Raw genomic sequence first — 70,914 nt, 5'->3', positions numbered from 1 at the left:
CTGTGGGTCAAACTGTGATCTATCCTTTCACGTCTACCTGTGCTGTCAGAGGATCGACTCTCACCCTCCCTGCAGCTTCACACCACTGAAGTCCTTCAATGAAATGGAAGAGAAGTTCCACTGAAGATCGTCAGAGTCCGCTGGTGTCAGAACCATGAACTCTGTCAGGGCAGCGTCCCGTCTGTGTATGACAGTAAATCAACAAACAACGACCCTCGTTATCAATACCTGGGAGACATGAAGACAAACTGTACTTTACAGATCAGAGATGTTCAGGAGAGACAACAGAACCTTTCGCTTCAGGATGGAGGCTGATCATCTGTAGGACATTTTACTAACAGGACAGGTGACTGTCAGAGTTGTTGGTGAGAACAAATATCCTGATTCTGACACAAATATTAATCATTAATATTAACAAGTGTTCAGTAAAGATAATGAACACTTTGATTTTAGGTGGGTCTAAAATGAGAATAATCAGCTCCAGTGAGGATAAAAAGTTCAGAGCAAATGAAACCGTCACACTGCTCTGCACTTCACTCTGCACTTTCCACCAACTGGAGGTCACCTGGTTCAGAGATGGCCACGCCCTCTCAGAGACTGGCCCCTCCCTCCACCTCATCCCTCTGACTGCAGAGGATTCTGGGAACTACCTGTGCTCTGAGGACCAACCAGAGGACTGTCTCTGAGCCGTACAGCCTGCAGGTGGAGGCAGAGGAAGGTTGGTTTGATCAGTTTCCTCTCTCAGATTTCCCTCTCTGTCAAACAGCAGCATGATGTTAAACTGTGAGTGCTCAGACACGTTCAGGCTGGTTTGGAGGAAGGACACACTCTACAGTTCATGCCTTTCTCTTGTGCTTCCTTTAACTTTTGTGCTGAAGTGTTTTTACACATCAAAAACAGCCTAACAGCACGAAGTACTGACCACAAAGACATGGTGATGATTTCTGTTGTGAATTCTCTGTGATGTGATCAGCTGACCTGCTGCTGCTGCTGGTCTGAGGTCTCCTCTCCTGCTCTATTCTGGGCTCAACTACATCCTACAACATATAGGCCCATGATACATGAGCCATTATGGCTTCCTTCAGAATGAAGGTGGAATATGTCAAGTGTTACTAAAGAGCACGATCAGCTCCAATTCAAACTGATGACTCCTTCTAGCAGCCCTGTTACTCAGCAGCCATATCTGAGCATTTATGTTTCTGCTCTTGTTCAGCAGCAGCGTCTGAACTGACTGACACAGTCAGTCATCTGACCAGAATCACCTAAACGTTTGCAGACTGTACCCACAAATAGTTACACTTCCACCCCCATCTCTGCTGTGGTACGATTCTCCCACAGGGTTCAGTTCAGAGTACCATGTCTGTCTCCTTTAATGTCTCTGCTGCTACCAGGACCTGAGCCAGGAGAGACCAAGAATACGCCCTGCAGACCTCCACCATCATCAGTGTAAACTGAACCACAACACTGCAAACTACCCAGTTTAGCCTGCACTCACTGTCCTGTATAAAATATCATGGATTATTATCATCTATTTAACAGAGAAACACCTCATGTGCAGATCCAAAATCTGATTAAAAAAATCTTAAAATGAATTACATGTAAACTTTAAGTTTCCACATTACATAATGAGATATCCGTCTTCTCTTCCTTCCATCTTTCTTCATCTCTGATGGTAAATTTATCACATTAACAGTTTGTTTTCTTCCCTGTAAAATTCAGTCAGATCTGGATCCAAACTGCACAGAAACAGTTTGTGTGTAAATCTTCTTTCCAGGAAAACTGGACAAACTGACAGCTGTCCGTCTGGCTCTGTTCACTGCTCTCACGCTGCTCTTCATCACTGTGGCATCCATAATAATCAGAGGTAATTTCCTCCCAGTCATCGTTCTGTTTTCCTCTCCTCTCTCAGTCTGTCTCTGCAGAGCTGTTTCTCACACATGAACTTTGGAGAGTTTCAGGAGAATCCGTTGGGATGTTTTCCACAGCTGTCCTTTCTCACCTGCAGCTCTCAGCAGGAAATCGTCCTCTTTAGACGTGTTTGCACTCCTGGAAACACTCAGTGTGGTTCAGGTGATGGAGCTGCCTGGATGGAGCAGCTGCCTCACTCTGTGTGTTCATATGCCTCTTTGCATTTAATCATTAATTATCATGAAACTCCAGCTCTCTCCCACAGTGTGTCTTTTGTCCTGTTTCTCCCTGCACTCTTATTTCCGTCTCATTCCCAACTAGCAGATGGCTGCCCCTCCCTGAGCCGGGTTCTGCCGGATGTTTCTTCCTGTTAAAGGGAGTTTTTCCTTCCCACTGTCTCCAAGTGTTTGCTCATAAGCGGTCATGTGACTGTTGGGGGTTTTCTCTGTATTGAAAGTGGAAAATGAATTTGTTGCTTGGATAAGAAGCTCTAACTGTTCTTCTTGATGTCTGCACAGGATGTGTTTGCAGGTCAGCAGCAGGTCAGCAGCAGAGAGCTGAGAGACATTTGGAGGTTCAGGTGAGTCACGTTGTTACATCAATGATCTATTACAAATATGTATTTGACTGCAGAAAGTGTTTTCATATGTTATGAAACTCTGACTCAGGTACTCCTGTAACACTGAAAGAGATTACAACCTGCAGGGTGGAGCTTTGTCTCCCCCTTCTGGCAGTGAGAGTAATTACACAAACAGCGTCAGTGCTGATGACATGAAAGAAGCCACACTGATGGCGCTCGATCCTTCCTCTGAGCACTGAGACTTTATATCTGAATCATCACAAACTTTTCTCTTTTTGCATCTCTGGTCATGATACTGAGTCTTAGTGATGTCATCCAGGCCTGTTTCCCAGCACTGACCTGTCTGCTGCTGTCTTCTTCTCTTCCTCATTATCTCACCTGTGCTGCTTGAACTCTGCTCTCTGTTGTAGCCTCCAGACTCCACTGAGGAGCTGAGAACCAACGAAGAAGAACGAGGTCAGGATGTCTGACAGCAGTGCCCAGAGGGCCAAATGAAGGATTCACATCTAATTGGATTTGAACTGAATGTTTAACTGGAAGTTCAGGTTTACAGATTAGTTTCTATACATTTAAATTATTATTGTCTTACTTCAGGTGCATCTCTTGGAGCCTCTACACACTGTGTGATATCAGCGGTCTTAACAGGTTCACTGCTAGATGGGTCTATTAAAACCATGAATGTGAACCATCATGATTAACTGGTTAATATAACACCGTTTGTCACTGGATCATTGGTGAAATGCATGTATTAAGCTTAACCCTAGAACACTAACCTGAAGTTTATCACTTTCACTTTCACGTTGGTGGAAAAACACCCGGTGTTACTGTTCTAGGGATTTTTAGCATTAGATGGTGCTGAATTGTAAAAAGCATAATTAGGTTGGGGTGGCATGGTGGCACAGTGGTTAGCACCATTTCCTCACTGCATGAAGGTTCAAATCCACTGTCCTGTTGGAGTTTGATGTTCTCCCCGTGTCTATGTGGGCTCTCTCTGGGCTTCCTCCCTCAGTCCAAAGAATACGTGGGGTTGGGTTAAATGGTGTTTCTAAATTAGCTGGTGACCTGGCCAGGGTGCTGGGTCTACTTCTGCGGGGTTTAAATGATCGTGTGAAAATGCAGCAAATCTGAGTTCCTCAAAAGTTTCTCACTTCTGCTGTGAAAATGCAGTTTAATGTGGACCTGGTCTGACCTAGTTTCTCGGTGGGTCTCAGCAAATATAATGCTGTTTTCTCAGCAGCCTCTGAAAGGTGTCCCGCGGTGCGCTGGCTGTGGCAGCATCAGGAATAACGGTCCTGTTCTGAGACCTGGTTCAGGTTTTAGTCTGCATTAAGCTGGAGGGAGCAGAAGTGACGTCCCTCTGGAACCTTTGTGTTCTTCCACTTCTGCTCGCTTTGTTTGGTTCAGGGACTAACTGAGAGGTTTGGGGTTCAAACATGCCCCTTCACAGCAGTAACATTACTTACTGACTCACTGCCGTACCTGAGACAACAGGCCATAGACTCCTGACAGCCAAAGACCTCTTTACCTGAGACAGCCCAAAGTCACACACTGTGTACGGGTCTTCAGTTTTACACCCATTAATGTCACCGCTCTTCATAAGCTAAACTTTATTTCATGTTGCGATGCTCCAAGATGTTCACTCGCTGTGTATTTGCTGCTTCACTGTGCTGCCTTTTTGATTGTGTCTGGACCAGCTTGATTTGTAAGAGTTTTATTTTCATATGTGATGCACTGATAAAACTTCTAATATGCTAAACTGACTTTAGCAGGCAGTTAAATGATCTTCAACAATGTTCATCACTTAATGGACATCTATAGACAAACAGAAATTAAAATCTATAAGATTCACATTTGATTTTTCTATTATTTGTATTGTTAAACTTTTTGTAAAGCTATGTTTTTCCATCAGTGTTCAGTTTTGGATCAAATTCAGACATTTTTATTGGCCCGTGTCCTTTTTTTAAACCCTAAAACTCGGGTTTATAGTTCTGTGTGGAGGTTTTGCATGGATCCAGAACTAATGTGTAAAGAAGTCAGAGTTTGGGCCTTTATATCAGTTTCCTGAAGGACCTTTGAACTGTTTACAGTCATTTTCTTGCCACAAGAACTCTGATCATTGTGACTGATTCTGGCTCTAGGATAGACAAAAACCATACTGTTTACATTATTTATTTTTGCTTGTGTGTATTTTCTGATGCTTAATGATGCTTTTCTCACCAATGCAAAGTGACCTGATGTACGGCTGCGTGCCCACTGGGAGACAAACATTGATGAGAATGGTTGGCAGTTAACCTTGAATCAGGACCAACTACTAATACAGCTACAGTCAGGTTTTAGTTACTGTGCTACTCATTAAATTTGCTATGGGGAGAATACAGAAAATGGGCAGCGAGACTGACAAATTACAGTCTGAAGACCTCGTTTCAGGGAGCAATAAGCTACATTTTTCCTGACTTGTAGTGCACCCAGTCCATATCCAGGCCAAGATTTGTTTATACCAATTTCTGCCATCCGGTTTAGTGGAAAGCAACCAAAGCTCAGTCACAATTGGCCAATAACACCTGGAGGCTTCTGGTAGAAAAATGTTGTCTCTTCTCTGCTGATGTCACATATTCATATACAGAATGTGTTCATAGGAATTCAGTTTGATTCAGAAAGCTTTTTCAAAATCAATATGAACTTCATCACATTAAGAAATAATCTACAGCCTGTTTTGACTTTACTGGAGAAGACTCAGAGTAACTGCCTGAAGTCTGTAGTTTTACACACTAAAACATTTCAGTCCAAGTACAGAAACTTTTAGTCCCAGGATCCATTTTTCATGGTGCAAAAACATTTGTTCAAACTGCCGATTGTCTGTGTTTCTGCTACAGTTGAAGTATTACATAGAATATCAGTCAGCTCATGTGGTAAAAACATGCTGTTTTTTTATTTTGTTAATACATACAGACTTTAAAAAATTCCCTTTGAACTGACCTGAGATCCTGGTTCCTGCTGTGGAAACACCAAGTTCCTCTAAGGGTTCCTAGATCCTGGTGAAAAGACTGTAATGAACTTTGAATGTTTAAATCATGGTACACGATCCAAAACCAAGAAAAGATTATTTCTTTCCTTTTTTGCAAATCTAGATGAATCTCCAAAAAGATTTTCAGCACTAAAGAAAATTTTTATTATTTTTGACGACAGCTGATTCAAAGGTCAGGAAATAAAAGTCATCCACTTTTATCTTCATTCTTTATCTGGAGATCATATTATTATTATTTACATTAAAAGCTGCTTAAAAATGTGCATTTTTAAATTTCTTCCCGTAACAAATTTCCTGAGTTCCTGATTGAGTTGCTTTTGGTCTCCGTTCACTGTTCTAGATCAGGACGAGGAAAAGCTGTCAAATGAAAAACAAAACAAACCACAGTGTGAGGAACCCAGTGGACACGGTCACCCTGGTAGTTTAGATTATTTAGTTTTTCTCCAAAGTGCCTTAATGTTCTGTTGGTGTATAAACTGGTCACTTGGTTTCTGTGAGAACAAACTGAAGAACGTGGAACCATATTCAGCGTGAGGTTGAGGCTGGTCTTAAAGTTTGTGCTGCTGAGGTGAAGAAATGAAGTGATTGTATTATATATTACAGAAGAAAAGATGTCTACAGTATATAAGACACATCACAAAGAGCTCACGTGACCCGAGTTGTTTTCTACATTTTTAAAGTGTGTTTAAACTACAAGTTGTGATTTATTGCATGTTGTGAATTAAAGGCTCATTGCACCATTTCTGTCTTTGTGCTGTTTCATAGACCATAATGAACAATACATGAACATGCCATAAAAGAATATAATAAATACATGAGGAGCATGTAGTGCAAAAAATATTTTTAATTAGAAATTTAAAAAGATACATTTTTATAATGTTTTTGTTTGTTTTCTCTCATATAAGAAAGTTTTATGCTTGTTTTTGATGTTTAAAATGTGTCTATTAGAAAATTAAAATCCCTGAAAACATGATCGAGGTGTATCATTTATAAGTGACTGAAGCTTACTGCGGTTTGGTATTTTACTGTAGCTTCCCTGTAGGTGGAACAAAACTGGGTTGAACACCTAAAATACATTAAATTTGAATTAAATGTGGAAGATTTTGAAATGTAAAGCACATTTTGAAGATACAGGAGAACATTATCATCAGCATGTGGAGAAAGTCAGAATCTTTTGCAAACATTAGAAAGATAAAGAGTCCTGAAGTTGATCCCTGTGGAACGCCTCCTATGGTTCTGATACATGAGGAATATCAAGTGTTAAAAAGGTCTTCATAAAATAATAGTTTGAACAGAAAAGGACTTCAAAAATGAGGAGCTTAAGTATTAAAATTTACTCTTTTTTGCTTAAAATTGAGAATAACTGGGAAATATTAAAGTTGTTAAAAAGTTTAAATTTTGCTGTGCAGTGAAGACCAAGTGATGTCATGTAAACTGAATCCTGCTGCAGCTCCAATTTAGTTGTATTCCTCCTTAAATTAGTCTTAATGTTGGTTATTAAAATTGTTTTAAAGCATTCTGCACTCACTTCATGGATGCATGCTGTCATTTCCAGCACCAATCATTACTATTAATATTATAGACCGATGCACCAGAAGGAAAACCAAAATGTTTGCCCCGCCCATGGTGGCTGACTGAAATATGTGTCATAAACTACATCACTCTCTGTGTTAACAAAGGTCTCACATGGTTTGATTATGTTGATGTTTGTTCAAATGTTACAACTAAAAAAACAACAAAAACACCATTGAAACACTCACTTTTATATGAGACATCCTGCATATACTGTATGCATGTATCTATGTGAGTCCCTCCCACATGACATCATGACCTGACCCACTGAGGAAGGAAATGCTTTCTGGGCTGTGTTTAAGCCCAGAGTGTGAACATGAGGAAGCTCTGTTTCCATTGGTTGGAGCAGATAAACAGCAGGTGACACAATGAGACATGAGAGGAAGTTATTAAAGAGCTGCAGCTGTGAAAAAGTATAAAACATGAAGTAAACATGAGGTTTCTGTGACTTTAACACATCAGCATGAGGAAGGTTTCCTTTTCCTCATCAGTCACCTGATCAATTTGTCTATTTTTAGTTCCTTCAGGAGTCGATCTTCTTCACAAATTGTTTTTAACTTTTGTGTTTCCACTATTTTTGTTTTATTTTTCATTCATGTGTTTATTTAGATTAGAAAGTGAATAAAATCCTTAGAGACTCGGTTGTTGGTCAAGAAAAATCTCACCCAAACACACAGTGTGGTTTCTCCCCAGTGGCAGGTTTTCCTGAGCTCACCTTTGTGTTTCTGGACTCTCAGTCAGAATAAATAACAGACTGAACGGCGTCCCAGCTGCTGTGGCTGTGATGGGACACATCCCTTCAGTCTGACTGGATGGTTAAAAACTGCACACTGTTTGGCTGAAGCAGGGCAGCGTGTGATGGGAGTCATCGCTGCCTCGGCCCCTGGAGGCTCCCTTATCTCCTGAACTCTGCTGCTGCTGATCTGCTGCTCCAACTTAAACTGCAGAGAAGAAAAAGCTCTGAAACTCTGAAAGTTTGAGGTTTAACTTCACTGAGTTGATCTAACTCTGAGCTTTAGTTCTCCTCATTTATGCCGACTATTGTGCTGCATCCACTCGAGCAGCAAAAACATTGAAGTTCCAAAATCTGCAGTTCCTCAAATGTCCACTTGAGTGAGTCAGACCCCCGAGACCCCCATCTTAAAACGTCCGACTTCAACATGTTTACAACCTACAAAAAAACAGGTTTGTTCTCTATAGCTAATGTCCCCCCTCATAACAACTGTAGAGGCAGTGATTTTGTTTTTTATACTTCCCCTGTTAAAATAAGGTGTGCATTATCAGGGGCGGGGCCTCTCTGACTGACAGGTGGATGAGCATACAGGTAGCTGCCAGCTGTCTGCTCGGCTTCACCTCAGCTAACTGGAGTCCCTGAACTGGACCTCTGGACTGTGTTTGTGTTTATATGACCAATAATACGGCCTGCTGTGTGGTTAACTGCACTAACAGAACCATGAAGACAAACGAAGGTAAAATAATTTAGTTCAGAAACAGATGAATCCATGCTGGTCATGAATGTTTCTCTGCAGTCTGAGATCTCAGCGTCTTTAAGCAGCTTTAACAAACTGAGTCAAACTGCTGAACTCTGACACTCTGAGACCAACCACATGTTGATATGTTTATGATATAATGACCCATAACATTTGCAAATGATTACATATGTCATTCAGAGGCTTCATTTGAATAAACTGAAGCTCACTGAGACTCACTGGACTTTAGACTAATGTTGTTCACATCAGCTAACCAAAGTTCATGTTTGTATTAATCCAGGTGATAATCAAAATCAGTGACAGTCATAATTTTTCTCAACATGCTGAGATCAGGGTTTGACTCAGTTTGTTAAAGCTGCTAACAGACAGCAGAAAAAGCCATTCAAAACCCACTGTGGATTTATTTCTCAAATACGTGACATCATAGAGACCAACCTCCACTTGGATCCAATAAACAAGGTTTGTGATGATGTCACACTGAGGACGGGACAGCTCAGTGCTGCTGCTGAGAGGGAACCTCAGCAGGTCAGGATGAGAGGTCAGGAGCTGAGGTGGACTATGGCTCCCTCTGGGGGTGGCAGAGAAGACTGCAGACAAATAAAACACGGCCTGTGTGTGTGTGTGTGTGTGTGTGTGTGTGTGTGTGTGTGTGTGTGTGTGTATGCTGATCTCTGGCCCTGTTATTTTATCTGTAATAATGTAAGCCCTAGGTCTGTGTTGTTGTTCTCAGGGCTCATACAGATGTTACACAGATGTTCTGTTCTATTAAACAGTGTTTTAGACGTGAAACGCTGAAATTCTTGGCAAACACAGAAAGAAATGAAGAGGGTAAATACTTAAACTGTACCTGCATCTGTTCAAAAACATTACAGTCCAGTCTCAGCAGTTTTCTCTCAGCCTAACACAATAGCTTTTAATTCCTGCACCTAACCAGGCATTTAATTAACATCCATTTTCTTCCACTTGATCCAATCCAGAGATGCAGGGAGCTGCAGCCTAAAGGTGGGGTACACCCTGGACAGGTCACCAGTCTATTGTGGGGCTGACACAGAAAACCATGTCCTCCTACGGCCAATTCAGACTCACTGCTCAACCTCACCTGTGCACATGGGACTGTGGGAGGAAGCCAGAATACTCAGAGAGAACCTGCACACTCCAGAGGGATTCAAACCCAGGACCTCCATGCTGTGAGGCAACACTGCTAACAGCTGCTCCACTGTGCTGCCCACATTTTTAATGAGTAACTTATTTCAAAGTGAAACATTTTCATTTCGTACACATGAACATGAATCAGTACAGATGAGACTGGGCCAATGAAACGTTGTGTTCAGGGACTCTGAAATAATGTCGGGAGATTTGTGTTGAGGACAAAAATGAATAAAGTTTGAGACAGTTTGACAAACAGCAGCCAGACTGTGCTGAACATTAAATGTGGGATGGCAGCTGCTGGTGGCTGAAAAAAATGCTAATTTAAGACCAAACAAAACACAATTTTCATTATCTATAAATCTGAACTTCACCCACAAATGTCACAACTAATAACGACCATCTTTGCACTTTGACTCTTTATAACTCTGCAAAGATCCACAAACTTCTTTCTTTGCTTCTATAGTCGGTATATTTGCACAGTGAAAGTGAGTGGTGTAAAATGTTAACACAATTAGCCGTGATTATATGATGCAGAAGAGGTCAGTAAGGACAGGAGGTGGAAAACTGAGGGTGAACCACAGGGATGAAGCCCAGTCCTGGTCAATTTATATCTTCATCACAGCCTCATTTTCTCCTGTTCCTTTGAGCTCTTCCTCTTTTCCTCCTGCCTGGCAGCTCCAGTAAATCCACTCTCCCTCTTCTGCACACGTCCAAACCGTCTCAGCCTCTCTGACTTTGAGATGTCCCTCTGATGGACTCATTTCTAATCCTCTCCATCCTGGTGCATCATAGCAGGTGATGTTTTTAACCTTTATGAACACACCAAGTTGATCCTCAATGAAATAAAGTTCCTGTCTCATTGATCTCTGTGGTTTGGAGGAACGATAAACTCTGTGGATAACTTTGTTCTCTCAGGTACAGAGCATTTCTACACATGCAAGCTAGCTCCTCTCTGCCTCTCATTTAAAGTGCAGCTCCAGCATCCAGGAGGTGAATCTGATGTCTCACACCTTATTTTCCACATCCTGTCTCTCAGGAATCTTCTTTACAGGAATCCATGTGGTTCAGTTCAGAGTGCACACGGTGCTGCCTCTCACTGGGAAACTGAAGGAGGAGCCATTCCTGTGACAGAGATGGCCTCCATCACTCAAGATCATCTTTCAGCTGAGCTCAAAGTGAACGAATGAAAATCCAAACACAGATTTACTATCAGCTTCCATCTCTGCTGTTCCTGCTGATGAAGAACAGTCAGGATGGGATGGATGGAGAGTCTGAAGACAAAATCCTCCAGAGGAAACAAAAGTAGTTGCGTTTATTACCTTAATAAAACATCATTAAAAAATAGGAAAGTTATTTTAATATAAAAAGAGAGTCATGTTTTATTTTTTAAATTGTGTGTTAAAAAAATAAATGTTTCTTTGCTGCCTTAGGAGGACTAACACTGAGTTTCCTGTATTTTACACATTTCCGGAGATATTTTTAAGCCACAAACATGTTTTGCAACCTCACAGCTGGTTATTAAAAAACTTCTTGAAAGATAAAAGCAGGTTCAGCACTGACCACAGAGACATTAAACTCACCATCTCAGTCAGTCAGTGTCTTTCTGAGCACTGCTGCAGTTTGATTCACATTTAAACTGGAAATCCTTCAGTCAGCTCAGTAAAACGTAAGGATGGCAGTTTGGGACAAAAAGACTCTCTGGGCTTTCCTGTTTCTGCTGGCAGGTAAGACATGATCTCTGCCTGATGACGGATTTTTAAATGTATTTTTTGACGTCTTTGTTTTACTGTTTGTTTTCCATGTCAAACTTTTCTTCTAGAACAAATTATAAGTGGCTCTAATTTTTCTTTTTCTTCATATCTTCAATGTTTCGTCTGCTCAAAGATTCCTCTTTCTTAAATAATCATGTGACCAATGAAGCAGTTTGAGTCTTTATGCCTCTCACTGATCTGCTGTCACAGCTTCTGTGTTTGGTCTTTTTTTAGGTGCTGTGGGTCAAACTGTGATCTATCCTTTCACGTCTACCTGTGCTGTCAGAGGATCGACTCTCACCCTCCCCCTGCAGCTTCACCCACGGAAGTCCTTCAATAAAGGTGGAAGAGAAGTTCCACTGAAGATCGTCAGAGTCCGCTGGTGTCAGAACCATGAACTCTGTCAGGGCAGCATCCCGTCTGTGTATGACAGTAAATCAACAAACAACGACCCTCGTTATCAATACCTGGGAGACATGAAGACAAACTGTACTTTACAGATCAGAGATGTTCAGGAGAGAGACAGGGAACATTTCGCTTCAGGATGGAGGCTGATAATGCTGTAGGACATTTTACTAACAGGACAGGCGTGACTGTCAGAGTTGTTGGTGAGAACAAAATATCCTGATTCTGACACAAATATTAATCATTAATATTAACAAGTGTTCAGTAAAGATAATGAACACTTTGATTTTAGGTGGTCTAAAATGAGAATAATCAGCTCCAGTGAGGATAAAAAGTTCAGAGCAAATGAAACCGTCACACTGCTCTGCACTTCACTCTGCACTTTCCACCAACTGGAGGTCACCTGGTTCAGAGATGGCCACGCCCTCTCAGAGACTGGCCCCTCCCTCCACCTCATCCCTCTGACTGCAGAGGATTCTGGGAACTATACCTGTGCTCTGAGGACCAACCAGAGGACTGTCTCTGAGCCGTACAGCCTGCAGGTGGAGGCAGAGGAAGGTTGGTTTGATCAGTTTCCTCTCTCAGATTTCCCTCTCTGTCAAACAGCAGCATGATGTTAAACTGTGAGTGCTCAGACACGTTCAGGCTGGTTTGGAGGAAGGACACACTCTACAGTTCATGCCTTTCTCTTGTGCTTCCTTTAACTTTTGTGCTGAAGTGTTTTTACACATCAAAAACAGCCTAACAGCACGAAGTACTGACCACAAAGACATGGTGATGATTTCTGTTGTGAATTCTCTGTGATGTGATCAGCTGACCTGCTGCTGCTGTCTGAGGTCTCCTCTCCTGCTCTATTCTGGGCTCAACTACATCCTACAACATATAGGCCCATGATACATGAGCCATTATGGCTTCCTTCAGAATGAAGGTGGAATATGTCAAGTGTTACTAAAGAGCACGATCAGCTCCAATTCAAACTGATGACTCCTTCTAGCAGCCCTGTTACTCAGCAGCCATATCTGAGCATTTATGTTTCTGCTCTTGTTCAGCAGCAGCGTCTGAACTGACTGACACAGTCAGTCACATCTGACCAGAATCACCTAAACGTTTGCAGACTGTACCCACAAATAGTTACACTTCCACCCCCATCTCTGCTGTGGTACGATTCCCCACAGGGTTCAGTTCAGAGTACCATGTCTGTCTCCTTTAATGTCTCTGCTGCTACCAGGACCTGAGCCAGGAGAGACCAAGAATACGCCCTGCAGACCTCCACCATCATCAGTGTAAACTGAACCACAACACTGCAAACTACCCAGTTTAGCCTGCACTCACTGTCCTGTATAAAATATCATGGATTATTATCATCTATTTAACAGAGAAACACCTCATGTGCAGATCCAAAATCTGATTTAAAAAATCTTAAAATGAATTACATGTAAACTTTAAGTTTCCACATTACATAATGAGATATCCGTCTCTCTCTTCCTTCCATCTTTCTTCATCTCTGATGGTAAATTTATCACATTAACAGTTTGTTTTCTTCCCTGTAAAATTCAGTCAGATCTGGATCCAAACTGCACAAAACAGTTTGTGTGTAAATCTTCTTTCCAGGAAAACTGGACAAACTGACAGCTGTCCGTCTGGCTCTGTTCACTGCTCTCACGCTGCTCTTCATCACTGTGGCATCCATAATAATCAGAGGTAATTTCCTCCCAGTCATCGTTCTGTTTTCCTCTCTCTCTCTCAGTCTGTCTCTGCAGAGCTGTTTCTCACACATGAACTTTGGAGAGTTTCAGGAGAATCCGTTGGGATGTTTTCCACAGCTGTCCTTTCTCACCTGCAGCTCTCAGCAGGAAATCGTCCTCTTTAGACGTGTTGCACTCCTGGAAACACTCAGTGTGGTTCAGGTGATGGAGCTGCCTGGATGGAGAGCTGCCTCACTCTGTGTGTTCATATGCCTCTTTGCATTTAATCATTAATTATCATGAAACTCCAGCTCTCTCCCACAGTGTGTCTTTTGTCCTGTTTCTCCCTGCACTCTTATTTCCGTCTCATTCCCAACTAGCAGATGGCTGCCCCTCCCTGAGCCGGGTTCTGCCGGATGTTTCTTCCTGTTAAAGGGAGTTTTTCCTTCCCACTGTCTCCAAGTGTTTGCTCATAAGCGGTCATGTGACTGTTGGGGGTTTTCTCTGTATTGAAAGTGGAAAATGAATTTGTTGCTTGGACTTGGATAAGAAGCTCTAACTGTTCTTCTTGATGTCTGCACAGGATGTGTTTGCAGGTCAGCAGCAGGTCAGCAGCAGAGAGCTGAGAGACATTTGGAGGTTCAGGTGAGTCACGTTGTTACATCAATGATCTATTACAAATATGTATTTGACTGCAGAAAGTGTTTTCATATGTTATGAAACTCTGACTCAGGTACTCCTGTAACACTGAAAGAGATTACAACCTGCAGGGTGGAGCTTTGTCTCCCCCTTCTGGCAGTGAGAGTAATTACACAAACAGCGTCAGTGCTGATGACATGAAAGAAGCCACACTGATGGCGCTCGATCCTTCCTCTGAGCACTGAGACTTTATATCTGAATCATCACAAACTTTTCTCTTTTTGCATCTCTGGTCATGATACTGAGTCTTACTGATGTCATCCAGGCCTGTTTCCCAGCACTGACCTGTCTGCTGCTGTCTTCTTCTCTTCCTCATTATCTCACCTGTGCTGCTTGAACTCTGCTCTCTGTTGTAGCCTCCAGACTCCACTGAGGAGCTGAGAACCAACGAAGAAGAACGAGGTCAGGATGTCTGACAGCAGTGCCCAGAGGGCCAAATGAAGGATTCACATCTAATTGGATTTGAACTGAATGTTTAACTGGAAGTTCAGGTTTACAGATTAGTTTCTGATAATTTCAATACATATTATTGTCTTACTTCAGGTGCATCTCTTGGAGCCTCTACACACTGTGTGATATCAGCGGTCTTAACAGGTTCACTGCTAGATGGGTCTATTAAAACCATGAATGTGAACCATCATGATTAACTGGTTAATATAACACCGTTTGTCACTGGATCATTGGTGAAATGCATGTATTAAGCTTAACCCTAGAACACTAACCTGAAGTTTATCACTTTCACTTTCACGTTGGTGGAAAAACACCCGTGTTACTGTTCTAGGGATTTTTAGCATTAGATGGTGCTGAATTGTAAAAAGCATAATTAGGTGGGGTGGCATGGTGGCACAGTGGTTAGCACCGTTTCCTCCACTGCATGAAGGTTCAAATCCACTGTCCTGTTGGAGTTTGATGTTCTCCCCGTGTCTATGTGGGCTCTCTCTGGGCTTCCTCCCTCAGTCCAAAGAATACGTGGGGTTGGGTTAAATGGTGTTTCTAAATTAGCTGGTGACCTGGCCAGGGTGCTGGGTCTACTTCTGCGGGGTTTAAATGATCGTGTGAAAATGCAGCAAATCTGAGTTCCTCAAAAGTTTCTCACTTCTGCTGTGAAATGCAGTTTAATGTGGACCTGGTCTGACATAGTTTCTCAGGTGGGTCTCAGCAAATATAATGCTGTTTTCTCAGCAGCCTCTGAAAGGTGTCCCGCGGTGCGCTGGCTGTGGCAGCATCAGGAATAACGGTCCTGTTCTGAGACCTGGTTCAGGTTTTAGTCTGCATTAAGCTGGAGGGAGCAGAAGTGACGTCCCTCTGGAACCTTTGTGTTCTTCCACTTCTGCTCGCTTTGTTTGGTTCAGGGACTAACTGAGAGGTTTGGGGTTCAAACATGCCCCTTCACAGCAGTAACATTACTTACTGACTCACTGCCGTACCTGAGACAACAGGCCATAGACTCCTGACAGCCAAAGACCTCTTTACCTGAGACAGCCCAAAGTCACACACTGTGTACGGGTCTTCAGTTTTACACCCATTAATGTCACCGCTCTTCATAAGCTAAACTTTATTTCATGTTGCGATGCTCCAAGATGTTCACGTCGCTGTGTATTTGCTGCTTCACTGTGCTGCCTTTTTGGTTTGTGTCTGGACCAGCTTGATTTGTAAGAGTTTTATTTTCATATGTGATGCACTGATAAAACTTCTAATATGCTAAAACTGACTTTAGCAGGCAGTTAAATGATCTTCAACAATGTTCATCACTTAATGGACATCTATAGACAAACAGAAATTAAAATCTATAAGATTCACATTTGATTTTTCTATTATTTGTATTGTTAAACTTTTTGTAAAGCTATGTTTTCCATCAGTGTTCAGTTTTGGATCAAATTCAGACATTTTTATTGGCCCGTGTCCTTTTTTTAAACCCTGAAACTCGGGTTTATAGGTCTGTGTGGAGGTTTTGCATGGATCCAGAACTAATGTGTAAAGAAGTCAGAGTTTGGGCCTTTATATCAGTTTCCTGAAGGACCTTTGAACTGTTTACAGTCATTTTCTTGCCACAAGAACTCTGATCATTGTGACTGATTCTGGCTCTAGGATAGACAAAAACCATACTGTTTACATTATTTATTTTTGCTTGTGTGTATTTTGTGATGCTTAATGATGCTTTTCTCACCAATGCAAAGTGACCTGATGTACGGCTGCGTGCCCACTGGGAGACAAACATTGATGAGAATGGTTGGCAGTTAACCTTGAATCAGGACCAACTACTAATACAGCTACAGTCAGGTTTTAGTTACTGTGCTACTCATTAAATTTGCTATGGGGAGAATACAGAAAATGGGCAGCGAGACTGACAAATTACAGTCTGAAGACCTTGTTTCAGGGAGCAATAAGCTACATTTTTCCTGACTTGTAGTGCACCCAGTCCATATCCAGGCCAAGATTTGTTTATACCAATTTTCTGCCATCCGGTTTAGTGGAAAGCAACCAAAGCTCAGTCACAATTGGCCAATAACACCTGGAGGCTTCTGGTAGAAAAATGTTGTCTCTTCTCTGCTGATGTCACATATTCATATACAGAATGTGTTCATAGGAATTCAGTTGATTCAGAAAGCTTATTTCAAAATCAATATGAACTTCATCACATTAAGAAATAATCTACAGCCTGTTTTGACTTTACTGGAGAAGACTCAGAGTAACTGCCTGAAGTCTGTAGGTTTTACACACTAAAACATTTCAGTCCAAGTACAGAAACTTTTAGTCCCAGGATCCATTTTTCATGGTGCAAAAACATTTGTTCAAACTGCCGATTGTCTGTGTTTCTGCTACAGTTGAAGTATTACATAGAATATCAGTCAGCTCATGTGGTAAAAACATGCTGTTTTTTTATTTTGTTAATACATACAGACTTTAAAAAATTCCCTTTGAACTGACCTGAGATCCTGGTTCCTGCTGTGGAAACACCAAGTTCCTCTAAGGGTTCCTAGATCCTGGTGAAAAGACTGTAATGAACTTTGAATGTTTAAATCATGGTACACGATCCAAAACCAAGAAAAGATTATTTCTTTCCTTTTTTGCAAATCTAGATGAATCTCCAAAAAGATTTCAGCACTAAAGAAAATTTTATTATTTTTGACGACAGCTGATTCAAAGGTCAGGAAATAAAAGTCATCCACTTTTATCTTCATTCTTTATCTGGAGATCATATTATTATTATTTACATTAAAGCTGCTTAAAAATGTGCATTTTTAAATTTCTTCCCGTAACAAATTTCCTGAGTTCCTGATTGAGTTGCTTTGGTCTCCGTTCACTGTTCTAGATCAGGACGAGGAAAAGCTGTCAAATGAAAAACAAAACAAACCACAGTGTGAGGAACCCAGTGGAACACGGTCACCCTGGTAGTTTAGATTATTTAGTTTTTCTCCAAAGTGCCTTAATGTTCTGTTGGTGTATAAACTGGTCACTTGGTTTCTGTGAGAACAAACTGAAGAACGTGGAACCATATTCAGCGTGAGGTTGAGGCTGGTCTTAAAGTTTGTGCTGCTGAGGTGAAGAAATGAAGTGATTGTATTATATATTACAGAAGAAAAGATGTCTACAGTATATAAGACACATCACAAAGAGCTCACGTGACCCGAGTTGTTTTCTACATTTTTAAAGTGTGTTTAAACTACAAGTTGTGATTTATTGCATGTTGTGAATTAAAGGCTCATTGCACCATTTCTGTCTTTGTGCTGTTTCATAGACCATAATGAACAATACATGAACATGCCATAAAAGAATATAATAAATACATGAGGAGCATGTAGTGCAAAAAATATTTTAATTAGAAATTTAAGAAGATACATTTTTATAATGTTTTTGTGTGTTTTCTCTCATATAAGAAAGTTTTATGCTTGTTTTTGATGTTTAAAATGTGTCTATTAGAAAATTAAAATTCCTGAAAACATGATCGAGGTGTATCATTTATAAGTGACTGAAGCTTACTGCGGTTTGGTATTTTACTGTAGCTTCCCTGTAGGTGGAACAAAACTGGGTTGAACACCTAAAATACATTAAATTTGAATTAAATGTGGAAGATTTTGAAATGTAAAGCACATTTTGAAGATACAGGAGAACATTATCATCAGCATGTGGAGAAAGTCAGAATCTTTGCAAACATTAGAAAGATAAAGAGTCCTGAAGTTGATCCCTGTGGAACGCCTCCTATGGTTCTGATACATGAGGAATATCAAGTGTTAAAAAGGTCTTCATAAAATAATAGTTTGAACAGAAAAGGACTTCAAAAATGAGGAGCTTAAGTATTAAAATTTACTCTTTTTGCTTAAAATTGAGAATAACTGGGAAATATTTAAAGTTGTTAAAAAGTTTAAATTTTGCTGTGCAGTGAAGACCAAGTGATGTCATGTAAACTGAATCCTGCTGCAGCTCCAATTTAGTTGTATTCCTCCTTAAATTAGTCTTAATGTTGGTTATTAAAATTGTTTTAAAGCATTCTGCACTCACTTCACGGATGCATGCTGTCATTTCCAGCACCAATCATTACTATTAATATTATAGACCGATGCACCAGAAGGAAAACCAAAATGTTTGCCCCGCCCATGGTGGCTGACTGAAATATGTGTCATAAACTACATCACTCTCTGTGTTAACAAAGGTCTCACATGGTTTGATTATGTTGATGTTTGTTCAAATGTTACAACTAAAAAAACAACAAAAACAACCATTGAAACACTCACTTTTATATGAGACATCCTGCATATACTGTATGCATGTATCTATGTGAGTCCCTCCCACATGACATCATGACCTGACCCACTGAGGAAGGAAATGCTTTCTGGGCTGTGTTTAAGCCCAGAGTGTGAACATGAGGAAGCTCTGTTTCCATTGGTTGGAGCAGATAAACAGCAGGTGACACAATGAGACATGAGAGGAAGTTATTAAAGAGCTGCAGCTGTGAAAAAGTATAAAACATGAAGTAAACATGAGGTTTCTGTGACTTTAACACATCAGCATGAGGAAGGTTTCCTTTCCTCATCAGTCACCTGATCAATTTGTCTATTTTTAGTTCCTTCAGGAGTCGATCTTCTTCACAAATTGTTTTAACTTTTGTGTTTCCACTATTTTTGTTTTATTTTTCATTCATGTGTTTATTTAGATTAGAAAGTGAATAAAATCCTTAGAGACTCGGTTGTTGGTCAAGAAAAATCTCACCCAAACACACAGTGTGGTTTCTCCCCAGTGGCAGGTTTTCCTGAGCTCACCTTTGTGTTTCTGGACTCTCAGTCAGAATAATAACAGACTGAACGGCGTCCCAGCTGCTGTGGCTGTGATGGGACACATCCCTTCAGTCTGACTGGATGGTTAAAAACTGCACACTGTTTGGCTGAAGCAGGGCAGCGTGTGATGGGAGTCATCGCTGCCTCGGCCCCTGGAGGCTCCCTTATCTCCTGAACTCTGCTGCTGCTGATCTGCTGCTCCAACTTAAACTGCAGAGAAGAAAAAGCTCTGAAACTCTGAAAGTTTGAGGTTTAACTTCACTGAGTTGATCTAACTCTGAGCTTTAGTTCTCCTCATTTATGCCGACTATTGTGCTGCATCCACTCGAGCAGCAAAAACATTGAAGTTCCAAAATCTGCAGTTCCTCAAATGTCCACTTGAGTGTGTCAGACCCCCGAGACCCCCATCTTAAAACGTCCGACTTCAACATGTTTACAACCTACAAAAAAACAGGTTTGTTCTCTATAGCTAATGTCCCCCCTCATAACAACTGTAGAGGCAGTGATTTTGTTTTTTATACTTCCCCTGTTAAAATAAGGTGTGCATTATCAGGGGCGGGGCCTCTCTGACTGACAGGTGGATGAGCATACAGGTAGCTGCCAGCTGTCTGCTCGGCTTCACCTCAGCTAACTGGAGTCCCTGAACTGGACCTCTGGACTGTGTTTGTGTTTATATGACCAATAATACGGCCTGCTGTGTGGTTAACTGCACTAACAGAACCATGAAGACAAACGAAGGTAAAATAATTTAGTTCAGAAACAGATGAATCCATGCTGGTCATGAATGTTTCTCTGCAGTCTGAGATCTCAGCGTCTTTAAGCAGCTTTAACAAACTGAGTCAAACTGCTGAACTCTGACACTCTGAGACCAACCACATGTTGATATGTTTATGATATAATGACCATAACATTTGCAAATGATTACATATGTCATTCAGAGGCTTCATTTGAATAAACTGAAGCTCACTGAGACTCACTGGACTTTAGACTAATGTTGTTCACATCAGCTAACCAAAGTTCATGTTTGTATTAATCCAGGTGATAATCAAAATCAGTGACAGTCATAATTTTTCTCAACATGCTGAGATCAGGGTTTGACTCAGTTTGTTAAAGCTGCTAACAGACAGCAGAAAAAGCCATTCAAAACCCACTGTGGATTTATTTCTCAAATACGTGACATCATAGAGACCAACCTCCACTTGGATCCAATAAACAAAGGTTTGTGATGATGTCACACTGAGGACGGGACAGCTCGGTGCTGCTGCTGAGAGGGAACCTCAGCAGGTCAGGATGAGAGGTCAGGAGCTGAGGTGGACTATGGCTCCCTCTGGAGGTGGCAGAGAAGACTGCAGACAAATAAACACGGCCTGTGTGTGTGTGTGTGTGTGTGTGTGTGTGTGTGTGTGTGTGGTGTGTGTGTGTGTGTGTGTGTGTGTACCTGCTGATCTCTGGCCCTGTTATTTTATCTGTAATAATGTAAGCCCTAGGTCTGTGTTGTTGTTCTCAGGGCTCATACAGATGTTACACAGATGTTCTGTTCTATTAAACAGTGTTTTAGACGTGAAACGCTGAAATTCTTGGCAAACACAGAAAGAAATGAAGAGGGTAAATACTTAAACTGTACCTGCATCTGTTCAAAAACATTACAGTCCAGTCTCAGCAGTTTTCTCTCAGCCTAACACAATAGCTTTTAATTCCTGCACCTAACCAGGCATTTAATTAACATCCATTTTCTTCCACTTGATCCAATCCAGAGATGCAGGGAGCTGCAGCCTAAAGGTGGGGTACACCCTGGACAGGTCACCAGTCTATTGTGGGGCTGACACAGAAAACCATGTCCTCCTACGGCCAATTCAGACTCACTGCTCAACCTCACCTGTGCACATGGGACTGTGGGAGGAAGCCAGAATACTCAGAGAGAACCTGCACACTCCAGAGGGATTCAAACCCAGGACCTCCATGCTGTGAGGCAACACTGCTAACAGCTGCTCCACTGTGCTGCCCACATTTTTAATGAGTAACTTATTTCAAAGTGAAACATTTTCATTTCGTACACATGAACATGAATCAGTACAGATGAGACTGGGCCAATGAAACGTTGTGTTCAGGGACTCTGAAATAATGTCGGGAGATTTGTGTTGAGGACAAAAATGAATAAAGTTTGAGACAGTTTGACAAACAGCAGCCAGACTGTGCTGAACATTAAATGTGGGATGGCAGCTGCTGGTGGCTGAAAAAAAATGCTAATTTAAGACCAAACAAAACACAATTTTCATTATCTATAAATCTGAACTTCACCCACAAATGTCACAACTAATAACGACCATCTTTGCACTTTGACTCTTTATAACTCTGCAAAGATCCACAAACTTCTTTCTTTGCTTCTATAGTCGGTATATTTGCACAGTGAAAGTGAGTGGTGTAAAATGTTAACACAATTAGCCGTGATTATAAATGATGCAGAAGAGGTCAGTAAGGACAGGAGGTGGAAAACTGAGGGTGAACCACAGGGATGAAGCCCAGTCCTGGTCAATTTATATCTTCATCACAGCCTCATTTTCTCCTGTTCCTTTGAGCTCTTCCTCTTTTCCTCCTGCCTGGCAGCTCCAGTAAATCCACTCTCCCTCTTCTGCACACGTCCAAACCGTCTCAGCCTCTCTGACTTTGAGATGTCCCTCTGATGGACTCATTTCTAATCCTCTCCATCCTGGTGCATCATAGCAGGTGATGTTTTTAACCTTTATGAACACACCAAGTTGATCCTCAATGAAATAAAGTTCCTGTCTCATTGATCTCTGTGGTTTGGAGGAACGATAAACTCTGTGGATAACTTTGTTCTCTCAGGTACAGAGCATTTCTACACATGCAAGCTAGCTCCTCTCTGCCTCTCATTTAAAGTGCAGCTCCAGCATCCAGGAGGTGAATCTGATGTCTCACACCTTATTTTCCACATCCTGTCTCTCAGGAATCTTCTTTACAGGAATCCATGTGGTTCAGTTCAGAGTGCACACGGTGCTGCCTCTCACTGGGAAACTGAAGGAGGAGCCATTCCTGTGACAGAGATGGCCTCCATCACTCAAGATCATCTTTCAGCTGAGCTCAAAGTGAACGAATGAAAATCCAAACACAGATTTACTATCAGCTTCCATCTCTGCTGTTCCTGCTGATGAAGAACAGTCAGGATGGGATGGATGGAGAGTCTGAAGACAAAATCCTCCAGAGGAAACAAAAGTAGTTGCGTTTTTATTACCTTAATAAAACATCATTAAAAAATAGGAAAGTTCAATATTTTAATATAAAAACAGAGTCATGTTTTATTTTTTAAAGTTGTCTGTTAAAAAAATAAATGTTTCTTTGCTGCACTTTAGGAGGACTAACACTGAGGTTTCCTGTATTTTACACATTTCCGGAGATATTTTTAAGCCACAAACATGTTTTGCAACCTCACAGCTGGTTATTAAAAAACTTCTTGAAAGATAAAAGCAGGAAGTTCAGCACTGACCACAGAGACATTAAACTCACCATCTCAGTCAGTCAGTGTCTTTCTGAGCACTGCTGCAGTTTGATTCACATTTAAACTGGAAATCCTTCAGTCAGCTCAGTAAAACGTAAGGATGGCAGTTTGGGACAAAAAGACTCTCTGGGCTTTCCTGTTTCTGCTGGCAGGTAAGACATGATCTCTGCCTGATGACGGATTTTTAAATGTATTTTTTTGACGTCTTTGTTTTACTGTTTGTTTTCCATGTCAAACTTTTCTTCTAGAACAAATTATAAGTGGCTCTACTTTTTCTTTTTCTTCATATCTTCAATGTTTCGTCTGCTCAAAGATTCCTCTTTCTTAAATAATCATGTGACCAATGAAGCAGTTTGAGTCTTTATGCCTCTCACTGATCTGCTGTCACAGCTTCTGTGTTTGGTCTTTTTTTAGGTGCTGTGGGTCAAACTGTGATCTATCCTTTCACGTCTACCTGTGCTGTCAGAGGATCGACTCTCACCCTCCCCTGCAGCTTCACACCACTGAAGTCCTTCAGTGAAAGTGGAAGAGAAGTTCCACTAAAGATCGTCAGAGTCCGCTGGTGTCAGAACCATGAACTCTGTCAGGGCAGCGTCCCGTCTGTGTATGACAGTAACTCAACAAAGAACGACCCTCGTTATCAATACCTGGGAGACATGAAGACAAACTGTACTTTACAGATCAGAGATGTTCAGGAGAGAGACAACAGAACATTTCGCTTCAGGATGGAGGCTGATCATCCTGTAGGACATTTTACTAACAGGACAGGAGTGACTGTCAGAGTTGTTGGTGAGAACAAAATATCCTGATTCTGACACAAATATTAATCATTAATATTAACAAGTGTTCAGTAAAGATAATGAACACTTTGATTTTAGGTGGGACTAAAATGAGAATAATCAGCTCCAGTGAGGATAAAAAGTTCAGAGCAAATGAAACCGTCACACTGCTCTGCACTTCACTCTGCACTTTCCACCAACTGGAGGTCACCTGGTTCAGAGATGGCCACGCCCTCTCAGAGACTGGCCCCTCCCTCCACCTCATCCCTCTGACTGCAGAGGATTCTGGGAACTACACCTGTGCTCTGAGGACCAACCAGAGGACTGTCTCTGAGCCGTACAGCCTGCAGGTGGAGGCAGAGGAAGGTTGGTTTGATCAGTTTCCTCTCTCAGATTTCCCTCTCTGTCAAACAGCAGCATGATGTTAAACTGTGAGTGCTCAGACACGTTCAGGCTGGTTTGGAGGAAGGACACACTCTACAGTTCATGCCTTTCTCTTGTGCTTCCTTTAACTTTTGTGCTGAAGTGTTTTTACACATCAAAAACAGCCTAACAGCACGAAGTACTGACCACAAAGACATGGTGATGATTTCTGTTGTGAATTCTCTGTGATGTGATCAGCTGACCTGCTGCTGCTGCTGGTCTGAGGTCTCCTCTCCTGCTCTATTCTGGGCTCAACTACATCCTACAACATATAGGCCCATGATACATGAGCCATTATGGCTTCCTTCAGTATGAAGGTGGAATATGTCAAGTGTTACTAAAGAGCACGATCAGCTCCAATTCAAACTGATGACTCCTTCTAGCAGCCCTGTTACTCAGCAGCCATATCTGAGCATTTATGTTTCTGCTCTTGTTCAGCAGCAGCGTCTGAACTGACTGACACAGTCAGTCACATCTGACCAAAATCACCTAAACGTTTGCAGACTGTACCCACAAATAGTTACACTTCCACCCCCATCTCTGCTGTGGTACGATTCTCCCACAGGGTTCAGTTCAGAGTACCATGTCTGTCTCCTTTAATGTCTCTGCTGCTACCAGGACCTGAGCCAGGAGAGACCAAGAATACGCCCTGCAGACCTCCACCATCATCAGTGTAAACTGAACCACAACACTGCAAACTACCCAGTTTAGCCTGCACTCACTGTCCTGTATAAAATATCATGGATTATTATCATCTATTTAACAGAGAAACACCTCATGTGCAGATCCAAAATCTGATTTAAAAAAATCTTAAAATGAATTACATGTAAACTTTAAGTTTCCACATTACATAATGAGATATCCGTCTTCTCTTCCTTCCATCTTTCTTCATCTCTGATGGTAAATTTATCACATTAACAGTTTGTTTTCTTCCCTGTAAAATTCAGTCAGATCTGGATCCAAACTGCACAGAAACAGTTTGTGTGTAAATCTTCTTTCCAGGAAAACTGGACAAACTGACAGCTGTCCGTCTGGCTCTGTTCACTGCTCTCACGCTGCTCTTCATCACTGTGGCATCCATAATAATCAGAGGTAATTTCCTCCCAGTCATCGTTCTGTTTTCCTCTCCTCTATCAGTCTGTCTCTGCAGAGCTGTTTCTCACACATGAACTTTGGAGAGTTTCAGGAGAATCCGTTGGGATGTTTTCCACAGCTGTCCTTTCTCACCTGCAGCTCTCAGCAGGAAATCGTCCTCTTTAGACGTGTTTGCACTCCTGGAAACACTCAGTGTGGTTCAGGTGATGGAGCTGCCTGGATGGAGCAGCTGCCTCACTCTGTGTGTTCATATGCCTCTTTGCATTTAATCATTAATTATCATGAAATTCCAGCTCTCTCCCACAGTGTGTCTTTTGTCCTGTTTCTCCCTGCACTCTTATTTCCGTCTCATTCCCAACTAGCAGATGGCTGCCCCTCCCTGAGCCGGGTTCTGCCGGATGTTTCTTCCTGTTAATGGAAGTTTTTCCTTCCCACTGTCTCCAAGTGTTTGCTCATAAGCGGTCATGTGACTGTTGGGGGTTTTCTCTGTATTGAAAGTGGAAAATGAATTTGTTGCTTGGACTTGGATAAGAAGCTCTAACTGTTCTTCTTGATGTCTGCACAGGATGTGTTTGCAGGTCAGCAGCAGGTCAGCAGCAGAGAGCTGAGAGACATTTGGAGGTTCAGGTGAGTCACGTTGTTACATCAATGATCTATTACAAATATGTATTTGACTGCAGAAAGTGTTTTCATATGTTATGAAACTCTGACTCAGGTACTCCTGTAACACTGAAAGAGATTACAACCTGCAGGGTGGAGCTTTGTCTCCCCCTTCTGGCAGTGAGAGTAATTACACAAACAGCGTCAGTGCTGATGACATGAAAGAAGCCACACTGTTGGTGCTCGATCCTTCCTCTGAGCACTGAGACTTTATATCTGAATCATCACAAACTTTTCTCTTTTTGCATCTCTGGTCATGATACTGAGTCTTAGTGATGTCATCCAGGCCTGTTTCCCAGCACTGACCTGTCTGCTGCTGTCTTCTTCTCTTCCTCATTATCTCACCTGTGCTGCTTGAACTCTGCTCTCTGTTGTAGCCTCCAGACTCCACTGAGGAGCTGAGAACCAACGAAGAAGAACGAGGTCAGGATGTCTGACAGCAGTGCCCAGAGGGCCAAATGAAGGATTCACATCTAAGTGGATTTGAACTGAATGTTTAACTGGAAGTTCAGGTTTACAGATTAGTTTCTAATACATTTAAATACATATTATTGTCTTACTTCAGGTGCATCTCTTGGAGCCTCTACACACTGTGTGATATCAGCGGTCTTAACAGGTTCACTGCTAGATGGGTCTATTAAAACCATGAATGTGAACCATCATGATTAACTGGTTAATATAACACCGTTTGTCACTGGATCATTGGTGAAATGCATGTATTAAGCTTAACCCTAGAACACTAACCTGAAGTTTATCACTTTCACTTTCACGTTGGTGGAAAAACACCCGGTGTTACTGTTCTAGGGATTTTTAGCATTAGATGGTGCTGAATTGTAAAAAGCATAATTAGGTTGGGGTGGCATGGTGGCACAGTGGTTAGCACCGTTTCCTCACTGCATGAAGGTTCAAATCCACTGTCCTGTTGGAGTTTGATGTTCTCCCCGTGTCTATGTGGGCTCTCTCTGGGCTTCCTCCCTCAGTCCAAAGAATACGTGGGGTTGGGTTAAATGGTGTTTCTAAATTAGCTGGTGACCTGGCCAGGGTGCTGGGTCTACTTCTGAGGGATTAAATGATCGTGTGAAAATGCAGCAAATCTGAGTTCCTCAAAAGTTTCTCACTTCTGCTGTGAAAATGCAGTTTAATGTGGACCTGGTCTGACCTAGTTTCTCGGGTGGGTCTCAGCAAATATAATGCTGTTTTCTCAGAAGCCTCTGAAAGGTGTCCCGCGGTGCGCTGGCTGTGGCAGCATCAGGAACAACGGTCCTGTTCTGAGACCTGGTTCAGGTTTTAGTCTGCATTAAGCTGGAGGGAGCAGAAGTGACGTCCCTCTGGAACCTTTGTGTTCTTCCACTTCTGCTCGCTTTGTTTGGTTCAGGGACTAACTGAGAGGTTTGGGGTTCAAACATGCCCCTTCACAGCAGTAACATTACTTACTGACTCACTGCCGTACCTGAGACAACAGGCCATAGACTCCTGACAGCCAAGACCTCTTTACCTGAGACAGCCCAAAGTCACACACTGTGTACGGGTCTTCAGTTTTACACCCATTAATGTCACCGCTCTTCATAAGCTAAACTTTATTTCATGTTGCGATGCTCCAAGATGTTCACTCGCTGTGTATTTGCTGCTTCACTGTGCTGCCTTTTTGATTTGTGTCTGGACCAGCTTGATTTGTAAGAGTTTTATTTTCATATGTGATGCACTGATAAAACTTCTAATATGCTAAACTGACTTTAGCAGGCAGTTAAATGATCTTCAACAATGTTCATCACTTAATGGACATCTATAGACAAACAGAAATTAAAATCTATAAGATTCACATTTGATTTTTCTATTATTTGTATTGTTAAACTTTTTGTAAAGCTATGTTTTCCGATCAGTGTTCAGTTTTGGATCAAATTCAGACATTTTTATTGGCCCGTGTCCTTTTTTTAAACCCTAAAACTCGGGTTTATAGGTCTGTGTGGAGGTTTTGCATGGATCCAGAACTAATGTGTAAAGAAGTCAGAGTTTGGGGCCTTTATATCAGTTTCCTGAAGGACCTTTGAACTGTTTACAGTCATTTTCTTGCCACAAGAACTCTGATCATTGTGACTGATTCTGGCTCTAGGATAGACAAAAACCATACTGTTTACATTATTTATTTTTGCTTGTGTGTATTTTCTGATGCTTAATGATGCTTTTCTCACCAATGCAAAGTGACCTGATGTACGGCTGCGTGCCCACTGGGAGACAAACATTGATGAGAATGGTTGGCAGTTAACCTTGAATCAGGACCAACTACTAATACAGCTACAGTCAGGTTTTAGTTACTGTGCTTCTCATTAAATTTGCTATGGGGAGAATACAGAAAATGGGCAGCGAGACTGACAAATTATAATTTTGCAGAATAGCACCTGGAGGCTTCTGGTAGAAAAATGTTGTCCCTTCTCTGCTGATGTCACATATTCATATACAGAATGTGTTCATAGGAATTCAGTTTGATTCAGAAAGCTTATTTCAAATCAATATGAACTGTATCACATTAAGAAATACCTTTTCTAATCTGACTGAGTTTGAGCTGTTTTGCAAAGAAGAATGGGCAAAAATTTCAGTCACTAGATGTGCAAAGCTGGTGGAGACATACCCTAAAAGACTTGCAGCTGTAATTCCAGCAAAAGGTGGTTCCACAAAGTACTGACTCAGGGTGGCTCAATACTTTTGCACACCACACTTTTCAGTTTTTTATTTGTAAAAAATGTTTTGAATCATGTATAATTTTCTTTCCACTTCACAATTGTATACCACTTTGTGTTGGTCTTTCACATTAAATTCCAGTGAAATATATTTATGTTTGTGGTTCTAATGTGACAAAACATGGAAAAGTTCAAGGGGTATGAATACTTTTGCAAGCCACTATATCTGAACATGCCATAAAAGAACATAATAAATACATGAGAAGCATGTAGTGCAAAAAATATTTGTAACTGAAATTAGAAATTAAAAACATACATTTGTATAATGTTTTTGTTTTTCTTTCACATATAAGAAAGTTGTATGCCTGTTTTTGTTATCTAAGGTCAGATCATTACAGGTAAGATGTTGCTCACTGCTTGGGCATTTAAGCCTGCTGCACCTGCGCCAGCGCTATTAGGTCAGCTGCAGGGTCGTGAGCTGGTGCTGCCACTCACTTATGTTTTGCCCCCTTCAGCCAGTACATCTCCAGGCACGGGGGCAAGTGGTATAAATGAGGATGCCTCCCCACCACCCCCTGCAGCTGCCTTTACTGTACTGCAAGTATGATCAAGGAGTATCGTTTATAAGTGACTGAAGCTTACTGTGGTTTGGTATTTTACTGTAGCTTGCCTGTAGGTGGAAAAAACTGGGTTGAACACCTAAAATACATTAAATTTTAATTAATGTGGAAGATTTTGATATGTAAAACGCATTTTGAAAATACAGGAGAACATTATCATCAGCATGTGGAGAAAGTCAGATTCTTTTGCAAACATTAGAAAGATAAAGAGTCCTGAAGTTGATCCCTGTGGAACGCCTCCTATGGTTCTGATACATGAGGAATATCAAGTGTTAAAAAGGTCTTCATAAAATAATGGTTTGAACAGAAAAGGACTTCACAAATGAGGAGCTTAAGTATTAAAATGTACTCATTTTTGTTTAAAATTGAGAATAACTGGGAAAAATTTAAAGTTGTTGAAAAGTTTAGATGTTGTTGTGCAGTGAAGACCAAGTGATGTCATGTAAACTGAATCCTGCTGCAGCTGCAATTTAGTTGTATTCCTCCTTAAATTCCTCCTAATGTTAGATATCAAAAACTGTTTTAAAGCATTCTGCACTCACTTCATGGATGCATGCTGTCATTTCCAGCACCAATCATTACTGTTTGCCCCGCCCATGGTGGCTCACTGAAATATATGTCATAAACTACATCACTCTCTGCGTTAGCAAATGTCTCACATGGTTTGATTATGTTGATGTTTGTTCAAATGTTACAACTAAAAAAACAACAAAAACAGCAGTCCTTTTATTGAAACGCTCATTTTTGTGTGAGACATCCTGCATATACTGTATGCGTTGGGGTCCTCCTTCCTGCCTGCCACACAGACGTTACAGTCTGAGCCGGTCTCTGTTGGAAAGTCTGTGAAAAGCAGGACACACAGAAAAATTCCACTGCTGTCCCTAAAAGGATTTTGGTGTTGTGTACAATCTTCACTGGGTTGAGACGATCAGTCCCTATTGGTTCTGACCACCTTTGTATCCAGACTTTTTACCTCAGCCTGGGTGGGACCTTTTTAACTCTCCCTATCGGTGTGCGATTCTACAGTGTGACAGGTGTATCCAGGTGCTCCATTCTGCTATAGGTGTTAAGATAAGTACCTGAAATGGACCTTACCACCATGACTCTGTCCAACTTTTCCTCTTTGGGATCTTGATGAAGACCCAGTCTCCTGGTTTCACTGTGGTGGTTCAGGTTATCAAATCCTGCTGTGGAACAAGGTTACATGCAGTTACTTCTTCATGTATTCCACAAGTTCTCCTTGAGTTTCTAAGATGTCACGATTTCTCTATTTTTATATATTTTAATATTTATTTTTATTGAGCCGGGGCAGAAGAAGTGCAGAGTAAGAATTTCATCGTTCAGTGTGACTGACTGTTTACTGTGCACATGACAATAAAACACTCTCGAGTCTTGAAATTTCCTAACTGTGGAATCCTGTATGGTCTTCCAAACACTGTTTCAAAAGGGGCTGACCCTTTATGAGCTGGACTGATTCTCATGTGCAGCATCACTAAGGGAAGACACTCGACCCACGGTTTTCCTGTTTCAGCCATAGTTTTGCTTTTATTGTTAATTATGTTGTTCCACGAGGCCTGCCGCCTTGGGGTGATAAGCACAATGATTTTTTACATTTTTTTAAAAAAATGTGCAGCCATGGACTTTATTATTTAATTCACAAAATGTGTACTATTACCTGAATAGATGTACTGTGGGATTCCAAATGTGGGGATAAATCTTCCCTACTAGTATTTTTGCTACTGTCAATGCATCAGGGTGAGCGCGTGGAAACGCTTCCAGCCACTCAGAGTAAACATCTACGATCACTAAACAGTATTTTTTCCTTGACAGGCATTCAGCTCAATGAAATCACGCGTATTTGCTCAAAAGGCTTCGCTTGGTGGGGAACTCTTCCCACTTTGTGCTGCATTGACCCTGTGAGTTATATTTCTGACAGATAAGACATTTGGCACAAAGATTTTTTAGAATCGTTTGTGAACTCGTATGTGATAAAGATTTTATTTACCATTTGATTCATTCCTCCTTGTGATGCATGGCTTGACCCATGCGTCACAATAGCAGCATATTTAAATAAAGTCTTTGGAAGAACTGGTTTGTTGGTTGTAGGTCCCACATATACAAGTATCAGACCATCCTTCTGCCAAGTTGTTTTTCTATTTGTGATGCTGATTTTTGTGCATCTTGCACAATGTCTTCATTTAGTGCTGATTCTCTGAGTGTGTTTAAATGATGACTGTGTGTGTGTGTGTGTGTGTGTGTGTGTGTGTGTGTGTGTGTGTGTGTGTGTGTGTGTGTGTGTGCGTGCGTGCGCTGCCTCTTCCTGTTGAGCTGTTGCCTTGGTTGCAAGATCTAATTTTTCTATTTCCTGTGCTGATAGCATCAGTTCCTGTGGTGTGCACGGTGCATTTACAAATGGCTAATGCTTCTGGCAGCTCAATGACTTCTAAAAGACTCAATATAAGGTCTTTATGATTAATAGATCTTCCAGTAGAAGTTATCGTCCTCAGTTGCTCGGTGAAAACGTGGACTGAGAAAACGGTGTACTGACCATCAGTTTAAACTGTGACTTTTTTCCCCTCTGCCCACTTAAAGGGTTCATTTGTAAGAAAATTGATTTGGCGCTATATAAATAAAATTGAATTGAAAAAGACCTTATATCACATGCACTGTAGAACATCTAATAACTGAAAAATCCTCCTAATTATTGTATCTAAAAAACTTTCTGTTAAACAACAAAATGTCAGCATTCATATTACTAAAATAATCTACCAATATTTTCTTTCTCTCGGTTGAGACACAGACAGATACATACACTTTTAAATGTACGTCACATTCCTTTAGTATTTATCATTATTATTTTATATATATTTATTTTCACTACTTTATGTGACATCTTTGATGGAGGAGGAGGAGGAGGAGGTGGAGGAGGTGGCCAGTCACCATCTCCCTGACCTTTTTCATCCAAATTTACAGTGTTTTTCTCCAGCTGCTGTTCGTTTTACTTTTAATGTCAGTTTCCAGCTTTTTGCCCTTCAGAACATCTAAGATTCCTGACACTGTTTCCCAGGGTCTCCTCTTATCATTAACTTAGAGTCACCAGTTATTGTTCTCCTATGACAGGTACACATTCTCACTCCAAATGCCCCAACAACAGCCTGTGTGATCCTTATCCCTCAGTCACCACCGTGAGGTTTAAAATCAGAAACACATTTGATTCACAGCACTCACCTTTAAACACACAACAGGGTTACCTCACACACACTTTTGGTCTCTTAATTATTCTTTAATGTGCACAATAAGCAGCACATTACTTTTGGTAGTCTTAACAGTCAGGATGGGATGGATGGAGAACCTGAAGACAAAATCCTCCAGAGGAAACAAAAGTAGTTGCATTTTTATTATCTTAATAGAAAGTCATTAAAATAGGAAAGTATTTTAATACAAAAACAGCATCGTGTTTTATTTTTTTAATCTGTCCGTTAAAAAATAAATGTTTCTTTGCTGCACTTTAGGAGGACTAACACTGAGGTTTCCTGTATTTTACACATTTTCAGAGATATTTTTAAGCCACAAACATGCTCTGCAACCTCACAGCTGGTTATTAAAAAGCTTCTTGAAAGATAAAAGCAGGAAGTTCAGCACTGACCACAGAGACATTAAACTCACCATCTCAGTCAATCAGTGTCTTTCTGAGCACTGCTGCAGTTTGATTCACATTTAAACTGGAAATCCTTCAGTCAGCTCAGTAAAACGTAAGGATGGCAGTTTGGGACAAAAACACTCTCTGGGCTTTCCTGTTTCTGCTGGCAGGTAAGACATGATCTCTGCCTGATGACGGATTTTTAAATGTATTTTTTTGACGTCTTTGTTTTACTGTTTGTTTTCCATGTCAAACTTTTCTTCTAGAACAAATTATAAGTGGCTCTACTTTTTCTTTTTCTTCATATCGTCAATGTTTCGTCTGCTCAAAGATTCCTCTTTCTTAAATAATCATGTGACCAATGAAGCAGTTTGAGTCTTTATGCCTCTCACTGATCTGCTGTCACAGCTTCTGTGTTTGGTCTTTTTTTAGGTGCTGTGGGTCAAACTGTGATCTATCCTTTCACGTCTACCTGTGCTGTCAGAGGATCGACTCTCACCCTCCCCTGCAGCTTCACACCACGGAAGTCCTTCAATGAAGGTGGAAGAGAAGTTCCACTAAAGATCGTCAGAGTCCGCTGGTGTCAGAACCATGAACTCTGTCAGGGCACCACCCCGTCTGTGTATGACAGTAACTCAACAAACAACGACCCTCGTTATCAATACCTGGGAGACATGAAGACAAACTGTACTTTACAGATCAGAGATGTTCAGCAGAGAGACAACAGAACCTTTCGCTTCAGGATGGAGGCTGATAATGCTGCAGGACATTTTGTTAACAGGACAGGAGTGACTGTCAGAGTTGTTGGTGAGAACAAAATATCCTGATTCTGACACAAATATTAATCATTAATATTAACAAGTGTTCAGTAAAGATAATGAACACTTTGATTTTAGGTGGGACTAAAATGAGAATAATCAGCTCCAGTGAGGATAAAAAGTTCAGAGCAAATGAAACCGTCACACTGCTCTGCACTTCACTCTGCACTTTCCACCAACTGGAGGTCACCTGGTTCAGAGATGGCCACGCCCTCTCAGAGACTGGCCCCTCCCTCCACCTCATCCCTCTGACTGCAGAGGATTCTGGGAACTACACCTGTGCTCTGAGGACCAACCAGAGGACTGTCTCTGAGCCGTACAGCCTGCAGGTGGAGGCAGAGGAAGGTTGGTTTGATCAGTTTCCTCTCTCAGATTTCCCTCTCTGTCAAACAGCAGCATGATGTTAAACTTTAACAGATACTGTGGGGAAGAGTGCAGGACAGTCAACATGTTACATCACTGATGTCTGCAGAGCTGCAGCTTATTGTCTGTATCCAGTCTCAGAAACGTCTGATCTCCTTTCCAGGAAAACTGGACAAACTGACAGCTGTCCGTCTGGCTCTGTTCACTGCTCTCACGCTGCTCTTCATCACTGTGACATCCATAATAATCAGAGGTAATTTCCTCCCAGTCATCGTTCTGTTTTCCTCTCCTCTCTCAGTCTGTCTCTGCAGAGCTGTTTCTCACACATGAACTTTGGAGAGTTTCAGGAGAAGCTCTCTCCCACAGTGTGTCTTTTGTCCTGTTTCTCCCTGCACTCTTATTTCCTGTCTCATTCCCAACTAGCAGATGGCTGCCCCTCCCTGAGCCGGGTTCTGCCGGATGTTTCTTCCTGTTAAAGGGAGTTTTTCCTTCCCACTGTCTCCAAGTGTTTGCTCATAAGCGGTCATGTGACTGTTGGGGGTTTTCTCTGTATTGAAAGTGGAAAATGAATTTGTTGCTTGGACTTGGATAAGAAGCTCTAACTGTTCTTCTTGATGTCTGCACAGGATGTGTTTGCAGGTCAGCAGCAGGTCAGCAGCAGAGAGCTGAGAGACATTTGGAGGTTCAGGTGAGTCACGTTGTTACATCAATGATCTATTACAAATATGTATTTGACTGCAGAAAGTGTTTTCATATGTTATGAAACTCTGACTCAGGTACTCCTGTAACACTGAAAGAGATTACAACCTGCAGGGTGGAGCTTTGTCTCCCCCTTCTGGCAGTGAGAGTAATTACACAAACAGCGTCAGTGCTGATGACATGAAAGAAGCCACACTGATGGCGCTCGATCCTTCCTCTGAGCACTGAGACTTTATATCTGAATCATCACAAACTTTTCTCTTTTTGCATCTCTGGTCATGATACTGAGTCTTAGTGATGTCATCCAGGCCTGTTTCCCAGCACTGACCTGTCTGCTGCTGTCTTCTTCTCTTCCTCATTATCTCACCTGTGCTGCTTGAACTCTGCTCTCTGTTGTAGCCTCCAGACTCCACTGAGGAGCTGAGAACCAACGAAGAAGAACGAGGTCAGGATGTCTGACAGCAGCGCCGCCTGTAACAAATCTGCTTTGAAAAATGAACCATTTAACAGGTTTTTTTTTTTTTTTTTTTTTAAAAGCCTGTCATGTCTGGTAGATCTTGCAAGCAGAACTGTGATCTGAATGCGTTGTTGTGCCAAACATATTTGCTATTTCAAGATGAGCTCTATAGGTTCTCAATAGGCTCTTCTTGTTGATGTTTTAACCCTTTATTTTATTTATCTGAGTTATTTTTCCACATACTATGTAACAGCTAGAGCTGACAGGCTGAAGAAGAGGAAAATAAAGAGAAGAAAAAGGGAGAGAGAAAGGGAGCAAAAAAAAAAAGGGGAAAGAGCACAAGTCTATTAATCAGATACTTCATCACTTTAACATATAAAAAAATACTATCAATACTTGCAAAAATAAATTTGTGTGTGAAAAACAAAACTAACAAAGCATGTTACGCACACCAACAATTTTGTTGAGTTGTGATTGAGTGGGCGTTTGTGTCTGTGTCATGTTTGTGTCTGTGTCATGTTTGTGTCTGTGTCATGGAACGTACTTACCAATGAGGGCAAAACGCTGCAGCTCCACCCATCAGAAGCCAGAGGCAGGTACGGAAAGCCCCCGGAACCCCAGGCCACCAGCAGCCCCCCAAGAGCCAGGAAGACCCCCGGCCACTCAGTCCAAAGACAACCGCACACCTACCCCAGCAGACGGGAGAGGGTGGTCTCAGACGGAGCCCCCCCAGTCGAGGAGCGAGGGCTCCAGGGAACCCAAGGCGATGCGAAGCCAGCCCCCCCCCCAGCGGCCAGCCCCCTGCACTGGCCGGCGGCAGGGCTCCCGGGCCCACGGCACCCAAGGACCGCCCGACCCTCCACAGAGCCCCCCCCCACGCCGAAGAAGCCAACGCAGTGACTGATTAGAGCTAAAGAGCCAAAGAGGGAGGGACTCAGACCAGCATATATATCAGAAGCATGAGGACCGAAAGGCAGCACACAAGAGACCAGGAAAAAGTCTGGACCCCAAATCTTTAAACTAAAATTGGCAGTGGACATCCATGGAGATGGTGTCAACAAAATCATTCAGCTCTTGTACGATGCAGGCGAAAGGTAAAATCTGACAACCCTCCAAAAGGTCATGCATGAGCAAAGGCTGCACACGAGGGACAAAACAAATAAGAAAAATAGGAAATGTCAGCAAAGAGTGAGTGCAAGAAGACAAGAGGATCTAACAGCTGGGAGGTGAGGAGACAGGAGAAAGCTGTGGCACAACAAGGGAAACAAAGGGGGGGGGGGGGTCAATCCATATATCAGTGGAATCTATACCAACGCTGGTATTGTATCGATGATCCTGTGGTGACAACGTTTTGTTGTTTTCACACTGTGGTCAGGTCGCATGGCTGGACTAGCAGACCTTGCTTCTTTGGTTCATTTGTGGCTTTGGGATGGCATCGTGGCATTTTGTGGTAAAACAGCGTAATAACATATTTCCGGCAGTTCTTTTAGCACTGATCCCAATTGCTGACCACTTGTATTTGATATTATTCCATTCCATTGCATATTTATGTAAAAATATCCGTCTTTTGGATGAAAACAGGATGTCCAACATGTCCAAAAGCAGGTCCAACATCTTAAATCACACTTGGATGTGATGTGCACTGATACTTGTCCCACCTCCTCAAAGTCATGGACTTGACATAGTTTCACAGTGTGAATCAAATCAAAATTTCTTAGGGCCCCTTCAAGGTTTGGGCCGCCCCTGCCAATGGAACAAATAGGCAAATATTTGACACAACCTCTGACTCTATGAATCTGATCGCTCAGTTCCCCTATTATTGCCTGTCCCTTATTATCCATTATTAACATGGAGTCACATGTGAGGCCGTCTGTCCCACAGCTAAAGCTTAGACCAAACTGGGTCATCAGCAGGACGATGATCCCAAGCACAGCAGCAGATCTCCAGCAGCAGAGCGTCAGAAGAATAAAATAATGGAGCTGCAGCGGTCCAGTCAGAGTCCAGTCTCCTCTGGTAGGACCTTCAGAGAGCTGAGCATTAATGAATGCTGCAAGCCTCAATGAGCTGAAGCAGCGCTGTGAAGACGAGCTGGCCAAGACTCCTCCACAGTCATCTGACAGACTGACCAAGTCACACAGGAAACCGTCACTGCAGCTTACTGTTGTGATAGGTGGTTCTGCTGAATCATGTGGGTTTAGTTTGTGCTTTAGCATTTTGTTTTAGTTTTTCTTCAGTAAATAATGGCGTGAGACAATATTACTTTTCATGAAGCTGGAAATGAGTGAACCTGATGCCAAACTTTGGCAGATGACCTGCTGAACTGAAGCACTGTCTCACATTCAGTTATTCACTCTGGTGAAAGTTCATGACTGCGTATGTTTGTATGTATGTTTTAATCTTTAATTTTTCTCATACTGAATACTTCAAAGCCAACAATCCATGTTTTTATGCTGGTTCATCAAATAGAAATAGAAATCTCTCGGAGCTGAAACTACTTCCTGTGACTTTAACAGCAGAAGTTTCACCTCGAACCCTTCACCTCAGAACTTCCTGGTTACAGAGCGATTATGAACTGGCTGCTCTGATGCTGGATTTTAAGCCAGTATTTTAAAACAGTGAAAGGCTCGTTCTTCTTCTGGACAGTTTGCAGCATTTGAGTTTTTAATGGTTACAGCAAGAATTGAGAGCATTAAGCCTGTAAAATGTAATGTAATCATTTTTCAAAGCAGATCTGTTACAGTTGTTGGTGGATATGTTAGACAGCCTGGTCTCTTCTTCTTCACTGGTGTGGAGTCTGGAGGCTACAACATAAAGAAGAGTTCAAGCAGCACAGAGCGAGTCCCACCAGGTGGTGAAGCAGAGCTGCGGCTGGTGCAGCAGCCCCCCCGAAGAAACCTGCTACCAGCTTATTCCTTCCAGGTTTCTTCGTGTTTGTTTATCGGACAGGAATTACACAACACAATGGAATAAGGAGTCAATTATTAAATTTAATTAGCCAATCACACGCACGTTACAGATCGATCTGGACCAGACTGTGAACTATGACTGAGCTAATACAGAAGCAGACAGGGCACACAGTCTATATCTAAGCCAGTCCAGATCTCATATACTCAGAGCTTATCAGCTTCTGATACATCATATGCAAAGCAAGAAATGTGCAAGAAGACGGATCTCAGCAGCTGCTCCCTCGTATGGCCTCGGAGTCCCTTCTTATCTTCCTGTTTAGTCTCCTACTTGTCTGCTCAGGGCCCCATGTTGACTGACCATTGTCAGAACCTCAGACATCTGTGACTGATAAACACATACCCACCAATAACAGTGCGTCTGTCCCACCAATCATGTACTGCTGTTAAGCCACTATTTTGTTTATGTTATACTCTAAGGCAAAGTTTCTCAAGCAAATAAATGTGAGAATGATAAAAGCAAATGCATATCATGAGTATATTTAAAGCTTCGTAAAACTCACTCCTCTACACCCCCCCCCAGCACCCAAACTACAAAAGCTGGACTTCAGTACAAACCAGTAAGTGTGTGTGTGTGTGTGTGTGAGTGAGAAACAGCATTTCTATCACAAGGTAGAAGCTGCAATCAGTTTTTGGCAAAGTGATTCATTTTTTTATCAAGGTAAAAACTGTCTGACATTAAAAATGTCTTTTTAAACAGAAATCTGGCTCAGAAGGCTGCAGAAATCACAACTAATATAACATCACAGATCTATAAAGATATTTGAAGTGGCCAAAAAGCTCTGGATTGATTATAATGTAGGTATAATAACACAGACTCCTGATTGTCAAAAAACAGGTTATTTCTTCATTTTATATATAAGCCCTTCATAAATCATGCTGACTGCACTCTATTTACCAATATAAGCAAAGACATTATATATAAAACACACAGAAACATCAGGATCACTTTATGGCAGATGATCACGTTTTGGCACAAGACCGGCAGCTGTTGAAAGTAACTAATAAAGTAACTTGTAATCTAACTTAGTTACTTCTAAAATTAAGTAATCAGTAAAGTATCTAAGTTACTTTTTAAAAGAGTAATCAGTAATCGGATTACTTTTTCAAGGTAACTATACCATCACTGCCTGCAGGTGAACTCACCTTGTTGTTGTTTTGCTTTCTAACTCAAAGGGTCAGAGTTGAACTCCACCTCAGCGTGACTGTTCCATCTTTAAATCTCACTGCAGTGATGTAACAGCTGAACATGCAGCTCAGGTGATAAAGCAGCTGAAGATTTCTGGCAGGGTTGATGGTTCAATTCCTGCTTACACTGCGGTGATGTGTGTATGCTGCTGCGGTGCTTTACTTTCACTCATCGATGTGAAACAATCAGGCTCTTATTGTTTTATTCTGTTACAGCAATGCAAAGAAGCATTTCAGCATTTCAGTGAACACACAAACCTGTCACATAAACATGATGCACAAACGCAACAATGTATCTACATGTTTCACTGTTTAACTCTGCTCACACACACACACACACACACACACACACACACACACACACACACACACACACACACACACACACACACACATTGATCCTAAGCAGGCTGCACTCGTGGTATTTTAAATCTGACATTAAACAGCTCAGAGTCTGACTGTGGAGTCTGAACAGCCACAGGAAGCATTATGGGTAATAAACCTGTTAAATGGTTCATTTTTCAAAGCAGATTTGTTACAGGCGGCGCTGCTGTCAGACATCCTGACCTCGTTCTTCTTCGTTGGTTCTCAGCTCCTCAGTGGAGTCTGGAGGCTACAACAGAGAGCAGAGTTCAAGCAGCACAGGTGAGATAATGAGGAAGAGAAGAAGACAGCAGCAGACAGGTCAGTGCTGGGAAACAGGCCTGGATGACATCACTAAGACTCAGTATCATGACCAGAGATGCAAAAAGAGAAAAGTTTGTGATGATTCAGATATAAAGTCTCAGTGCTCAGAGGAAGGATCGAGCGCCGTCAGTGTGGCTTCTTTCATGTCATCAGCACTGACGCTGTTTGTGTAATTACTCTCACTGCCAGAAGGGGGAGACAAAGCTCCACCCTGCAGGTTGTAATCTCTTTCAGTGTTACAGGAGTACCTGAGTCAGAGTTTCATAACATATGAAAACACTTTCTGCAGTCAAATACATATTTGTAATAGATCATTGATGTAACAACGTGACTCACCTGAACCTCCAAATGTCTCTCAGCTCTCTGCTGCTGACCTGCTGCTGACCTGCAAACACATCCTGTGCAGACATCAAGAAGAACAGTTAGAGCTTCTTATCCAAGTCCAAGCAACAAATTCATTTTCCACTTTCAATACAGAGAAAACCCCCAACAGTCACATGACCGCTTATGAGCAAACACTTGGAGACAGTGGGAAGGAAAAACTCCCTTTAACAGGAAGAAACATCCGGCAGAACCCGGCTCAGGGAGGGGCAGCCATCTGCTAGTTGGGAATGAGACGGAAATAAGAGTGCAGGGAGAAACAGGACAAAAGACACACTGTGGGAGAGAGCTTCTCCTGAAACTCTCCAAAGTTCATGTGTGAGAAACAGCTCTGCAGAGACAGACTGAGAGAGGAGAGGAAAACAGAACGATGACTGGGAGGAAATTACCTCTGATTATTATGGATGCCACAGTGATGAAGAGCAGCGTGAGAGCAGTGAACAGAGCCAGACGGACAGCTGTCAGTTTGTCCAGTTTTCCTGGAAAGAAGATCAGACGTTTCTGAGACTGGATACAGACAATAAGCTGCAGCTCTGCAGACATCAGTGATGTAACATGTTTAGCTCCTGGATGCTGGAGCTGCAGGTTGACTGTCCTGCACTCTTCCCCACAGTATCTGTTAAAGTTTAACATCATGCTGCTGTTTGACAGAGAGGGAAATCTGAGAGAGGAAACTGATCAAACCAACCTTCCTCTGCCTCCACCTGCAGGCTGTACGGCTCAGAGACAGTCCTCTGGTTGGTCCTCAGAGCACAGGTGTAGTTCCCAGAATCCTCTGCAGTCAGAGGGATGAGGTGGAGGGAGGGGTCAGTCTCTGAGAGGGCGTGGCCATCTCTGAACCAGGTGACCTCCAGTTGGTGGAAAGTGCAGAATGAAGTGCAGAGCAGTGTGATGGTCTCACCTCTGCTGAACTTTTTATCCTCACTGGAGCTGATAATTCTCATTTTAGACCCACCTAAAATCAAAGTGTTCATTATCTTTACTGAACACTTGTTAATATTAATGATTAATATTTGTGTCAGAATCAGGATATTTTGTTCTCACCAACAACTCTGACATTCACTCCTGTCCTGTTAACAAAATGTCCTGCAGCATTATCAGCCACCATCCTGAAGCGAAAGGTTCTGTTGTTTCTCTGCTGAACATCTCTGATCTGTAAAGTACAGTTTGTCTTCATGTCTCCCAGGTATTGATAACGAGGGTCGTTGTTTGTTGATTTACTGTCATACACAGACGGGGTGTCGCCCTGACAGAGTTCATGTTTCTGACACCAGCGGACTCTGACGATCTTTAGTGGAACTTCTCTTCCACCTTCATTGAAGGACTTCCGTGGTGTGAAGCTGCAGGGGAGGGTGAGAGTCGATCCTCTGACAGCACAGGTAGACGTGAAAGGATAGATCACAGTTTGACCCACAGCACCTAAAAAAGACCAAACACAGAAGCTGTGACAGCAGATCAGTGAGAGGCATAAAGACTCAAACTGCTTCATTGGTCACATGATTATTTAAGAAAGAGGAATCTTTGAGCAGACGAAACATTGAAGATATGAAGAAAAAGAAAAAGTAGAGCCACTTATAATTTGTTCTAGAAGAAAAGTTTGACATGGAAAACAAACAGTAAAACAAAGACGTCAAAAAAATACATTTAAAAATCCGTCATCAGGCAGAGATCATGTCTTACCTGCCAGCAGAAACAGGAAAGCCCAGAGAGTCTTTTTGTCCCAAACTGCCATCCTTATGTTTTACTGAGCTGATTGAAGGATCCATCCATCCATCCATCCATTCGCTTCCGCACATCCTGTTAAGGGTCGCGGGGGGGCTGGAGCCTATCCCAGCTGTCATAGGGCGAGAGGCAGGGTACGCCCTGTACAGGTCGCCAGCCTGTTCATGTAAATGGGAGTCTTCTTCATGCACTAAGGGTATTTGCGGTGTTCCACAGGGTTCTGTGCTAGGACTAATTCTATTTACACTATACATGCTTAGGCAGTATTATTAGAAAGCATTGCATACATTCTCATTGTTATGCAGATGATACTCAGCTTTAGCTATCCATGAAGCCAGATGACACACATCAATTAACTAAGCTGCAGGAATGTCTTAAAGTCATAAAGGCCTGGATGACCTCTAATTTCCTGCTTCTAAAATCAGATCAAACTGAAGTTCTTGTTCTCGGCCCCACAAATCTTAGAAACATGGTGTCAAACCAGATACTTACTCTGGATGGCATTACTTTGGCCTCCAGTAACACTGTGAGAAATCTTGGAGTCATTTTTGACCAGGATATGTCCTTCAATGCACATATTAAACAAATATGTAGGACCGCTTTTTTGCATTTGTGCAATATTTCTAAAATTAGAAACATCCTTTCTCAGAGTGATGCTGAAAAGCTAATTCATGCATTTATTACTTCTAGGCTGGACTATTGTAATTCATTATTATCAGGCTGTCCTAAAAGCTCCCTGAAAAGCCTTCAGCTGATCCAAAATGCTGCAGCTAGAGTACTGACAGGGACTAGAAAGAGAGAGCAGATTTCTCCCATATTGGCTTCTCTTCATTGGCTCCCTGTTAAATCTAGAATAGAATTTAAAATCCTTCTCCTCACATACAAGGTCTTGAATAATCAGGCCCCATCTTATCTCAAAGACCTCATAGTACCATATCACCCCAACAGAGCACTTCGCTCTCAGACTGCTGGCTTACTTGTGGTTCCTCGGATACTTAAGAGTAGAATGGGAGGCAGAGCCTTCAGCTTTCAGGCGCCTCTTCTGTGGAACCAGCTCCCAGTTTGGATTCAGGAGACAGACACCCTCTCTATTTTTAAGATTAGGCTTAAAACTTTCCTTTATGATAAAGCTTATAGTTAGGGCTGGATCGGATGACCTCGAACCCTTCCTATAGTTATGCTGCACAGTGTATCTTTTGTCCTGTCTCTCTCCCCTCACAGCAGATTACTGCCCCTCCCTGAGCCTGGTTCTGCTGGAGGTTTCTTCCTGTCTGTCCCTTAAGTGCTTGCTCATAGGGGGTCATTTTGACTGTTGGGTTTTCACTGCCTTGAGGTGACTGTTGTGATGCAGCTCTATATAAATAAGTCTACCTGTGCTGTCAAATGATCAACTGCCACCCTCCCCTGCAGCTTCACACAACTGATGTCCTTCAATGAAGGTGGAAGAGAAGTTCCACTAACGACCATCAGAGTAAATCAGAAATTAACCCTTGTTATCAATACCTGGGAGACATGAAGACAAACTGCACTTTACAGATCAGAGATGTTCAGCAGAGAAACAACAGAACCTTTCGCTTCAAGATGGCGGCTGATCATCGTGCAGGAGGTTTTACTAACACGACAGGAGTGACTGTCAGAGGTATTTGTGAGAACAAAATATCCTGATTCTGACAAAAAATAATTAATATTAATAGTTAAGAATAACGTACTAATGATGCACTGTGCTGTAAAATATAATTCATATTTTTGATAGAACTGAGAATATTAAGCTCCAGTGATGATAAAAAGTTCAGACGAAATGAAACCTTCACACTGCTCTGCATTTCAGACTGCATTTTCCATCAACTGGAGGTCACCTGGTTCTCTGGCCCCTCCCTCCACCTCAGCCCTCTGAGTGCAGAGGATTCTGGGAACTACACCTGTGCTCTGAGGACCAACCAGAGGACTGTCTCTGAGCCATACAGCCTGCAGGTGGAGGCAGAGGAAGGTTGGGTTGATCAGTTTCCTCTCTCAGATTTCCCTCTCTGTCAAACAGCAGCATGATGTTAAACTGTGAGTGCTCAGAGAGCGAGATGTCTCATCTTCTAAACAGGAGTAAACCTGGACAAACTGACAGTTTTCCTGCTACTCGTCACTGTAAACATGCTCCTTTTCCCCTCATTATTGCATCCATTTTCCTCAAATTATTTCAAATCATAAATCATGATTTTCTTGGTCTGCAGGATGCACACAATCAGCATCCTCACACATTTCTTTTACCTGCAGTGTTTCTGTACAGTCATACAAAGGGTGAAGCCTATGACTTTAAATAATTAAAAGGTTTCAGATTATTAAACTTTTATATCACCACCTCTCACTGTTCTTCACTGTCTGCACAGGACGTGTTGTTTGCAGGACAGGTGAGTTCAGGTGAGTCACAGAAATCAGTTCACTGATGATGTTAGGAACTCTACAGCAGGCAGGATGCAGCGCTCACTTTGCTTACGTCACCTTTACAGCTGACAGATGAATACGTCTGATCATCTTAGTTTAATCTGTATCGATGAGCTGCAGCTTTATTTGTTCAACAGTAAAATCTCTTTTTGTCCTTTTCACTAAATATTCCAAGTAACCTCCGAACTTCACAGAGGAGCCGAGAACAAACACAGGGTCTCCATCAGTCTCAGCAGTCGCCCTCTGATCGGGCTCAGCTTAAAGTTTACAAAATGAGAACTGAATTTTTTTAATGAAGTGTTTCTAAGCCTAAATATTGCAGAGACTGTAAATAGCAGCCTTCAGCAGAATCTGGGGATTCATCCATTTCTGAAGCTGGATGTGGTTTCCTCACAATTTTCCCTCTTTGGCTTCAACACGCGGGAAAATATTTCCCAAACTCACATTCAGTCCAAACAGCCACGTGTTTGGATGAGCGGCTGAGAACACGTCAAAATAAAAGAAGTCCAGCTGTCTTTTTTTCAGTTTTCCAGACGGCTGACTGAGAACCTGCACACACACGGTTTTTATTTATTGAAAATCAGTTTATTACACAACAGAAAAAGAGTGATTGCAGCAATTACAGACTAAGTGACATCATAACCGAACGTTCACACACAGATGGACTAAGCAAAAACAGAAAAGCATCATGGAAACATATACACGCATTACAAAACAATGTTTCTCCTCTAAAATTAAATTTACTTGGTCTCAAATATGAATGCTTTCAGATTTCTGGATCACCTGACAAATAAAAAACACGTTTTTCAAGTGATTTCCTCTCAGTGTTCCAGTGTACTCATTAATTAGTAACAAATTTTATTCTCAAAGACTCGCACATGTCCCATTCAAAAGATTCTCCTTCATTAATCTGGTGTTTTATGATTCCAAGCTAAAATATTTACATCTGAATTTCATACTGATTTCATTCTGGTTATTAGAAGAAAAAAAAAAGCTGAATGTGATTTATTTATTAATTTAAAAGTACAAGAAATATGAGATCACTCGACACAGAAATAAAGAACAAAACACCAGCTTCCCTGCTTAAACACGTACAAAATTCAACAAAGTATTAAAGAAGTTTGGGGGGGGATGATTTGTAAGTTGCAGTCTGCTTCATTTTCTGGCCATAAGACTTTAAAAGTGAGGATTCTCGTGTGACTTGAATGCGTTTCACTTAACTGATTACAGGTAATAATCATTAAAAGGAATACTTCACACAAACATGATGACAGAGGATTACTGAAGCTGGTCCACGTTTAAAATAAAGAACCAAATAAGAGCAAACAACAACCAACGTGACCGCCGAGAGAGACGGGAGCAGACAGCGGGCGATGGGACTCTGACTCCATCACATCTGCTCACAGATCAGCAGAAAGCTGCAGGCTGCATCACTTTAGGTTTATCATTAAAAAAAATTAAAAGCACTTCTTATTGCCATATTCAGTTTAACCTGATTTGATTTATATTGCAGCAGTTCATAACGAGTGACCTCAAGGTGCTTTATGCAGTGACGCCCTTCAATATTGGACAGAGAGGTTTTAGCCAAAGAAACGTCACCTGCAGTGATAACTGTGCTTTTGTTTTGGAGGATTTTTGCACACTTATAGCTGTGAGCACACTGACCAAAGCTCAGGGCAGTTCCACTGTCAGCAAACAGCATCATTTCACTTACTTTCTCTAAAGTTGTTAGCCTAATTTTATTTTCACTAAAATAACTTCACCCATGATTTTCCTCCTACAACTGTCTGACGGTTCATTTCTCGAACCAACAAAAACCTTGAAAATCAGCCACAGGACAGAATAAAGAACCAAAGTCTCAGCTTTGCCCTCACAAAAAACGAGAACCCCACAGATTCTGGACATGCTGCACTCGGATAGTCATCATTTTGTTCTTGTCAAGACCTTTGACACATTCACACATCAGCAATTAGGTCCAAAATCAACACGACCGGGTCAAGCTTTACTTTCAATCATTAGGATCTAAATTCTGATCAACTTCATCTCAAATCAAAAATATTGATAAAAGTCAAAAATCATAAAAAGCTCTGAGCAGTTTTTGCTGGATCACACTGATATTTTCTTCCAGCAAACATATAAAAAGAGTTTAAAAGTATAAAAGTATATTTAAAAAAAAAGGCACATTTCCACATTTAGAAATAAACTCATAAAACAGCTTTAAAAGGATGGGGCCAATTCTGCCATGTCCAGCAGGGGGCGCCTCCTCTGGTGGTTTCAGGAAAAATAAAAGTCTGATTATGATGTTTATGATGATAATGAGCCCAACGCTGCCCCGATGAGTTTACGGTCTCAGTTTCACTGCAGCAAACAGAACTCTCCCGTTAGAGACGGGAGGGGTTTAGGACTGGACAGGAGGGATTACGGCACTTCTGGCTAAGAACATGGGAATGTTTCCACAGTATATGGATACAAAATTAAATAAAAATACATCAACTTCCATTAACCTAAACTCATCTGTATCAACTAAATAAGACTTCTGTAGAGGGCCGATTTATGGAGCCTGGATGCTGTTTTTGAGTAGATGAGGAAGAGTCCGATCAGAGGCTCGTGGTTTACTGTGAGCGAACATCTCCCCCTGCTGGACACTCTGAATCATTGCGCACAAAGCCTCACAGAGAGTCGAACGCTGAATCTCAACAATTCTGTGACGTTTCTTTGTTGCTTTTAGATCATTTGATGCAACTTTAAAAGTTATCTGAAGCATCGTGAGGCATTCAGGGACACAACAGAAAATTTAAAGAACAGACATTCCTTCGTGTGCAGAGGTAAAAGTGTGCAACATTTCACAAACATAAAAACGAAAGGAAGACATATTTGAAAATCCTAACTTTGCTGCATTAATTGGAGAAACGGGTTTATCTCAGGACCAATCAGAGGTCATGGCGCTGTCACAGGACCTGACTTTTGTTTGGTTATGTAATTATTTTTATCACAATAAGACAATAAAGCAAAGCATTTAACACGTAATGTGCCTTTAAAAAAAAAAATCCTAAAAGCTAACTTACAGCAGGACGTTTAGTGGTCTGATGGTTTTAGTGTCTCTTTAAAAAAATATTCTTTAAAAACTCGGTATTTAAAATCGAGGCACTGAGGGCGCTCTGCGCTGCCAGCTCACTGATAACTGATGATTGACTGGCGAGCAGAGTGCGCTCAGCTGTGGGAAACTATGGCTAGAAACTGGAATTAAAAAGGCTGGAAAACCGGAGGTGAGGTCAGCTTTGGAAGCTAGGCCCTTCAGCATCATGTTACAGAAAACAATGTGTGACCTCACACGCATGAGCAAACAGAGGCTTGCTCATGGGTTGGCCGCGTTGAGCTTTTCTGTCTCTGGTTGCGCCTCTCCTGATGGTGGGACGCCGTTACTTTGCCCCGGCTTCCCGTCTTTGCTGAAAAAGGGAATGCCGCGAACCTTCATCATCAAGATGAAGTCAACGAAAAACGCCGCAGTCGCCAAGAAGCCAAAGACCTGCAGGAGAGAGAAGAACAAGCCTACAGGTGACCTGATAACGCAAACTATCAGCCAAGAAGGAAAGGAAAGAAGGAGGTATGGTAGGGAGTATTAAAGGAAAGGAAAGGAGATGGTATAAAGGCTGTATGGAGGACGTGAGGAGGTAGGAAAGGATGGCAGTGTGAGTCTGTGGATGTTTTCTCACCACAGCAACGGTGGCCTGAACCAAATTGCCGAGCTCTGAGGCGAAGACACAGGAGGAGATGAAGAGCAGCACACAGATGACACCGGTGTAACCAAGGTCCTGTAAAACAGAAGAAGAGGAAGCGTGAAGACGAGCAGCTCACACCTCCAACAACCTCGGCCGGCCCTGTGAGGAAGGTCCCAGAAACACAGCCGGCTTCCAGGCGCAGACTGTTAGCAGACATAACGTTCAGTTTCTCCTCACCAACTCTGTTTAAGCCTCGGGTCACAGAGAGGGCTCATCATTTATGACCCCATTAGAAATTTTCTAAATGTTCTCATGACATCATTTATGGTTTTTAATCGTTTTTCATGCAAGAAAAGACCTAATAAATTATATGAATAGAACTACGCACACAATCCTGACCTGTTACACACAGAGCAAAGAAATCCAGACTTTACCTTCATTTGTTTTTGAAAATCAAAATTAAAGCCAAATAAATATTCTTAAGAGCCATTAAAGCTTCGCATTAGAAAGGTTTTAGTGATTTTATCCAATTGCAGTGCTGAGATCAATAAGGAGGCCTTCTCCATAATTACACCATATTAAAACCTATAATCGCTGCATCCCAGTGTCGATGTGCTGCAGTCTGACTCTAATCTCCTCTAATGTTGATGGTTCTAATCCTCAGCTGGATGCTACACTCATTTTTAAGACCCCAGCAGGAAAATGAACTCTGCTGCAGAGACTGAATACAAAACGCACAACAAAAACACGACGGTCTAAATCACACACTCAAAGGTCGTCATTTATGTCCCTCAAATTAATCTTATAAGTAATTATGAGCATGCATAATGTGTCTGTATTATGACTCTGACTACCTCTCTTTAAGCTCCGCCTACACATTCCTCTGAAAGCTGCATCTTCTGTTCAGTGTGTAACTCTGCAGAAAAACTAAAGGACTCAGTCCTGCAGTCGTGAATAATCTGCTGCCTCTTGTTTTATGCTGTGGTTTGCTATCATTTATTTTATTCTAATGTGTTTTTTAGTCTGCGCTGCTGCAGTGTGAAATGCCATCAATTTCATCATTCATGAAGCCTTTCAATAATTCACTCTACTGGTCTGAAGCTTAAAGAAAGCTGAAGTTCAGCCTGCAGACTGTAGGGGGCAGCATCGCTCCTTCAGTTCAGGAGGAAGAAGCAGCTGTCGGCTGCTGTGCTGGCATGAGCCTGTGTCCCGGCACCCGAGAGGAGCAGGATGCTGGCTCGTACCCGCTGCTGTGTAATGGTGTAAGGAGTCGACACATCCACAGGTTGGTTCATGCTTTGAATTTTGGGACATATCTCATTTTAATCTATCGTTTAGTGGGAATGAATACCTCGAGCATTCTGTAGGTGCCGGACTTTAAACAGCCCAGTATCACGTACAGCACATTAAGTCCTCCCATCACTGCTGTTCAAAGAACAGCTCAGGAGCAGGAGTGGGTGGCTGGCCGAAGCAGCCGACCTGCAGCTGGAGGGCTGCATCACGCGCTCCACAGGAAGGTGCAGGACACTCGACCCTGTGTGAGCCATTCTTTCTGATAGCTCAAAAAGTCCTGATAAAAATGTGTAGGGGTGCAGAGGTCAGAGGTCATGTTAACAATCCATTAAAATTTGCCTTCCATCCACCAAGGTCTTCAAGGTCTGGGACTGATTGGTCCAAAACTGGCAAAAATCTTATAACTTAGAAACTATGATTCTTACAAGTGTGGTTTGTGTCAACATATAGACAGATTTTAAATAGGTCACATTTGACCTTTGACCTCACTTTTACATTTCACATCTGCCTTTCTTTCAGGCTGACCCCAGACTGTGTTTTAGAAAGAGAATGAGCTGCCTGTTAGAAATATACTGCAGCATAATATTAGATAATAAGTTCAAGTTATTCATGTCCAGTTACTTACAGATCCATCACCTGCTCCTGCACAATGTTTGTGTAATCAAACATCTGTCATGCTGCCCTCATCTGATTTTTACTGCACTGCAAACTTCTTGAAGTACTTTTAAAACAACAAAGAAAACTAAATGAATATAAAACACAAAACTGTTCCTCTAAAGGAAACACTCAGAGTGGGGCTGCCTGGGTGGAGCTTTGTGCTCTCTGAGGACTTCTCCTTGCTCTTATTTTGAAAGTTCAGCTGCTGCTCTGGTCCTTCCTGTCCGGTCTCTCTTTGCGGCAGCTTCTCAGAGACTCAGTCTGTGATTTTCAGCTGTCTGAGAAGAAAGTCGAGTTACGAGAGAACCGCACTGCGGCTGGTGTCGAGTTCCTCTTTTTATTTTAGGGCGAGCAAGTGTTCATGCACATAAAGGTGGTCATGAACGGTTGATAAACGAGGCCTCTGGTAAAGAGTGAGACAGACACACAGCCAATAAAAATCAGTGCCGCTGAAAGGCTCAACGACTCTGCGGCCAAATTCACCAAAATTACAGGCCAATGAATGCAGAGGAAGCAGCATGTCTAACTGCCTGATTACAGCAAACCATGATCCAGTCATCGATGGGCATTCCAAACAAAGCACTATTTTCACTGGGAGCAAGTCCACCACTCTTCAAAGATCAGCTCAAAGCTCAGATCTCACTAACTTTATACCGGACATCGTTTTATTGTTTAAATGTGGTGCAAACACGACTTTTTAATGAGCATCTAACCTCACAGCGCGACACGCTTTCCTGGTGAGAGACCCTGATGATCCAGAGAGCTTCCACAGGTCCACCTAAGGAAACCTTTTACAGCTTTTGCTTCTTCTAGATAGAGGTTATTGACTGGAGGCTCGCTCAACGAGGGGCAAAGAGGCGCCTCTCTAAAGGACAGGGTTGATTTATAGCATGAGACGTACTAAATGCACTCCAAATTAGTGCCCTGCCCTCCATGTAACCCAGCAGTGACTCCCCAACGCCAAACTGGTTTAAATGGTTTTAGAAGCATGTAAACCAGAGAACAGACTTTGAGTCTGAGGCTGAAACAACTAACGAGTGAGAGCGAACTAGGAGGAACCAAAACACTTCTCAGACCTTGAAGGTGTGGTTCGTCTAAAAACACACGAAGCCGCTGCTTTTCTTTGGTTTTAGAGCAGCTGTGCCGCTCACGCACTCACTGTTTCACACAAACATTTTCCACCCTGTCGAGTCTGAATTTGCAAAAAGAAAATTCGCCCCTTCTCGTTTTCGAGTTTCACTACAGTCATGAAAGTCTTCTCTCCACTCCCACTGTAAGAATGGAAGGCTGCAGAGCGAGGAACATTAACAATAAGTTAGCTGGAGACGACACTTTTGCAGGTCAGTGAAGCTCAGGACAGAAGAACTGGTAAAAACGGTGATGAACCCTCTGAACGCTGAGCTGTGAACACACAACTCTGTCTGGCTGAAATGCTGGATGCTACTCTGACATCACTGAAATAAAGGCTACATTTGTACATGCTGCTCCTGATAAACCATCAAAGTTTCCTGTATAATGATTTCCGGTGTCTGATTAGGACTGACCCGGTAAAGGTAGACGTGTTTCAAAACTCAAAACTTTTTCAAAAAGCACCTCAGAGCGGGTAACACGCGGAGTCTGAATGAAGCGTGATCTTCAGCAGGTTCTTACCACAGTTGGCCAGGAGGTGATGCCGATTTTTTGGTACAGCGGAGTGGAGAGGAGGATGAGCAGCAGCAGGGTGAAGAGGAAGGCTGTGCAGCTGACAAACTCAAAGAAGTAGAGAGGAGAACAGCTGATGCAGCTGTTAACCGTCTCCTCCAGGATGAAGGCGATGAAGGACAGCATCTGAGGGAGAAACAGGAGGTCAGGAGAGGTGAGTGACAACACTGGTTTACACACAGACACCTAACTTTAAAAGAAAACCCTGAAAAACTGCCCATAAAACTACAGCTAAGGGTGTGCTCCAGGGATCATTCCTAGGATTGCTCCTTTTTGTTTTATATATAAAACAGGAGTCTTAAACTGTGATGTTCTCCTCCTCACCTGCAGGCTCCCACCAGCTTTTAATGCAGCACAGGCTAACAGTTCAGGCTGCAAACGTTAGCTGTGAACTGAACTGTTCTGAATGTTTTATGTCTCACTCACTCAGACTATAAACCCACTGCAGCTCCTCTTAATCAGGGCAATCTGGCGAAGAGATTTTTAATCTCATGAGGATAAATACATAAAAAAGCAATAACATTAGAGGATCTTAAATATTTGGTAAGAAGCTCAAAACCATACAAAATTAAATCTATATACTGAAGTCAAAGCATTAAAGTACAAACCACAGGGAAAGTGGGGACTAATAGGCCTGCAAATAATGATTCCTCTCATATTTTTCTGGTTACTTTGATGATTAAAAACAAAACAAATAATCGACTAAACTGTCAAAATGCAGAAAGGAAGTTTTCAGATGTTTTACTTTATCGGGCTTCTTTCGGCTGCTCCTTTGCTCATGAGAGGTCGCCACAGCAGGTAGCGCTGCATGTTTGACTTGAGAGAAATGCATTTATTTATTTTTATTCTGGATGCCCTTCCTGTTGCACCCCAAAGCGATCAGGCCTCCTCCCAGGTTCAAACTGGTAAACCACTACGCATTTTACTTTCACATCTTTTCACAAGGCTCATATCTACAGACAATTTGAGATCTGATGTATGAAAGGAAAAACTGAAACGTGAGGTGTATTTCCAGTCTGAGCAGCCACTGAGATATTTCCACCAGCGTAAAAACACAGGCAGCCACTGACTCTGCTCTGTTTCATTAGAAGTTGTGGTAGAACCGCTCCGACCGCTCAGCTTTGTGTGGGCGGCAGCGTCAACAACTGCTTCATACCAACACCCATAGCAAGGATGTCCTGAGTGTGTCTGAACCACAATGGCGAGACGGTACCATGAGATGCATCAGCTTTATTTAAACCAAGCTCATAAGTCGGACCATCGGGAGCCAGGAGCAGCAGCTGCAGCTCGACTCTTAACGTCTGTACGTGCACACGTTTAAACACGAGATATGAGGAAAAAAAATGTCCCAAAAATTCAGATTAATGGGCTTTAACGCCTGTGAATGTGTACAGTGATAAACAGAAATGCTCCTCCGTGTGTTCTCGCCCCGTCTGTTGTATGTTTATTGTAGTGGTTAAAGCAAACCCCAGCCTCGGTCTCCATTACACCAGCGGGTTTAATTGTAGGAATATTCTGTGTTAAAGTGGGCGTTAGGCTATAAAAAGGCTTTCTTCAGACAAAAACCCAGAACCACAGAGCTAAAATCAGACCGCCTGACATCAGCAGACTGAGAGCGACTCTGGACTTCACCAAAAGCACTCGGTGCAGGGGATCTTTAACCAATGTTAGAGGCTGACACAAAACACAAGGGCAGATATTTTTAGAAGAGTCCTTCAGTTAGAAATCATCTGGAAAATGTTAAACACTGACATGATTCTTGTTTTTCCTTCAGTAATCCGATTACACTTACATGTTATTTCAGACTGTTCACACAGATTTATCAACAACAGATTATTATTAAATGTTAATTATTACTTTACTCTAGAAGGAGAACACCTGAGAAGTGGGAGAAACTCAGTGAAGTGTGCATAAAGATCTGACAGACTTCTATAAATAGTGTGGCTCTGTTTGCATCTGTCATTAAACCGTCTTTTCTGGGCGATCTGCTCTCACTTCCTCACACTATATGCAAATAAATATGCTAAGACCTAATTCACTGGTTACGCAAACTTGTTATGGCTCTCCCATCATCAGCATCATTCAGAAGACTGCCTGCACTGCACTGATACCCACTGTCTCCAAGTCCACTGAGTGATTATAAGCCTGATCAAAAGGTTCCTGAAAATCAAAAAATGGATCTGGTTTAAACTGAACCAATCTCCCCTTCAAGATTATCTTCTCATGCACCTCTGGACAGTTTTCAGCACAGCTGCTATTTTTAGATCACTTCATAGAAGTCCTCCCGCGTCCCCCCCTCTGTCACAGGCGCTGGATCTCCTCCAGTGCGTGGACCTGTTTTTTATTCTCGAGGCAAATCTGGAGAACAGAGCTAGCGGTGAGTGCAGACTGTGCAGTAAAGCCTGAAACTAGTTCGGTTCCTCTGAATGTTCTCCCTCAGATGAATCAGGACGCTAATGTGGAACCCCACGCTGACAGTCTCACTCCTCACCTGACACGGCTGCCTTTGGGTTAGGAAACTGAGGATTCATCACCACCGATAATCCTCCACGTGAAACTCTGGTCACCTGAAACAGGATTTGATGTTTGCTCTCTGCACAGATTTGAGGCCTGTGGTGAAACTGGAGCAGTGTGGGCAGAGCAGGACCCTGCAGTGATCTGAAAAGAGCAGCCAGAGGTGCACGAGAAGATGATCTCAAAGGAGAGATTTGTTCCTGGAATCACATCTCATAATTTTCTGATTTATAATACATCCCAGACACAGCACACGCTGCTTTTCACTGATGGAAGTGACCGCTCAGAGCGTCTGAGCAACAAGACCTCGGTTTGACCTGTGACCTAATCACCTGAAATGTAGGTAAGTGCGTGAACAGGTCAACAATCAGCCTACAGCCGCCTTTAAGAAATACGAATTAAAAGAAAAGAAAAACAAAAACACATTTTCAGCAGGTGCCCTTCAGCATGACAGCAGCAGATTTGGAGCTCAGATGAACAGACATACTCAGTGAAGGAGAAGCAGCTTTTAGCTTCTTTGCTCCTGAATACCTGCAGCTCCCCTAAAAGAAGTTCAAATCTTTAAAAATATTTTAGCTCTATTTGCTTTGTGCCATCATTGGAACATTTCTCTACAGTTAAACAGAGCTACAGTAAATTTCACCCTTACTCTTCTTCCACACCCCGCGGTGTTCTGGGAACTTGTCTGTGACTTTTAACAGTCGCTGATGCGAGAAACTGCATTTGTTTTCCCGCCTTTCGTTAAAAGCAGAAGTCCGATCGCATTGCAGTAATAAGGATTCTGAGAAAATGATGTTTCTGCCACTTCTCAACGTTTCCCTCAATGACATAATCAGAAAGAAAATTTAAAAAATGAAATCTATCAATATGCTCATGAAATGCAGTCAGTTGGATTTTAGAAACCAGAGAGAAAACATTGTGAAATGAGTCATCGTCCTGCGTCCGTTTATGTCGGCTGTGATGCAGTTTGTTACTAACTGCAGATAAATGCCCGTTTCCTGCTGTTCAGCTGCTTCTCTGAGGTTAAACCCTGAAATGCATCCTGTTCAGCACATACAGGTGAACAAAACCACAGACAGGAGAAGTGACTTGGTGTGATTTGTATATGTGGCTGCAGAGGCGTCACCTTCTCTCACCTGACACTCTGGTTTAACACCAACAACAGGAAGTCACAGCGGGAATCCCCCGCTGATTCTGGAGTGAAGCTGCTACTAAAAAGGTTACTTGGCACTTCCTGTCTGCTTCACAATAAATCTATTTTACAACTGAGACTGTGAAAGGCTTTTATTGTGAAAGCATCGGGAGAAGCTGGGCTAAAACTACCAGCAGCTGATGTGTCTACTGGAAACACTGCTTTAACCTTCAAATGACCAAGCAGTGCGTATTTTAGTTTTAGCTTTCTAATGTCTACACCTGCCATCCAAAAGAAGCGTGCAGCTAGTTAACATTAAAAGGCAGATGACAGGGTGCACATTAACATTTACATCCTTACTGCCTCCTGTACTCAGGGGCCGTGATATTGTTGGTGGATGTTGACAGCAGAAAGAAAATAGTTCCCACACAGAAGGGCTCACAGCAAGGTTTGAGTTGTTTTCAGGTGTTTTTTGCCTACAGGTTTGAACCAAACCTTTAAATATGCAGCATGTTTTTATTGCAGTGATGAGGTTAACGGGCTGGGGACAGACATTAGGAGGGTTTCTTTCTTATTATAAAAGGTGAGGTTTTCAAACCATCTGTTATGAGGGGTAGCCAATCAGAAGTTTAGCTCTCAGCTGAAATGAACTGAGGGGCAGAGAGGCAGAGGCAGAGAACGGGCTAAATACAGACTATTTTAAACTCTGAATTATACAAAGCTGTTCTAGCACAGTCTGAGGAAAAAAATATTTAACTGGAAAAGAGCAGCTGGCTCCCCTGCAATCTGTGGCTTTTAGTTATTTAGACGTTCCAGTTACTAAGAAGAGTTTATTTTGCAGGGAGGTTTCATGAAGAGCTGACCACACACCGTCCTCCCTCCCCGCACATCCTCTTTCTACCCAACACAACAACACGATCCAGACTCCCGGGGCCGGATGCAGGCCTCGTCCTCCTACCCAACGTCTCTCCTCACTGTTGCAACAGCAGCTCTGAGATCTGCTAACGACAGCCAAACTGACCACTCTGCAGCACTTTCACTTCCCAGTCTGCAGCTTCCGGAAGAGCTGCTGGATGAGGAAGCTCCAGTCATAGAGGGGTCACACACACACACACACACACACACACACACACACACACACACACACACTATAACTTGCTCCACCATGCCACACAGCACAGCTAACAAATCCATCCTACACATCACATTAACCTGCGCCTGAAATCAGCAAATGAACCATCACTGAATTCTTTGCTAAATTCTGCAGTGAGCAGAATCTCACAACTGAGCTGATGATGTTTGTGGGCCTGGAGCTGAGACAGACAGGCAGAGACTCGACGTCTGGGCGTGGGACTTACTGCAGGGAAACAATTCACACTGATTCACTGCATGACTTCAGTTAAGACAGACTTAACATTAAAAAAACAAAGTGGCATCATCACTCTTTTAGAACCAGGAAGTCACAGACTTCTTTGCTCATAATTATGTTGCTAGGAATGGCATTGTTCTATTGCATCCATCTGCACACATGTGCTAAATTCTGCAGCCTGTGGACCGTCTCAGTAAAAGCTGTACTTCGCACATGGAAGTGTGCATGCCTACGCAGACCGGTCTGCAACCTCTGGTCACTAAGGAAAAATGTGTATTCCCTGAGACCAGTGGTTGCTGGAGGTTGAAGGTCAATCACAGAGAGGGTGCTGCACCAAAAACCTCGTTGTGATTGATTTGGTCTGTAGCAGACTGGCGCGCTCACCCGCAGCTTGCATGGAAGACGCCAACTGATCTGCAAACACTCGATGAGAGGTCGTGACCCAAAGTGGAAGCTGACTAGTAAGTTGTGCCTTATCGCTGCACAAAAACAACCAATACACAAGGTTGAAAAAAAAACAGTGTTTCTCAGGTACACAGAGGTCAGGAGAAAAAAGGATTTAAGTCATATACATAAATATGACCATGCGTTTGTTTTGTCATGTGTGCCTGTGAATGTTAATATTTTCTTGATTCACTGATGGAGGGATGCATTTAATATACAAAAATATTTAATAATTCTAAAAGCTGATACCATATTTAAGTCATCTGTGCAGCAGACTAACACAGAAAACCCTCTGTAACAGACACCTCTGTGGAACACTGACACACATCCACATTCACAGATTTCAACATATTTCAGCTCCGTCTGCGTTTCCGTTCACTCGTCCAACATGTGGCCGTTCACTTCATCTAAGACAGCCTGACCGTGTGAGAAAAATGCTGCTCACCATGATCTGAAGTGAACTTTGTGCTGACTTCAGTGAGTATTCAGCAACTTGTGTTACTATTTGTGCATCTGACTCTTCATCTGTGAGATGGAGAAGGCATCGATTCTGCATTCAATGCCACGAGTAAGAAGGTGGCACCACGAGGCTTTTTAGATTCATAAAAAAACAAAAAAACAAATCAATGAATTAATTTCATGACTCCAAATCTTCCTGTGGTGTCATAACTGCTGCAGCTGCAGACGTGAATCTTAACTTTAACAACCAAAGATTAGAATCTCTAACAACCAATCACTGCCAACGATTCCCCACAGAGGTGGTCAGTAACTGCACTCTTTCCCTCACATTTAGTGCATATTTACACACACACACACACACACACACACACACACACACACACACACACACACACACACACACACACACACACACACACACACACACACACACACACACACTCTACTCTGCAAATATCTTATTTCTGAAATACTTTGTGCCAAATAACCAATAATCAGCAACTTTCCAGTAAAAGTTGTGTAATAGTTTCCATGTTTACCGGTTTCTATGTGGGAATTCAACAGGATTTTCAAAGGACTGCCATCACTGGAGCAGGAAGAGTGGATCAGTGAAGGAACACAGGACAGGAAGTCCTGGGATAGCCAGTTAGCAACAACTGAATTTTCAGAATAAGAGTGAGGGCCTCCTCTACTAAACTGATCGCGGATCTCGTGGTTGGAGTTGTGAAAAATCAGGCCCTCATGAGGGAAGCTGAATAACCAACGTGCAGGCATATGACTTTGTGCACTTTGAGCTCTGTTCACTCTTCCATGAAATGTTTCCAGCTGCAAGTTGGAGACCTGGAGGAGAGTGGAGCAGCTTCCTCTCTGATTACTCACTGTCAACTCTGAACTCACCACAAACTGTGGAGGCGTTTCCTCCTCCGAGCAGCCTTAAGGGAAGGAGAGTGAGGAGCTTACTGCATGTTGTAAACAAACATGTTAAAGTGAAAGCAGAGGCGCTCCTGGTTTAACTCTTCACACCAGTGTTTGTGTGACGGGAGCCGGCAGCTGGGTTTGTCTGAAGCAGTTAAAAATGAGTCATCCTTGTCTCAGTCGAGTGGGATTTGTCTCTCTTTAGGGAGACCGATACAACGCTATTACTGTTGATTATGTTTATGACTCCTAACTGACTCAGCATGTTTAAAAAAGTTGGCCTGGACAGGTTTACAGCATCACCTCACCTGCACGGATGTAACTCAGGTGTACAAAAGCTCAGCTGCTGAGAGTTACAAACAACTCATCATTAAAAGACACGACGGGATCATTTAGAACCGGCTCTGGATTCCCGCCCCGATTTCTCACGCTCATGTCATCTTTCCTGTCTGCTGACGGTCAGCCCGCAGAGACCTGCAGAGGATCGACTCTGCAGAGGATCGACTCTGCAGAGGATCGACTCTGCAGCACGTCGGTTTTTAATTTTGAGTTTCTGTGATATTGGTTTGACCCAGAAATGAACTGAAACCAGCAGCTGCTGCACAACTGAAGGCTGACAACAGGTTATTAAAATCACATGCAGGAAGTCATTTATAACTACAATCCTCCTCAGCTGCATAAACTAAATATCAAGAGACAGACTCAGCCGCCAAGACATCACCCATTGGTTTGGGTTGTCTGATGCAGTCCAGACTTGCCACCCCTCCACAGTTATGATCCTGCTGAACACTCAGGCACATTTTCTGTGCAGGCCTGGGCCCACTACATGCTGCATGCCTGAAGGCTGAGGTGGTTGCTGGTCTACTCCGTACAAATCAGAGGTCTAGGAGGACAGTCGCTGGAACAAACTTTTAGGTAATAGAACCTCTAAGACTTAACGGCCGAGAGGACGAAGTAGAAGTGTAAAAACTGGTGTTCCTGCAGCTCCGTGTTGGTGAAACAAAGAGAGTGTTTGACTCTGACTGAGGATCACTGCACATGTGCATAATTCATGGAAGTCAGAGAGCAGTAACAGCAGCCGCTGCATTGCTTTTGTGCACCGTGCGGGCCACAGAAACCAGGGCGGAGGGTTAAGGAAACATCAGGGTCAGACGGCCACAGCAGAAAGTCAGAGTGCGGGTAGCAGAGACGAGGAGCCGAGACGAGAAGCGTGACCTGTTGGTTTGTGTTCACACGAATGCAGACAGCTGCTTCAGAGTGTTTTAACACATCCGAGGCAACATGTGAGCACCATCAAAACAGAATCATTTTAAAATTTTAATAATGAATAGTTTTCATCACCTAAACACTGAATCTTTTCTCCCTACAGGTAGTTTCAGAAACCTGATTTCTGTCCCTGGACTAAAGCTTTCAGATTCAGGTAACCCTGGACAGGAAACTGGGCGGCTCTCCACAGGAAGGGGCCGGAGCCGGCTTGTTTCCTGCAGAGGTACCAGTCCTTGAAAATATGAGGAGCCACGCTGAGCATGTTTAACGAGCGCGTGGAGGCGGAGCCAGAGCCCGAGAGCAGGCGACAAGCATCTGAAACTTATTCAGGAGCAGGATTTTAATCATTTCCCAACATTAATGTTCCCAGTGAAGTCCATACATACAGCTCTTAATTCTACAAAATATTACTCTTTTTAAATATAATTTACTTTTTAATTATTTTAAATTCAACAAATTCATTTTAATTTTAATGAACTTTTTTATTCTTTTGCTTTAAGGTCTGTGGACAAACTCAGCAGCAGCAGCAAACAGTGACGTGCACAATCTCCACAGTCAGTGATAAAACATAACAAGGGCAGACAGCAGCCATCCTGCTTGTACCTGTCAGGTGCATTCATAAGCAGCAGGTCACTGTAATCCAATAAGAGTTATTCCTGAAGATGAAAGTTAAGCTTCAGCTGGAAACAAGCTTTTCAAAGTGAGCTTTAAATGACAGTTCTGATCTCTAATGATACCTACAGATACATGAAGACTTTATCATTTGAGAAAAACATGAACTTGTGCATTTATGAAGGAAACAGTTTTTGTGTTTGTAGGTTTAAATACATGTTCCTGGTACTCCAGTGTAAGTGGGGATGGACTAAAAGAAAGTATCTCATTGGCTAATGAAGAATCCCGTGACCCGCAGTGATGGTGTGCTAACAGGCTCATATCTGAGCATATTTGAACTCACCACTTCAACGCCTTTTAAGATGAAGCGTTGTTTTTCCAGGTGCTCTGAGGGAAAAAGGCAGAAGGGGGATCTGGGGTTGGGAGTCGTCGTGGAAGCGTAAACCTCTGCAGCCATGATGGAGCTGAGAGACAGAAGAGAGACGAGTCAGATCGATGTGACCGAATCACTAACAGGACACAGACTCGTGGTTCCTGCTTTTAAATGGACAAAAAAACATTTTAATAATTTTTCAAAGCCACAAAGTTCAGGTTTAACCCTGGACTGTTAACCACAGGGATACATCACCACAGTTACTTGTGCTGCAGACATATCTGGTTCCAGAGCAGGTTACGTTCCCCAGGTACCAAATCACCATTTAGTTACCGATCAGATCTGGAAGTGTACCTTTACAGCCGGGCTTCATTCATGGTGTCAGTGCGCTCACAGCTCGGCAGGTTTCACATATAAAACCAAATTCCTTCAGCAGAAAATCTGTAAACTAAAGATGTAAACGGTGGCACTTTTGAACAGAAACATAACCTGCTCCAATCCAGGTGATGTGCTCAGCATCAGTTACCATGGCGATAGAGCCAAATACAAAGAGAGAAAATACTGAAAACTCTGACTTTAAGCTCGCTAACCCAGTAACCTCACTCTGAGATCTGCCAGCCACTGAAAACATTTGGAGCTTCATGAAACCAGCTCAGGACAGGAACCTGGGAAACAGCTGGCTTTAAAACCACAGCAGGGTGCTGTAACACTCCTGCCCCTCCTTTAGAATAACAACATCTAAACTTTATCTCTGTAGTACCTTTAAAACCAGATTTCCCCCAAAAAACAGCAGCAGTAACATTTCAAAATACAGAAAACGAGAGAAGCAGGGACGAAAACAGGAAAAAGTTAGTCTATAAAGCTGAGGGTTTTAAAGTTTTCAGTTAAATATAAAGTTTAAGTAACTTCCACATCATTGCATCCTGTTTTAAATCACATTCACAGCTTGTTTGGAAAGCACAGTGAGATAAAGTTGTTCTCGGATATCTCAAATACTTAAAAATCCCCCACAGTAAACTCCAGCATCCATCCACTTCCATGAGGAACTATGTGACCAATCACATGGGAAGCAGCACTGATGGTTACCTGAGGAAAATCACACTAACATCTGCATTTGTACATTTATTTTTTATGTAATGAAACATCTTTAGAAGATGAAGCCTTTTTAAAACCACACTGTGAAGCATTGATTGTTTAATGATGACAATAATCCTAAACTGCAGCCCTTCACCCAGAGAACAGGGCTAGCTGCTGTAACGTTACATGTGAATAAATACTTTTAAAATGCAGATTTTCTAACTTAACATGAAGATAAAGTGGGTCCAAACTCAGGGGAGAGATGAGCTGAAAACCAAACCTATTACAAAGAGAGAAGCACAAAAAATGATGCATGAGCTCAGCATTTAAGGAAAGATCTCTAAAGACGGGAAATTCCTGTTTCAGAGCAGCCAAAACATAAAATACGACCTTAAAAAAAAAAACTGGTGCATTAAAAACAGAGAGGAAAAAGTCCTAAAAGTCAGGGCTCAATTGAATATTAGAATAAAGTGGCTCTATAAACAGTTCAATAAAGCGAAATGATGTCACGTAATGCAAATGTTGCACAGCAGTGATGTCAGATGACAATTAAAGGTCACTGAATTTATTTCTGCTCAGTTTCCGCCTCTACGGAGCCTCCGCAGGGCTGCACGGACCGGTGGGAACGCTTCTCTCCTCGTTCTGCCTCCTACAGCCGTGAAAGCGAAACTCAGAGGCAGGTGAGCACAGCTCAGGTGTGCAACGCAAACGCTGATAAGAGCAGTCAGCCGGCCATCTTACTGTCATATTTCTGCTGGAACACCGAGCCTTTCAGAACTTAGTGCTGTTCAGACGATCAGTTAAATATTAATCAAAACCTAAGTGTGTTCCAGGAAATTCGGCACAAGCTCCACGCTACCATTCTGTAGATTTACAGGCTTTTTAAGCCTCTCACGTCGGTGTCCACCTCCACAGCTCTGCCTTTATGAAAAGTTAAAATGGGGAAATCCCGGAAAACTAGACAAACTGCATTCATATAAGAGTTCAGAGGAAACGGGACTGAAGCCGAAATGAAGAACGGCTCTTTTCCTAAATATAAAGAGATTTTGTCCAGATTTTAAACCACCGCTTTTCTAAAGAAACGACCCTGGAAAATAAAATTCACCAATTTCTGAATGAAGTCTGGTGTGCGTCGCATTCCCTCGCGTGTGAAACGGAGGCTCGACTTCGATTTCTGATGGTGGTCTAAAATCTGCTCAACTGAAGCACCCAAACAGGAAGTGAGCCTAAAGTTAGGAGTCAATAAAAACGCGAATGTTTGAGAAATAAACTCACCGCTCAAGTTTTCTGCCGCTGTACGAAAATAAAGCTTCCAGCTGCGAACTTCTCCCTCGACTCAAAGCTTTCGTTACTATTGGACAAACTTCCGCATTCAGGCTTCTGAAACGACAGAACCAGTGTTGCCAGATCTCGCGATAGAAACAAGCACCCAGCTCTATGAAAACAAGGCCCCCCCCAAAACCCCCAACTGGCAACCCACAACATTGCGTAAAACTGAGGCCGCTTTTAAACAGTATAGCTCATTTCTTCGTTTTGTCTCATTGTGTTTTGGAGCAGTGAAACCCATAGTTCTTAGCCTCATAGAAGAGAAGGGTGCACAGTTTTTTGTGTGTTTCTCTGTATTAGCATGTTGAATTAAATCAGCATGGTGAGCACATATTTCACACTTGCAAAATCTGCAGAATGCCTTTGATACGTTTCCCATCAGGACCGCAGCTACTTTCTGAGGTGTATGCGGACACATTTTTAGGCGCCCCCCTATTTTTCATACTAAAAATTCATCTGCACATTTTAACTTCCATACTGCAGTTTTTCTCTATTTCACATGTGTCAGACTCAAGGCCTTCTTCCGGCCCACGATGTAAATGATGATTTCATATAGCTATTATTAATAGCCCGCGGGTAAATGTGCTCCCACCACTTATACTACAAATTCCAGGCACTGCAACAGCTGCCGGCAGGCCAAGAAGTGCGCTAACCCGTTTTCCGTATTGCCGATTGATCGGTGATCAGCGGAGAAAACATCGGTCAGCGCTTTTTACACTGACATTTAAGCTGCCTGACTCCCCAAAAATGACCAAACGAAAAGTGGAAAACAGGGATTTTCCAAACAGGTGGGATGCAAAAGATCTGAACGCTGACATCGGAGGTAAACCATCTGTCTCTTTTCCTCACTTGCGCTGCGGGGAAAAGAGCGGATTGGTGGGACAGATATGGGAGAAGATGAAGAGCAGACCTGCACAGGTGAGCTGACAGAGCATCACTGCGTCACACAGCAGGAAACGCTGCGCAGCAAAGTCCTGAAGACAGAACGCGTCATAAACAGCGAAACACAGACAGGGAACTTTATAAGAGGTTTACGTCACAGCAGTTTCAGTCTTTCTGGAGTAAATAGCTTCTGAATTTGGTGACGTGCCTTATCACACAGGTGCGATGAGCTGCCTCAGGAAATCTGTCAGCTCATAGAAAGTGAAGGAAAAGGCACCAAACAATCGCACAAACCAAACCACAATAGTGTGATTACCACCAGATTGTAGTTATAGTGATCGTGCTGGTGGCTACAGCTGATGTAAGGAAAAAATAACAGCTGACATTATCTGTACAGGGAGTAAAACCACACAGACAACGGAGGCGTGGAAAAAAACTTGTCAGCGATGATCCACTACTGTTAAATCATGCCTGAAATTTTCATTTGATCTTCGTTTTTCTTCTTACTTCTCCTCATTCATGCCGGTTGTCATTTCGATTTCTGTAGCTGCAAAATCAAGTGCGCATGACCTTAGCGACATCAAACGTGCACATTGTGAACTTTCCCTGTGCTGTGGTAGATTGTAAATTGCAGTGAAATAATTCAGGAGCAAGCAGCGATCAAAGCAGCGATCTAGCCTGTGCGGAGTCCGCGGGGCTCCTGTTTGCTAAATGCAGTGACTGCAGAGCTCCGAAAGTTAAGGTGAAATCCTCAGCCCGACTAGAGGGCGTCTCAGACTGGCTCTGCGCCTTGCGATCAACCGCTAGAACACTACACACACACACACACACACACACACACACACACACACACACACACACACACACACACACACACACACACACAACGCACCATCCGCATCCTCTCAACATTTACTGTGTTCATGTGTGCAGATCACTTATTAATGGACTTATAAGGGGAGGGGAGGTGAAGGAGCGCCTAATCAGCGCCGCGCCTCTGTTATTGATCATGTCATATGCACAGCTGTTAAATACAGAAAATGCAACTAGAGAAGTATTTTCCCACATCGTTTTGGCGCCCCCCTCTTGTGCGGCGCCCCTATGCATTGCATATAGTGCATACCCCCTTTTTGCGCCACTGGGTGTATGGACACAATTTTAACACCCACCCACCCACCCACACACAACACACCCTCTCAAGGTTTACTCTGTTCATACCTGCAGATCTCACTTATTCATGGACTTATAAAATACAAGACTTCTTTAACAGGCTTTTTTTCCCCCCTCAATCACAATATAACATATATATATATATATATATATATATATATATATATATATATATATGTGTTGGCGCACCCCTCTTGTGAGGCGCCCCTATGCATTGCATATGGCGTCCACCCACTTTTTGCGCCACTCTCTCATCTGAGCTCGGATCCATTCTTTAAGTGTGCTCTCTTTCTCCCACTCTTTATTATATTTTTTCTATATTTTCCCCACTTACTGGAGTTCATTCTTACGCTGCCTCCTCACTCTGGGCTGTTATGAGTGGTTGTTTGGGTGTGCGCCCGGTCAACTTGTGCGGGAGCGATAAACAGGAAAAACTACCTACCACTCGTTTTTTGCTTTATTATGGGGCGCCGGGAAAGATAATCAAGGAGTTTCATACGGAAAGAAAGTGGAGCCCAAATAAGCAACTTCACGTTCAAAAACAAGCCCAAAAACCGCAACGCGCGACTCACGAGACCTGCAAGCGAATTTAGAAAAAAACAAAAACAAAAAAAAACAAGCCGCAAGTCGCTTATAATAAGGCAACACTAACCTGCTGCTGGCAGGTTACAAATTCTCTCTCTCTGACCCCTCCCCTCCTGCTGCACCAGAACCACCAGCACCTCGGGTCACGTGATGAGGCAGTCACGTGATTTCAGAAAACGGGGCGTCGTTTGTCCTTTGTCACGTGTCACGTGATATTCTGAAAACCGATGTTGGACACGCCCCCTTTGCTCGGGACTTTAGTGCGAGATGGAACGTAACTGCTGATGACGTCAACATTCCAGCTGCATCAAAGAACCCCAAGCCTTTAAATGGAAGTAACCAAGAGAAATTTTTAAGAAACGGGTTTTCAGGTTGGTCAGTGTGTGTGTGTGTGCGCTTGGGACACTCAGATATTTAGCATCAGATACAAATCCTTTGGAAACATCTGGAAATATCTCAATCTTTTTAAAGAGCCAAATATATCAGAATTTGAAGAAAATGTCTCAGCACCCAGAACAGAGAGATTACACTGACCCTCTTCACTGCAGTGGTCAGCCAAATGACCCAGAAGACACTGACGCCCTCATAAATGCATTTAATCGCCTTCAGAAAGAAAATCAAGACCTGCACAATATGATCAAACAAATGCAGGAGGAGAAGGACAGAAACATCAAGGACCAAAATGAGCAATCTGGAGAAATTTCCCAAGAGGACCAATCAGTTAAAGATCCGCAGCACCAAGCTAACCTGCAGATCATAAATGAAGGTTGGAGAATAATGCTAAGCAGAGCACAGAAGCAAATAACACACTTGATGCTTGAGCGAAAACATAACATCCAACAAATGCAGTCCAGGACCCAAGAAGTGGAAGAGCTACAGTACAACCTCCAAGACTTGAAGGAAAGATATGAGGAGAAGACATACAAGCTCCAAAACCTGGAAGCTAAACACAAGGAGACACTACGCAAGTTTCAAGACTTGCAAGAAATACATGATGAGACACTACACCAACTCCAACAAAAGGACACATTAGCTGAGGAGACGCAACACCAGCTTCAAGACTTGACAGGAAGATATGAAGAGATGCAAGACAAACTCAGAAGCTTGGAGGCCATACACAAAGACACACAACACAAGCTGGAGGAGAAGATCAGAGAGCTGCAGGCCCAAAATAAACACTCGGGAGAACTTTCCAAGCAGGACCAATCAGATCAGGAGATGCAATACAAGGCCAAGTTGCAGATCATAAATGAAGGTTGGGAAGGACTGCTTAAGAAATCGCAGCAGGAAGTTATACACTTGTTGGAAGAGAAGAAAGAGAAGAACAAAAAACTAAGAGAAATGACCCAAGAAATGGAAGAGCTGCAATACAACCTCCAAGACTTGGAAGAAGTACACAAAGAGACAAAATACAACCACCAAAAACTGCAACAAAAACACAATCAGACACTACACAAACTCCAAAAACTGGAAGCAGGAGCTGAAGAGACGCAATACCACCTTCTTGAAAGTGGCAAGAAAATTAAAAGTTTGCAGGTAAAACTTTATCAAACAGTGCAACAAAATATAGAAAAACGAAAAGAGAAGCAACAACAGGAAGCTGAACATAGAGAGATGGAGATCAACCTCAAAGACATGGAGACAAGATATGAGGAGGAGATATCCAAGCACCAACAACTGAAAGCAGCAGCTGAAGACACACAACACCAGCTTCTAAGTTTGCAGGTAAAATTTGATCAAACACTGCAACAAAATATAAAAATACGAAAAGAGAAGCAACAACAGGAAGCTGAACATAGAGAAATGGAGATCAAGCTCAAAGACATGGAGACAAGATATGAGGAGGAGATATCCAAGTGCCAACAATTGGGAGCAGCAGCTAAAGCCACACAGCACCAGCTTCTAGCAAGGAAGAAAGAAAAGGAAGCTCTGCAGGTAAAACTTCATGAAGCACTGCAAAGAAATGCAGAACTGCTCCAAGAGAAGGAAGAAAGGGAAGAACTGCAGAGAGAGATGCAACATGTTCTGCAAGTCTTTGAGAAGAAAAATACTGAACTCCAAGTATTATATGATGAACTCAAAGACAAAAATGTTGCAGTGGAGGAAGAGAAGCTAAATCTGGAGAAAATCTGCAATAAGACGAAGTGTAAGCTGCAAGAAATGATTGAAAAAACCCCAGAACTGCAAGGACTCTGTGACATACAGAGCAGAAACAATGAACTGCAGAAGGCACAACATGAGAAAATGCATGAAGACATGCAGTGTGCTCTTCGTGAAATGCAGAGGAGAAATGAGCAGTTACAAGACATGCATGCCAAACTAGAACAAAACAATAAAGACATGCACGAGGTAACGAAGGCACAGGAAGAGCAATGTAAAGAACTGAAGGAAAAGAATGCAGAAAATGAGAAAAAGTTGGAAGATCTTCAGAAAATATGCATAAAGCTTGACGAGGTGAATAAAGAAATTGTTTCTGACATGAAAAACCTCATCCTAGAAAACCAAGAATTACAGGAACGCTGCCGGAAAAAGAAGAGAAATGGTTGCTGGTTTAAGAGATTCTGCTGCTTCTCCAGCTCAACCTGAAGACCAAGAGCCTGCTCTTCCTCCACCCTTCATCCATCTCCTTCCTGTTCACCTCTCCCCTCTGCTCATTTCTTCAATTGGTCACAACATTCACCACCATGTCCTAAACATCACATTTATATACAACTAAATATGTCATTGAACTTATTAGTGGTAGGTTGAACACACGCCTCCCAACCGGTCACAGCAGATGGCTGCCCCTCCCTGAGCCTGGTTCTGCTCGAGGTTTCTTCCTTTTAAAAGGAAGTTGTTCCTCGCCACTGTCGCCAAGTGCTTGCTCACAGAGGATCTTCTGATTGTTGGGGGGCTCTTTAAACCAAACACTGATTCTCTGGCATCAAATATGAGACTCAGCAATATGTAAACACATGATTCCAGGAATCATGTGTTTACATATTGCTGAGTCTCATATTTGATTGTATATATAATTATGTGTTTGGTTTTGTATATATATATATATATATATATATATATATATATATATATATATATATATATATATATATATGCGCTTAATAAGACAATGATGTCTAAAAAAAACTAATAAAAGAAAAGAATCTAATTATCTGTATAAATGTTTTAATGTATACTGTAAAACAATTCATGTTTTATGGTAAAATACTGGCAGCTGTCACAATACAATTGTGTGATATATTACAGTATCTTATTGCAATAAGTAGAAAAAGCATTCCCCGCAGAAACTGCAATGTGATTGCTGAAGGCTGAAAGATTGGAGCTGAAATGCCTAAAAATGCTTGAAATGGCTGAAATTTAATTTGTTGAAAGAGCTTAAACAGTGTGGAGTTTGCATGTCCACTCCGCCTGCGCGCACAGCGTTCAGCTACGGCACAGGAGTCTCTCAGCAATTGGAGTGTTTGAATGGCTTCCGAGGGGTTATTTCCTTTTCATTTTTGGTATTATGTAGAGGAATTCGTTCCTCTTCTGCCTCATTTTCGTTTTATTTTGTTCGGTTCAAGATTTCAGTCTGCTTGGTCCCGTCGAAGATTCAACTGACATAAAGTCACACTTCAGACATATAGGACTGATTGAAAGATATGTAGGAATTTAATCCAGGCTTTTTTCCTTCTGCTGATGAAGTTTCATTAAAATCTGTGGATGCGAAAGTGGTTTTTGGAGCGCCGGAATTTAGGAGGTCTGAGCGGCTGGTTCATGGCCGCCGGAAGATCAATGAAAAATGCACGATTTCTGCCCAGTTAAACCAACACGCATTCATGAAATCTCCTATATATTGCATCATCATGCTGTAAAAACATCTTAAATTGACAATTATGATTTCATTTATAAATTTTAATGCATTATATGCTCAATGATAATCACTAAATATTTGGTTTAAAAATTGTACTGGCATGTCCTTACTAAAAACTAATTACATTCCAAATTTCATTTGATTCTGTTGGGAAATATGGAAGTTATGGCCATTTAGCTCTAGAGATCACAGACTTTCTTCAGTTAAGCAGTAAAACAGGAGAAAACTGCCTATTTTTTCTTAACTTAAAATGTCACAACTTCCTTATTTGTTAACCAATTTTAACACAGATGGTGTCATTTTGTTTGTATTTAAAGGCTTCATCCAGTGGTGTGAATTTTTAAGCCTGTCATGATCCTGGGCCGGTGGTCCAGTGTTTTGGTTTCTAATTGTGAAGTTCTGTTCTATTTCTAGTTTTGGTTATAGTTTAGTATTTGAATCTTAGTTTCTTTGTTTTCTGTTTTGGTTTCTCATGTTCTGTTTTCCCTATACTCCCGTGTGTGTGTAAGTCATGACCCTCTTGTATTTAGGTTCCCTTTGGTTTAGTTCTGTGTTTCTTAGTGTCTCTCCTTTGTCCCAGGTCTGGTTTAGTTGGTCATGTTCTCACTCCTTTTGTCAGTCTGTTAAGTCTGCATTGGTGTCTTTGTTTACTTCCTGTTTTTAGTTTGATAGTTTAGTACTCCCTGTGTGTCCTGTCTAGTTTTGCTTCCCTTGTTTATTAGGTAGATTCTGTTCACCTGTGCCCTGTGTTCCCCAGCTGTTTCTTGTTACCCACCAGTACCTTCTGTATGTATTTAAGCCCCTGGGTTTGCTTTGTTCTTGGTCGTGTCCTTGTCGTTTGAGGGTTAGTGTTGTCTTCACTGCCCAGCTGCGTGCTTTATGTTTCATGCTATGTTCTTGTCTTATGTCCATA

The 70,914-nt window shown here is 42.2% G+C and overlaps 5 protein-coding genes and 2 pseudogenes across 5 annotated transcripts; 5 read left to right on the top strand and 2 right to left on the bottom strand.

Annotated features, from left to right (window-relative positions):
- Window positions 1-2,727, top strand: part of LOC115794232 (uncharacterized) — a 3,112-nt pseudogene extending 385 nt beyond the window's left edge.
- Window positions 2,728-11,325: 8,598 nt separating this feature from the next.
- Window positions 11,326-14,449, top strand: LOC115794231 (uncharacterized; annotated as a pseudogene).
- Window positions 14,450-23,080: 8,631 nt separating this feature from the next.
- LOC115794230 (uncharacterized) lies at window positions 23,081-26,445 on the top strand. The gene is made up of 6 exons (XM_030749607.1): window positions 23,081-23,203; window positions 23,466-23,840; window positions 23,930-24,196; window positions 25,256-25,345; window positions 25,914-25,975; window positions 26,386-26,445. The coding sequence occupies exons 1-6, from the start codon at window positions 23,152-23,154 to the stop codon at window positions 26,443-26,445; spliced, it is 906 nt and encodes a 301-aa protein (XP_030605467.1). The 5' UTR covers window positions 23,081-23,151.
- Window positions 26,446-33,061: 6,616 nt separating this feature from the next.
- On the top strand, window positions 33,062-35,051 carry LOC115794229 (uncharacterized). The gene is made up of 6 exons (XM_030749606.1): window positions 33,062-33,113; window positions 33,376-33,750; window positions 33,840-34,106; window positions 34,288-34,355; window positions 34,751-34,812; window positions 34,901-35,051. Exons 1-6 carry the CDS (start codon window positions 33,062-33,064, stop codon window positions 35,049-35,051), a joined length of 975 nt encoding a protein of 324 aa, XP_030605466.1.
- A 4,809-nt stretch (window positions 35,052-39,860) lies between these two features.
- On the bottom strand, window positions 39,861-42,231 carry LOC115794155 (uncharacterized). The gene is made up of 6 exons (XM_030749480.1): window positions 42,180-42,231; window positions 41,544-41,918; window positions 41,188-41,454; window positions 40,889-40,978; window positions 40,455-40,516; window positions 39,861-40,044 (listed from the first exon to the last, which is right to left on the bottom strand). Exons 1-6 carry the CDS (start codon window positions 42,229-42,231, stop codon window positions 39,985-39,987), a joined length of 906 nt encoding a protein of 301 aa, XP_030605340.1. The 3' UTR covers window positions 39,861-39,984.
- A 2,992-nt stretch (window positions 42,232-45,223) lies between these two features.
- cmtm6 (CKLF-like MARVEL transmembrane domain containing 6) lies at window positions 45,224-63,560 on the bottom strand. The gene is made up of 5 exons (XM_030749481.1): window positions 63,461-63,560; window positions 61,079-61,199; window positions 51,974-52,150; window positions 48,368-48,466; window positions 45,224-48,180 (listed from the first exon to the last, which is right to left on the bottom strand). Exons 2-5 carry the CDS (start codon window positions 61,190-61,192, stop codon window positions 48,010-48,012), a joined length of 561 nt encoding a protein of 186 aa, XP_030605341.1. The 5' UTR covers window positions 61,193-61,199; window positions 63,461-63,560; the 3' UTR covers window positions 45,224-48,009.
- A 2,873-nt stretch (window positions 63,561-66,433) lies between these two features.
- On the top strand, window positions 66,434-69,067 carry LOC115794153 (putative leucine-rich repeat-containing protein DDB_G0290503). Its single transcript, XM_030749478.1, has one exon. The coding sequence runs from the start codon at window positions 66,647-66,649 to the stop codon at window positions 68,732-68,734; it is 2,088 nt and encodes a 695-aa protein (XP_030605338.1). The 5' UTR covers window positions 66,434-66,646; the 3' UTR covers window positions 68,735-69,067.
- The last annotated feature ends 1,847 nt before the right edge of the window (window positions 69,068-70,914 follow it).

Source organism: Archocentrus centrarchus, chromosome 16 (assembly GCF_007364275.1).
Source record: "Archocentrus centrarchus isolate MPI-CPG fArcCen1 chromosome 16, fArcCen1, whole genome shotgun sequence".
In the NCBI taxonomy this organism is placed as follows: Eukaryota; Metazoa; Chordata; class Actinopteri; order Cichliformes; family Cichlidae; genus Archocentrus; species Archocentrus centrarchus.
The sequence above is the reverse complement of the archived record's forward strand: the minus strand, read 5'-3'. Positions and strand labels throughout refer to the sequence as shown.

Coding starts and splice junctions, on each gene's coding strand:
- LOC115794230 (XM_030749607.1), top strand. CDS start 23,152: ATGGCAGTTTGGGACAAAAAGACTCTCTGGGCTTTCCTGTTTCTGCTG. Junction 24,197..25,255: donor GCAGGTGGAGGCAGAGGAAG/GTTGGTTTGATC, acceptor TCTTCTTTCCAG/GAAAACTGGACAAACTGACA. Junction 25,976..26,385: donor AGAGACATTTGGAGGTTCAG/GTGAGTCACGTT, acceptor TCTCTGTTGTAG/CCTCCAGACTCCACTGAGGA.
- LOC115794229 (XM_030749606.1), top strand. CDS start 33,062: ATGGCAGTTTGGGACAAAAACACTCTCTGGGCTTTCCTGTTTCTGCTG. Junction 34,107..34,287: donor GCAGGTGGAGGCAGAGGAAG/GTTGGTTTGATC, acceptor TCTCCTTTCCAG/GAAAACTGGACAAACTGACA. Junction 34,356..34,750: donor TCACGCTGCTCTTCATCACT/GTGACATCCATA, acceptor ATGTCTGCACAG/GATGTGTTTGCAGGTCAGCA.
- LOC115794155 (XM_030749480.1), bottom strand. CDS start 42,231: ATGGCAGTTTGGGACAAAAAGACTCTCTGGGCTTTCCTGTTTCTGCTG. Junction 40,979..41,187: donor GCAGGTGGAGGCAGAGGAAG/GTTGGTTTGATC, acceptor TCTTCTTTCCAG/GAAAACTGGACAAACTGACA. Junction 40,045..40,454: donor AGAGACATTTGGAGGTTCAG/GTGAGTCACGTT, acceptor TCTCTGTTGTAG/CCTCCAGACTCCACTGAGGA.
- cmtm6 (XM_030749481.1), bottom strand. CDS start 61,192: ATGGCTGCAGAGGTTTACGCTTCCACGACGACTCCCAACCCCAGATCC. Junction 48,467..51,973: donor TCACCTCCTGGCCAACTGTG/GTAAGAACCTGC, acceptor TCTGTTTTACAG/GACCTTGGTTACACCGGTGT. Junction 48,181..48,367: donor TTCAGGCCACCGTTGCTGTG/GTGAGAAAACAT, acceptor TCTCTCCTGCAG/GTCTTTGGCTTCTTGGCGAC.
- LOC115794153 (XM_030749478.1), top strand. CDS start 66,647: ATGTCTCAGCACCCAGAACAGAGAGATTACACTGACCCTCTTCACTGC.